This window comes from Notothenia rossii (assembly GCF_949606895.1).
Source record: "Notothenia rossii genome assembly, chromosome: 8".
Lineage (NCBI taxonomy): Eukaryota > Metazoa > Chordata > Actinopteri > Perciformes > Nototheniidae > Notothenia > Notothenia rossii.
Window position 1 is genome coordinate 48425518 of NC_136906.1, and position 72089 is coordinate 48497606.

General features: G+C 40.6%; 1 protein-coding gene and 1 long non-coding RNA gene across 2 annotated transcripts; one reads left to right on the forward strand and one right to left on the reverse strand.

The window, feature by feature from the left end:
* Positions 1-23926: 23926 nt before the first annotated feature.
* On the forward strand, positions 23927-31006 carry LOC307015793. The gene is made up of 8 exons (XR_013801647.1): positions 23927-25975; positions 26663-26732; positions 26813-26913; positions 27094-27189; positions 27696-27807; positions 27970-28137; positions 28275-28423; positions 29794-31006. It is a non-coding gene; the product is annotated as an uncharacterized lncRNA (long non-coding RNA).
* On the reverse strand, positions 30714-35276 carry LOC307015792 (uncharacterized protein). The gene is made up of 7 exons (XM_079644628.1): positions 34888-35276; positions 34024-34142; positions 33751-33898; positions 32244-32387; positions 31818-31922; positions 31217-31481; positions 30714-31079 (listed from the first exon to the last, which is right to left on the reverse strand). The coding sequence occupies exons 1-7, from the start codon at positions 35259-35261 to the stop codon at positions 30873-30875; spliced, it is 1362 nt and encodes a 453-aa protein (XP_079500754.1). The 5' UTR covers positions 35262-35276; the 3' UTR covers positions 30714-30872.
* Positions 35277-72089: the final 36813 nt, after the last annotated feature.

The following is a 72089-nucleotide window of genomic DNA, read 5'->3' on the forward strand; positions in this document are numbered from 1 at the left end:
AAAAACGGGTCAACAGTGGCGCGGATGAGCTACGGGATTACTGCCAGCAGACACCCCATATCCCCACAATGGATAATCCTCTGAAGTGGTGGGCACAAAACGAAAACCGCTTTCCCTGGTTTAGCCAAGCTTTCCAGGAGCTACCTGGCTAGCCACCAGCATCCCAAGTAGTGTTAATTTTGTCAGCTATTTTTTTATTTAGTTTTAGATACCAGTCCTGTGTTAAATATCCTTTTTATTTTTATTCATATTTAGTCACCTTCATCCTATTTTTATTTAGTCAAGTTTTAGTCGACTAAAAGTCTGAGCATTTTCGTCTTATTTTAGTCGACTAAAACAGTAAACATTTTAGTCAAGATTTAGTCGACTAAAAGTCTCAGCATCTTAGTCTTATTTTAGTCAACGAAAACTAATTATTTTAGTCTACTTTTTGTCAATGAAAACTGTTGACTATTTTTTAGTCATCAGAGTATATAGAACATTTCAGTCTAACTAGTCTAGCCAAAACCAATAATTTGTCATTTTAGTCAAACTTATTTCACGATAAGATTAAATCTTGTCCTTATTTGATGAAAAACACAGGTTGAATGATTAAGAAGCTTTGCAGAGAGTATCTGGTCAGTTTGTGTTGTTTTTACCAGCTGTGTTATGGCCATATTGCTTCCCTTCTGATAAAACAATGCATTCGCTTTTTTTCTCCGCCTCATTGTAGTGAAAATGGGCCCAAATATCACATTTTTTCTTTCAAGGGTTCCTGCAGGCTTCTCCAACTTAAATGTAAGACCTTTTTAAGACCACTTTGAATAGAATTTAAGACCTATTTCACGGCAAGAAAGTCGTAAGGAAAATTGCTATGAGAGAAGAAATACGTCCCATAATTACTTACAAAGTAAATGCATTCATGTTCAACATAAGAACAATGACTGAACATAACAGCATAACAGTACAGAAATGTGTTAGCGTGTTAGACAAAAAGTGAGTATGTGTGTGTTCGGGCTGTGCAATTAATCGTATTTTAATCGCAATTACGATTTTGGCCTGCCACAATTACGAAAACAACCTAATCGAAAAAAAAAGATAATTTTGCTTTGCTACTGTAGGTTGTGACAGTGCACTACAACATATTTGATCTAATTAATTTGAGTCAAATTTATATTTATTTATCATATTTATATATGTTTAGTAGCTTGTCGAAGTGCGCTCCAAAATATTTGTTGATCTTGTTTATTGCTATTTATTATTTTGATATTATTTATTTGAATATATAATTTATTTTATTGGATTGGTTTTTCAGTTGAATTATACGTTCAGGGTAACAGTTCAAAAGATACTGTTCAAATTATTATTTGTTTTAAAGTTCAATAAACTGATGTTTTCAAAGTCAATGATTAGTATTTAATAGGGCCGGGACTCGATTAAAACAATTAATCTAATTAATTACAGGCTTTGTAATTAATTAATCGCAATTAATCGCATTTTTAATCACATATAAATATTTGACCTGAGAACAGTGAGAAGCAATTTTTTTCACATGGATTTTAGTATACCATTGAATAATGACTGAATACATAAGCTTAAGCAACATTTTTATTTTTTCAAGGTGGTACTTAACAAAGACCAACAGAAAAGTGCAATTTTTGCCATAAAGTGTAGCAATAGTATATTTAGGAATATAGTACATTTCAGAGATTCAGGTAGACTATAGGTAGGTAGACCTTCTGTAAACTATAACACTTTGTTTTTTAAGTAAAACACAATACTTTCAAGTACATTCAGAACATTGGAAACCCTGACTATTAGAAAACATCTCTCTGTTGCTTCAGAGGCCATAACAGACTTTGTTGATTTACCAACAGTTGATTTTAAAAATCTAATCAATTTCAGTCCAACTCTCTCAATAACCTTGGCCAAAACAATAAACAGTTCAACATAAAGTGCCAGTTGCACCAACAATGTAATAAATAGTTCAACATAAAGTGTACCATTTAAAATAAAATAAAAAAGTGCCAGTGATTGACCTCAATCCCTCCTATTCTTCCAATATCCTGATGAAAAATAAAATCTCTCTGTTGCATAGGCCACTGTTTGATCAACGCGAATTGGGTGTGGGTCCTTGTACTCCGAGTCGGGCTAACGTCCACGCTAGCTTCCACGCTAGCTGCTATATGTTTTGCATTGAGGTGATACTTGAGGCTTGATGTGCTGCGGTGATATGCAAATTCCTTTTTGCATAATTTGCAAACAACCGTGCTCTTATCGATGCTTCCATCCGTTCGTTTTTTTAAACAAAATGTCCCATCCACGGGGCCAACCAAAGCGGTCTCATCAGCTTCTTCGTTCACGTTTGACTATTGTTCACTTTGGTTTGTTGTTGTTTGAAGTCATGAACGTTAGTTGGTGCTCCAGTATAATCGGTACCCCTGAAACTCATCCAGTGAGAAACGTTCCGCGGTGCAAAAACAAGTGCGATTAAAATGCGTAAAAAATGTTAACGCGTTAATTTTTGTGTAATTAATTAATCTTAATTAACGCGTTAAAGTCCCGGCCCTAGTATTTAATAATCAATTTTTGACCAAAAATAATCGTGATTATGATTTTTGCCATAATCGAGCAGCCCTAGTGTGTGTGTGTGTGTGTGTGTGTGTGTGTGTGTGTGTGTGTGTGTGTGTCAATAGCTAATATTCAGAGCTCTGCTGCCTTGGCTACAATCTTTCATCGTTGCTGTTGTATGATTGGTGTTTAACTACGGTATTTAGCGCCTACAGCACCTCCGCTTTTAAGGTTGACTTAGACCCAAACGTCACCCGGAGGTCCCCCGGTGTTGTTGTGGGAGCTGCTGCACTAGCTAACGCTACATTAGCAAAACAAACGCTAATTTATTTTTGCAAAAGGTGTAGCAGCTTCAAACCTCCACTGGTTTCAACCAAGCACTACATTTGATGTTTTCCAACCAAATACACTTTCCCATAGTTATTTGTAAGTAGATTCGAAGAGACATGAGTTTCTGGCCGTTTCTCAATCGCGAGGAAACTGGCTTCCAAGCCAATATTTCAAGGATACTATCATCGAGCGCCGCCGAAGGACTGTTCCAATCTCCAGCATACTTGGAATTCCACCGAGGCTGCGTCCTTGGTTTGGGGGTAATTTCGAGATTGCACATGGGTAGACTTCGCGTCCTTAAAATCCCCACAATGCTTTGCGCACGGACCAATTTCCCCAAATCTGTGGCGGAAAATGTAAGCAGGGACTCTAATATGACACACACCTGCACACTTGCTCGCCTGTTCCACTCTTCATTTTCCGAATGCCAGGAAGGATTCTTGCCTAGCTTCTGAAGGAAGTGACTTGGAAGACATGTGCTACCAAGCAAGCATCCTCACGATTGAGAAAAGGCCCCTGACTGCCGCTAGCTGAAGCTTGGTTGCTAGGTTACTTGCTCGGTGTTCTCCGATAAGGGGCCGGGGGAAACAAAGTTAGTGATTACTGGTTCCATGTTGATTTATTTCAATACAAATTGTTGGGGGGAACTGAAAGGCTCTTACCGTACTGGTTACTTTGCAGCCCGGACATTTTCCCCAAAACACATTTTAGAAGTGATCGCAACACAGAAGTACCTTTCAAATCCCATCATTTTTAAGACCTTCTAATCATATTTAAGACCTTTTTTATTTTTTTGGTCATATTTAAAGACTTTTTAAGACGCCGCGGGAACCCTGTCTTTCTCCCAAGCAGTGGTAGCTTTAGACTTTTTCGTTGTCATTTTGACCGAAAGGATCGTAACATTTCTGTCTGTATCCATTATTATCCGTCGAGCGCACAATTTATCTATCAGTCGCGCTGACAGGGGGGTATTCGGTTAACGCGAGTGCGACCACTGCTCACAAGCCCTGTTGTTGCCATTTTATTTTCTGTTAAATAAGGTTAGTTAGACCATGAGTTAGACCCAAGTCTTCCTGACAGTTCATATTGTAACGCTGCCCGGTGTAATTCAAATGTACCGCCGCGCGCAGCACAGAAACACAGCTGCTGCCCAGCCGCAGCACCGGAAAAAGAACTGCTGGGAGAAAAACTGACTATCAGAGATGTGACGTTATCTTTGATAATATTTTGTCTCCTCATTTTTCGTCAATGAAAGTAAAGAGGGATTTTGGCATAGTTTTTATTTAGTAAACTACATTTTCGTCTCTTCACTTTTCGTCAACGATATTTCATGATGATTTTGTTAACAGTTATTGTTTACTGCCGCCGGTGCCGTCTCGTTTTCGTCATGGAAAAATATATTATTTTGTCATAGTTTTCAGTGTTTCCCCTACAGATGTAGCGATTCATTTCAGACAGTTTGAAACGCGAGGGCCGTGATTGGTACGTGATCTGCCCTCGCTCAAGGGAAAACCTCCAGCTTGACTTGAGACCGCCCCCGTGATAGATAAATGTAATTATAATGAAGCCAGCTGCAATGGATCATTGATCCACCAGGGGGTGCAGTGGGGTTCCACACTGGAGCTCATGTGAAATGAAGTGAGATACAGTATGCTGGATGTACAGTGGAACTTTGTTAAGATCCATATGTCACGGATATCATACTACTGTGCTAAATAACAGATACGTAATCATTTACAAAACATCACCATGTTGTTATTCAACAAAATCATTTTGTTATTCGAAAAAAACGAACGGGAGGAAATGCAGCCCGGCTCTCGATTTTCAATCCTAATTTAATCATCCTCTTCACCACGATCATTTACGTTTATGTTCGCCGAATTGACATGAAATCACTGACACATGAATATTGAAAGCAATTCTAGAACCCTGAAGGCAAGAGAGACTGAAAAGAGTCAAGGGAAGCTTATAAAAGTTAACAGCATTTAATTACACAAAATATGCGATAGTGTACAACATGAAATGTGCGAGTGGAGGCGCTCTCCACATCCGACCGGTCAGTTCAGGTCAGGGGGTCGAAGAGATTAATTCTTGGCTTGCTCTTCCTGTTGTCATCTGAGGTCTTCTCCTATTGGCCGGCGTTGTCGGGGGGCGGGTCCAATGCAATTCCTGCCTTTTTCTGTAGCTAAATTGCATCATTCTGGCGTCTGTGGTTATTTAAACATTCCCTGCTACACATTATTCAGCGTCAATAAATGAATGCTAATCCCAGTGTGCTCAGTGTACAACATCACATGTCATTTCACCTTGGTTCAAGGTTTGAAATCGTATGATTCCGCCAGATGCTAGATGCTAACCGGAAGTGACGAATCTTCAGAATAAAAGTGTTAAGCTAATAGTGAGAACTTCCGGTTTTTCAGAATAAAACTGATTTAAATCAAATAGTGTATTTAATTCAAATTACGCCATATCAACATTGATTTTAATTTCTAACAATATACTGTATTCAACTTCATTAAAACGTTATTAACGTGCCTAAACTCAGTAAGCAACCAAAAATATGTATATTTTAAATGGAGCTTCGTCGGTCGATCAGGATCCCAAAGTGTAGCGGAGGGATCCTCATCTGGATGAAGGGTGTTATTTTCCCCATAAGAAACAAGTCGCTGCAAATTATCCCGTTTATTACATGGCCACATTCTCAACAAAGTAACGACATGACTCCCAATATTAATTCAAATGCTTTTATGGATTTAGACAATGTTTTTATTGATTTAAAAAATAGTTGTATGTATTGATTTAAATTGACATGCATCCGCTAAGAAAAATAGTCCGTTGTTACAGTTTTTTTAAACAGTGTGAATGAAACGGCAGCTCTCAGCTGTGTATTTACACAACTAATGGCCCATCAACCACAGCTCTCTCCCCCCCTCCCCCCCTGATCTTTCTTCTCCAGCAGCTAAATTAACAGTAGGTTACTCTGAGTGACCATAGACTGTATGTGACAAGTTTACAGTTAGTGACATAACAACACCATAAAAGCTGGTGGGTTGAAAGCAATACGGGAGGTAAAAATAACTAGAATAATTTTGATTTATTTATTGTGGCTTTTATGTTTTTAGGTATAAAATGTTATGTAATTCAGGCTTATAGTTCACCCTTCTCTAAAAGCCTTCAACAATGACAATATTCATTGTAATTTAATAAATCCTTCCAACACACATTGTAAAAAATAGCCTACTGTAAGTTAAGAAATCATTTCAATATGTACATCTTCTGATGTACATATTGAAATAACATTATAAATAGTAACATAGCTGAACATGGTATTGCACATTTAGCTTTGAGTGTCACTGATCTGAGGTGTTTTTATTACATGAATTAAGGTGACTGAGGCTTTTTAACATACAGGGATGCAAACTCATCAGGTATGAAAAAGGTGACAAGGATCCGAGCCCCCGGCTCCCCCACCCCACGGAATGACAGAGGATTTTAGCAGTCAGAACAACTAAAGCAGCAGTGTTAATAATAACAGAAACGCCAAAGAGTCACATCTAATAGAAATATATAAAAGCATTTATTTTAAATCGTGTAGCAGTCAGTTTATAATTTTGGCAGCACTGTTGAGCATTTTGAAAATGTATTTTCGTGCCTCTGTGCAAGGCTTAAGTATTTTTATCTTTATAGCCACATGGTGTAAAGTAACTAAGTTCATAAACTCAACAAGTACTATACTTGGGCACAATTTTGAGATACTTGTACTTTATTTAAGTATTTCAATGTTTTGCTACTTTGTTCTTCTACTCCACTACAGTTCAGAGGTAAATGCTGTACTTTGACTCCACTACATGTATTTAATACCTTTAGTTACTTCACAGATCTGGATTAATTAAGTGAAATATAATCAAGTGTTAAATCAGACTTTAGTTCCACCTGGAGTAAATCCACAAGCTACCCTGCAGTATACAAAGTAATTCAAACTAGCTGCACCTTTACCAGCTTTGAGAACACTTTCATGATCAATCATTATAAAACTTATATATTATTCTGAAATGGACCAATCTACACAATGACTACTTTTACTGTCGCTACTTTCACTATATTTTGATGATAATACTTTTCTACTTTTACTTGAGGAACATTTTGAATGCAGGACTTTTACTGTAACAAGAGTATTCCTACACTCTGGGACTATTACTTTTACTCAATTACAAGATCTGAGTACTTCTACTTTTACTCAAGTACAAGATTTGAGTACTTCTACTTTTACTCTAGTACAAGATTTGAGTACTTCTACTTTTACTCTAGTACAAGATTTGAGTACTTCTACTTTTACTCTAGTACAAGATCTGTGTGCTTCTACTTTTACTCTAGTACAAGATCTGAGTACTTCTACTCAAGTACAATATATATATATATATATATATATATATATATATATATATATACCACCTCTGTTTATAGCCTATGAAAAAAACTATTAGAAATAGAAGGCTAAAGCTAACGTTAGCAAATAGTGACAATGTATGCTAGCTAGCTAGCTCGCTCAACGATTCCTTAAATAATATTGCCACAGAAAAACTTTTCAGTTCACATCACGCTCTGCCGCTCCGACAGGGAGCTCTGCTCTGTACACCTGAACGGCCCGTTCTAACAGCTGTTCACCAGCGGTCCAGTCTGTGCCACAGTGACTCCGGACGCACAGTTAATATTAACGAACGCACCCGTAGGTAATATAGCTGCTGAAGCTAGACCATCATCTCGGAGCAGCAGAGCCTTATTATACATCCATGAGCAGAGCCGACAGGCAGGAAGACTCGAGCACACAGCTCGTACTTCATTATAATATATAAAAAAAGAACACCATGCGTGTCATGACGGCAAATAACAGCTCACGGCCGCAGATTACTCCGGGTGCCAGCCCCCCCCATACCCCAAAAATATTTGTATTGCAGATCTACATGAATCACACAAACTACTTATTTTGGTACCTGGCTGGCTCTCCCTAGCAGCGGCGCTCATATTTCAGTATCGGCGCTGCGCCGCCACTATTTGTATATAGGGGAAACACTTTTAGTCAACGAAATTAACACTAATCCCAAGTGAACAGATGTTTTCCCTGGCAGGCACCACTGTCACCCGACAGCGGTCAAGCCTCCTTCCCTCACATGTTGATGCTTTTGTCTTCCTTAACGCAAACCAAAAAACCTGGAAGAGTGGACATCGATGTAGCAGATATAAACTGAAAATTCCTTTATTTCAAGGCTATGATAGATGGTGGTGGGCATAGATTAATTTTTTTAATCTAGATTAATCTCACTGTATTCTTGGAATTAATCTAGATTAATCTAGATTAAAATGGCTCATTTGAATTCTGCCGAAGGCATTCAGAATATGTGTGCTACCCAAATAATGACTAAAAGTAAGTCTTTGAGAACGGGTTTCTCAAGCCAGGTGGTGCATTAGACCAGGGGCTCATCTCCAGTTTCCAAAATGCATCACAAACTGACAAAGACAGATAAAGTAAATTAGAATAATTTCACTACTAGTAGTAAACAACTAGCAATTATCAAGAAGCAAACATAACGTGGTGGTAATTAAAAGGCTACAAAATTAAATTATGTAATTTAAAATGACATAACGTAGCATACCTAAAGCGAAGGAGTGAAGTTCCCAGCTAGCATCGATGAGGTGTACTGTAACGCCGAGGTAGTTGTCGTTGTTAACGGACGTCCAATGGTCCCCAGTCAGTGCTACAGACCTCGCCTCTACCATCTTCTCAACTTTCGTAGCTTTCTCTTCTGCGTGCTGGTCATGTATTCTCCTCATGATAGTTCGCCTCGCAGGCAGTTTGTAAGATGGGTCACCTGTGGCCGCCTGGAGAACAAGCTCGAGCCCGTCATCTTCAACCACGCTAATGGGCCTGCAGCTGGTGGCAATCCACTGAGCGAGGAGACTAGTTAGCTTGGCTGATAGAGCTGTGCTGACGGGCTTGCCTCGGTTGCACTCAAACATAGTTGTTTGACGACGAGTCTTCCCCCGCGCTACATCAGTGCTCGGCCCGGCATCTTCCGCATTAGCTAAGGGATGCTTTGCGTTTAGGTGGTACTTGAGACTGGATGAACTCCTACAGTAAACTAATTCCGCATTGCACAAGGTGCAAACAACCTTATTTTTGTCGAGGTTTCCATCGGGAAGCTTCTTAAAAATAAATGTCCCCTGAAGCAAACCCCGCGGCTTCATTCCTGCTGTATCCATGTTAGCATGTCACGTTTAATGTGGCTGATTTGACCGGGGTCAGATCCATAGACAGTAGAAGAAACACAGGTCAAAGACTCGATCTCGCCCCCTACAGTGCAATTCGGCTAGGTATACATCCGCGCTAAATTATCAAGGTGAAAGTCATCATCGCTTGCGTAGTATAGACCCAGCTCCCAACCCAACTTTGAGAATAGATTAACGGCGATATTTTTTTTTATCGCCGACAAGAGTCTCACGTTAACGCAGCACGTTAACGCCGATAACGGCCCACCACTAATATATATATATATATATATATATAAACAATGACAAAACAGAACACTCACCGCAGAACTAGTCAGGGAACAAGACGAACCGACCAAGACAGACAGACAACCCAGAACTTAAATACACACAAGACTCAATCACACAACAAGACACAGGTGAGGAGGGAGGAGAAAACACAGGGGCCCAGGTGAACATAATCAGACAATTAGACACACCAGGGAAACTAATGACAAGAGGAAAAACACAGGGAAAAGGACCAGACAATAACCCAAAGGAAAACATGACATGGAAAACAGCAAAAACACCCAAACCTACAAAACTATAAACGTGACATAACATGAGAATCGTGACATTTTATATGTAAAGAATAAATGAAAAATCTCTACAAAAGACAAATACACTCCAAAAACAGAAACTTATTGACATAGGTAATAGACGTCAAAATGGCTTCAAATGTATTCAGTATTGTATGAACATGTTTGAATTGGGGGGTGGACGTCACATCCTCTAGGGGGGTCCGGGGCAATGTCTCAAGATTTAGCAAATATACACCTTTTTTGAACATACAGTAACACAAATACTACAAATCCACATAACAAACAATGAAAAATGAAAAAGGGTCGCCACTTATTATTATTTTAAGAAAAAAAAATAAAGTTACAAATATTTCAGTTGCGGCGCTGCGCCGCCACTATTTGTATATAGGGGAAACACTTTTAGTCAACGAAATTAACACTAATCCCAAGTGAACAGATGTTTTCCCTGGCAGGCACCACTGTCACCCGACAGCGGTCAAGCCTCCTTCCCTCACATGTTGATGCTTTTGTCTTCCTTAACGCAAACCAAAAAACCTGGAAGGGTGGACATCGTTGTCGAGGAGGACAGTAATAGCAAGTTAAGTGTTGCGCAATGCGCAGTGGATTTACATTGCATTTATGTTCTTAACAGAGTTTTTGCATTATATGTGGTGGGTCCATATACATACAGTATATGCAGGAACGTAGGAATACATAAAGTATACTTTATGTATTCCTACAAATACAGTTGAATGGTTGCTTCAGGGTAATTCCAACTAAATTAAATTGGGTTTTTACTTTTGGTCATAATTTCTGTCAGTCATTGTACTCGTTAATTAGGCCCCACGGACCCGGTTCCAAAAGCGCGTCATTTGCAGGAAACAACGTCTAAGGAACCTTAATATTTAATAAACTATGAATATTTTATATCCATATAACGGGAAAAAACTAATTTAACTGATTTTTTTTATTTCTTTTTTCAAAGAAAACACACAATGCTAACAGTGAGCCTCTGAATTAGCCCAGAGCAGGAAAGACACAATGCTCACAAGGCTGCGACAGAGATTGGTCTCTGGTGAGGCACCAGTACCTGCAAAAAGAAAGCCATGGGCAGGAAATACAAGTGCTAAAAAGCAAGAGAGACGGGTTGAACTTGGATGGATGGATTTCGATGGAAAGCAGAAACGGTACAAACAAGTGAAGGCAATCAATGGTGGAGGAACCAGACACCTGATCATCAGCAAGGACAAAACATTAGTGGAAATCAAAGAAATGGCTGAAAACTTGTTTTTCCCCGATGGTTTTTCAAAGGGAAAGAGAAAGCTCTCATATTATTCAACTGAAATTGAATCTTCTCAGGTACAGGTCAGCAGTTCTAGCACTGTGGATAACTTGTATGAAGAAAGCAGAGTAAAAATCCTTAGATTGTACCTTCGTACCAAAATAAGGAAAGTGGAGCTGTCCTCAGATGAAGAGGAGGCAGAGATGCAGTTAACCTCAACCCCAGTTGTAGATCTTACTGGAAGTGAGCCACATTATTCAACTGATGTACAGGGGATCGATGACATGTTTCATCAAGAGATTGATCCTGAGATTATTATTGGGGCTATGGCAAATGATGGTGTGCAGTTAGATGACACACTACCGTGGAATGACCAGCCACCACATGGATTGGGCGACCCGCAACCTGCTCAGTGGAATGACCAGCCACCACATGGATTGGGCGACCCGCAACCTGCTCCGTGGAATGACCAGCCACTACATGGATTTGGCGAACCGCAACCTGCTCTTGTTACAGAGCCATGGAATGACCAGACAATGGATGAACCTGCTCCTGTTACACTGATTATCAGGAGGGGGCATTGTCTCACTGACCTTATCAAAGCCTTCACAAACCCAGACATTTTAAACACTGAGGTGTTTATAAAGATGCGTCTACCCAATGGTAAACTTGAAGAAGGAGAGGGAAGTGGTGTGACCCGGGACTGCTTAACTGAATTTTGGACAGACTTTTATGAAAGATGCACCTTGGGAGGGAATGTAAAAGTTCCCTTTATTAGGCATGATTATCAGTCTGAAGAGTGGCAGGCAATTGCCAGAATCTTAGTAGTAGGGTGGAGGATTGCTCGCTATTTCCCAGTGAAACTGGCAGTACCATTCCTTGAAGAGGCACTGTACGCCACATCCACCAGTAGCTTAAAGGACACCTTTTTGCAGTACGTGTCTGAACAGGAGAGAGAGGTCCTTGTTAAGGCTTTGGAAGACTTCAACTCTGTTGACACTGATGCACTGTTTGATGCCCTTGAAGCACATGAGTGCCAGCAGGTTCCTACCAAGGACAATCTGATCCCACTGCTTTCACAGATGGGACACAAGGCTCTCATACAGGCACCAATGTATGTAATCAAGTGTTGGCGTCCCATTGTGGTGCACTTAGCAAGTGTGTTGCCACAAGATGCCCTGAATGATGTTATACAGCAGAAAACACCAACTGGAAAAGCAGTGAAGGAGCTCCTTCAGTTCCCAGATGAGATGACTCCACCCCAGACTGCAGTTGCCCGCTACCTGAAGAGATATGTAGGTGAAGTTGATCTGAGCACCCTTCAGCTTTTCCTCCGCTTCTGCACTGGTTCCAATTTAATGGAACAAACTATTAAGATACAATTCATCGAAACCTCGAACTTCGAGCGAAGACCACAATCTCACACATGTGGCTGCCTTTTAAAACTACCTGTAGGGTACCACAATTATCCAGACCTCCGCAGTGATTTTAATAGTGTACTTACAAGCTCTGTGTGGGTGATGGATATCATCTAGACAAGAAGGAGATAGCGTCTATAGGTTGCACCCACAATTTCTACTGCAGTTATGGTTTTGAAAGGAACATTTAAAGACAGGAGATAATTTTCAAGGTGTAAAAGGCTTTCTTTCAGCATTTAACATTTTTTCTTAGCTAGGCGCTACGTTTATATATGCACTTTGAAACTTTAATTTCTAATAACTTCTTCCGGTTCCTTCGACAAAAATGCAATGCAATTTCTCCATAGGATTTTGGAAAATAGCTCGAAATAAGGTCTGTGGTTGACACACATTGAAGAGACGGATCACGTTTTGTTTAGTTGGATAATCTCCACATGTCTACCCATCTCTTATAATTTTCGAATCATAAATGTATCGATCATAAATGTATCGATTCGAAAATTATAAAAGTAGGGTAGACATGTGGAGATTATCCGGCTGAACAAAACGTGATCCGTCTCTTAAATGTGTTTCAACCACAGACCTTATTTTGAGCTATTTTCCAAAATCCTATGGAGAAATTGCATTGCATTTTTGTCGAAGGAACCCATGCGCAGCTTACTTCCGGATTTTATGATGCGTCACTGCGGTTCTCTATACATCTTTACTCATAGTCACAGTAGAAGTTATGTTATGATATCAAAGAAGATACATGTTCTGATACACAGGAGCCAATGATTGTGTTCAATAGGCACACAACAGCTACTAGATAGCTCTATGCAAAAGCATAAGCTGAGCTAAGTAAATATGCATTTATGGTTAATTGTTAGGGATTTGCATATTATGTTTTGCCTTCATTTGAAAATCCTTGCACTGCATGACATGATTGTTGTTAAAATCTGTACTATCAACATGTTGATTTGGAATAGAGTGATTCCAAAGGGCAGAATAACTATTGAAGGATGTTTTTGTTTTTATAGAATATTTTACTCCAATGTGTTAATTGTTGTTCCTGTTCCTGTTGTACACAGGTCCTATTTTAAGAGTCTATTCGTTTGACTAATCTGGTCTTTCTGTTTAGCATGAATGTATTTTGAGCAAGGTAAACATTTAGTTTATGGGGGAACGTTTAAAACCTCAACGTTTACTCAAGTTCTTATGTCAGTGCCTGTTTATTGGTGACATTCAAGTTTGCCTAAGTAGGGCTTAATGTTCAAATAAGATTAAAAAAAGCACTCCCTTTTGTATTTGTGTTGGTTTTCTTATTTTTATTTGTCAATCATGTAACATTGTTACATTGTTATCAAATACTACTTCACTGCAAGGTCAGTAATGATCCCTTTCTTTGTTTGTTTGTTCCACACAATAAAAGACGATTATTATGTGAAGCACATGGAATAAAGATTTATCATTAAAGTAAGATACATTTTCTGTTCACTGTATATGACTTTACATGAGATATCAAAGGTGAATTAATGTTTACAATACATGTCACACATTGCTAGATACATTTACCATATATACATACATATAAATGTGTATATCCTAAACTATCCAAAAGTATATAAAGGAGTTAAAATTAGCACAGCCTTAAACAGCAGTAAAATGCAACATTAATTCAGCAGTAATATTAATCCTGAAACATCATATATAATAATAAAACACTGACAGGGAACATTTTACTGCACGGTGACTACTTTTACTATTCATACTGTTATTTACATTTAGCTGATCATACTTAAATACTTTTAAATATGTAAGGTTTTAAATGTAGGATATAGTGGAGTATTTCCACAGTTAGGTAGGGTTTTTACTTCAGTAAAGGATCTGATACTTCTTCCACCAATAGCAGAAAGAAAACTGCAACATTCATGCAGTTGCCTCCTCAAATACTTGTGGGCGAATGATATCCCTCAATGATAGATATAAGTCAAGTGCTTGTGACCTATTCATTGGGAACCCCATGCCTGATTCTTCCATTATGATTGTGCACAAATCAAACACGTCCTCGTCACATGGAACTGAAGTTAGGAACTTGCAGCTCTCTTTGCAAGTGGGTAAGTCATCACTGAATGGAACAAGAAGGTCATCTGCACCCCACAAATGAGGTGCCGTATACATGATATTAGGTATTCCTGCGGGGACATTGGCGTTTGTAGAGGGCCTGATGCGATGTGTGTTCCAAACGTGTCTTATCTCATTGAAGTCCTCCTGCAAAAAGAAATGGAAAGGGGGATAAATTGTATGTACCGTATGGAATAATAGCAAAAAAACAAAGTTATCTGATCTACTCTCGTTGCCCACTGCACACACATCATTCAAGCATAGCTTCGACATAGCGCTGTTATTTCAGAACAATGGACAGGGTTGTTGCGCGTTGGCAAGAGATTATTAGATTTGAACCTCACGGCATGCTGTACGCGATCTGATAAATAAAAGATGTAGATATATCAAACACAAAGTGATCGCTATAATAGAGCCGTATTAACAGATAATTGGCGTTATGGGTTACATCACGGTACATTCTTCAAAATCACAGGTCTAATTGTGTGAGGCATTTTTAGCGCAGACACATATTCTTACGCATTCATTATGCATGCAGCTATCAAGTGTCCTATACACTGACAATTAAGCACAACTAAACTATACATAACATAACTTTGAGTCAATTCCTTCATCATAATAAATCCTACGTTAAATGAATAGGTACACATGCATGCAACTATAGTAGGCCTACGTCTTCATTAAAGTATACCCAAAGTGCGTAAAGACTCACACAACTCATTCAACAACAACGTTAGCTATACCCTAAATAAAAAAGGCCTATATGCCAGCTGTAAATATGCGTTATCAAAAATGTTTGCCAATGTCTATATAGCCTATTTATATATAAGTTAATCATGTCTATGCATTAACATTGGACATTGGTAGGCTATGATTGTCTGGCAAGTTGTCAGAAAACGTAGTGCGGCTTTTCGTAAAACTGTTGTGTGACTCGTTACGAATGTTGGGCAGACTGTGTGTTTATAGCCTGTGTGTTCAACGTAGGTTCATCTTGATGATGAATTTATGTCAGGTTGATTTTAAAGGTTGTTCTACAGTGGGTGTATTTGGCAGATCATTGCTGCCTATCAGTGCGTAAAAGTATGTGGATGGATGCATACAACATGATTGACTCTCATAATAAATCCTGTGGTTTTTAAGTCTGTGCCCTACTTTTACTATTTCCCGATATTTGTATAATTTACATGGTTATGGTCTCTGTTTAACTGCAGCTAACAATTGTCAGATCAACATCATATTGTTTTACCTGAATGATTGCCATGATGCACAACTGGACAAGTGCTTTGTCCAGAAAATCACCGGTGAAGAGCCCTTCATCCTTGAGTTCTCCCAGTTGCTGGATCCAGTATTGAACCCCTTCCTTTCTCATCACTCCCCACCAGCTCTCTATTCTCCGATTTGCTGTGCTAGCTCCTGTTATATAACTCCTTTCTCCTGCTCTGTCATCTTCATCGTTTCGCCGTAAAAACTGTTGGATGTCTCGTAGCAGCTGTTAAATATGTTCTTTATTCTCGCGTCCAGGAGAGAAGCTTTAAAATTAGACTAAATGGAGTCTCTGAAAAGATTCAAATGGGATACTTTAATTTAAAAAAAAAGGCGCGGTAGTGTTACAGACAGAATATTGTGCAGAAAACAGCTGTGATCTGGCTCTCCTGAGCAAGAAGAGAAGAGACTGGATCTCTCCTCCGGCGCTGTTCCTCTGCTGGCTCCTCCCCGCCAGCCGGCTCACCTCGTCTCCAATGTCCGTTATTGCATTTAAACAGAGGATAGGTTCTTTTCACATTCAATATATGCTTAACACGCCGTTTCTCCTCATATTCTCTTTCATCACTTTTCATTTAACACATTCTAAACGCTGTAATCAATACTCTAAACAATACTTCTCGGCTCGTTTGGTTTCCGGTCATTCCGGATGTTGTCACATGCTACTCTCGTCTGTAAACAATAATGTATTCAAATAAACTGTACTTTCATTTAATATTCAACATGGTAGTATCTCGACATCTATCGTTGTAGTGTTAAATCAGTAGGTTTCGGTTTTCACCACACCACGTCATTTCGCTACTCAATTCACCTCTTTAGGAATTCGTATATTAGCCACATGCTAAATGCTAACCGTAGATGAAGGATTTTCAGAATAAAAGCTTAACTGCTTGTGCACAAGAATTTCTGGTTTTTCAGTATAAAAGAGCGTTTAAACTGACGGTATGTTTAAGCTACATTATACCATCAAAACATTGATTTTAATTTCTAACACAGCACATTCTCTGTGCCCATGTCAGTGCGTAAAAGCCTTGGGTAACCTCCGACATTCTCTATTGCTTCGACAAAGTAGCTTCCAATTACTTTTGGGTCGCTGTTGGTGAAAGCTGCTTTTAGCCAGATAATCCTACGGGAATATCCGTCTATGCATCCATTAATGCATATTCCATAGGGCTTGAGTTTGTCGTAGCCATCTACGTGCCATATGAAATTAGGCCCTTGTGAAAAATACTTTCTCCGGCTGAGACGTCTTTTCAGGCGAGCTTGAGAGTTGACTGGGTCGAGCAGAGAAAGAAGGATCCTGACGTCTTCTTTCCGGATGCGGATACCTCGCTCCAAAAGCTTTGCATACATCCAGCGATATCCATGAAGTTGTCCAGGGCCTCCCAATTGACCAACTATATAGTCGATAGCAACTTCCAAATCAGCATATTTCCGACGATTTAATCCACACGCTCTAAATATTCTCCTTAATGTACTTTTACTAACAATTATCCCTTGCAAAGCAAGTGTTGTCAGGATGTCTTGATAACCCATCCCAAGTCCAAAGTAAAGCTTAATTAAAGCGTCTCTATCCATAGCTACAACCATTGACCTAACCCTAACCGCTTTGCCAGGTCAGCAAGCAGGTGAACTCCTCTTCATGCTTCGGGGAGAAAGGCTGGTCTGTTGTGCTGTAGGCTACATTATATACCTAACTATCTCGTGCGCACGAGTTATTAAAGCGTGCGCACGAGTTATTAAAGCGTGCGCACGAGTTATTAAAGCGTGCGCACGTTTTATTTATTTTTCTCTCTATGAACCCTCCAGGGCTCCGTACTTGAGCAATTTAAAAAAAAAAAAAAAAAAAGATTTAAAGTTCGGACGAACAGCAACAAAGGTGCTAGTCAGAAGATTAGTGCTTCATCTTTGATAAGTTAATAAATAATTAGAGAACATGTCACCAAAACAAACTAAGTTGAGACTAGACGCAGAGCCAGGCTCAACAGCAGATATCAAGGGAAGGATACAAATCAGATCAGATGCTATAACAGTTCCAAATCTTAGACAAAAGACATGGAACCACATGGAGAAACTGTTGGAACAGTGGCAAACGAGAGGAATGTTTCCAGCAGATGATCAGCCTGGACCAACGAAAGCCCATAGAAAAGCTGTAGTTGAACATGAGAATGCTGAATACCTACAACAGGAAAAAGCATGGATAAAAGCCGGACAACCCCCTTGGTATGGACCTGCTAAAAGCGCTATAAACAGAGCTGAAAAAAGAAAATCTAGAGTTACAAGTCTGGTACTCCATCTAAAATATGTCAGCCAAGAATCAACGAACAGCATGTATGTGGCTCAAGGAGCAGAGCTCACAGCAAAGGAAGATAAGAAAGAAAAGACAGAAGAAGCTCCAGTAATCCAACCTTCAAAGCTCCTTCCAAGCCTGACAGATGCGCCTCCTCCCTACATGACAGAAGAATACAGTTTCTTTCAACCCCCAATACAAGCTCCAACTCTAGGTGTTTTAGGAGGAGTATTGGAGTTGGACGGTCTCCCCACAGCTACACGTGTCAAAGACTTGGAGTATGAGGTAAGACTCCTATCTGGTGAGCTCAACAGGAAGCTGGAAGACTCAAGAACTGCTCAACACTCACGCTACCACTGATAGCGGCTGGAGAAGGAGGATTGAAATACCAATCATGGACTCACAGAGACATGGAAGCATTAGCGGCAAAACTACCTCCACTTACACAAGGAGGTCAGAAGTGGGTGAATGATCTGGAGAAATACACAGTCCAAGACCACCTGTGCTTGGGAGACATGAGGGCACTGCTTGGACGGATAGAAGGAAGACTAGAGGCAAGAGCAGTGGATTCCAAGGCCAAATGCACCAACTCTCCAGATTACATTTTCTTCAACAAAGTCAGGTCGAGGTATTGGGCTGCCATTCGTCAAATCTACCCAACAACACGGAGTTTACGTGCCCTCAACAGCCTGAGAAAAGACCCGGGGGAAGACATGTATGCCTTCCTGAAGAGATGTGAAGGAGTGTGGGAGGACTGCACTGGAGAACGACATGACGTTTCACCGTCTGTCGTAATGCTGTGGAAGAACGCGGTCATTAACGCCCTTCCCCCATCAGTGCAGGCAAGCCTGGGAGATGTGGTGGCATTAGACGCTATACCCATTGAAGAATGGAGACAACATCTCATTTACCACGATATGAAATACCAAGCAACCCAGAGGGAAAAGACGAAGAAATTAAAACATTACAACTAAGACTCTTGAAGATACAAATAGCTGAGAAAGATACCGAAGCTAATAAAAACAAGAAAGCGGCAAGGCAAATGGCAGCTACACCAGAAAAGGCAGGGCAGTTTCCTCCAACAATTCAAGCTCAGGAAGAACCAGAGAATGCAGGGCAGACATCTCAAACAGTTGAATCTCAGATAGTGCCAGAGAATCAGATGGAGAACCAACAACCAGGAGGTTTCCGAGGAGGCAGAGGCAGAGGAAAAGTTCTCCGGTTCGAGGGATGCTACATATGCAATCAGCTGGGCCATTGGGCTAGAGATTGTCCACAACAACAAATGAAATACCCAGCACATGCACCAAACAACGGCCCACCATGCAGTTTCGATGATGACGACGGAGGCAGGGGGTCCCAGAGATGTCAAAGACGTACAGGATTTCCAAACATGAACCAAATGCCACTGACAGCCTGGTATCAACCACAACAATGAGGAAGCTTAGAGGACCAGACCATCAGGTGATGCATCTTCAGCACTAGAGTATTTTGAAATCCAGCTACATAGAGCCACATATGTCACCACAGGAGGGAGAGGTTGAATGTTATTTAAAAGATAGTGAGTAGAATATTGCATTTACACATAGAGCATCCACAGATTAGAAGTAGCAGAGTAGAACATTTAGCAGACTATTTTTGTAATTATGAGAAGGAAAATACATTACGAGTGATGTTGTTCCTCCACACAGAAAACGATTGTGTCCACACAACTAGTGAGGTCAAGAAGACGGGCTTCCACCCAAAATATGCAAGGGGCGGCGATACACCTGACGTGAAGCTGTCCAGACCTGAAAACAGAAACTCAATTCTGCTGTGGTGAAGTCTGGCTACAAAGGGAGGTGTTCCAATAGGGTCGCTTGTCTCAAACCAGTGAAGAAGTCAACAAGAACCCAGCAGAACTAGAGAGTGACTGTTAGCGGGAGAACTGTGACGGAGCGACAGAGACTGGCCCAACATTTTCCAGCCAGTACATAGATAGACCCCGTCAGAAGACCGGGGCTGTGTTTAAAGGGGAACTTCATTTATTCTTAGCCAGAAATGCAGTTTTTAATCAAACAATTATGTGATTTATGGAGTCAGATTACATTTTTCTCATAAACAGAATTTTATAATCGGTCTGAAGTATCTGTTTTAAGGCATGAGCTGCAGATTAAATAACATAACACTGATTAAGAGCTTGGATGAAGAAGTTGAAGGGTTTTTACAACAGTTTCAAGAATCAGTCTTTATTTATTTATTCTTGAGTAACTTTACTGATTTATAGTGTAGTGCGTAAGGCAATATCTCATTTGAGTGAGGGGCACCAGCCCTTCATGCAGGTCACTCTCTGTGAGAATAGTTCATATTTTCCCTCCAGTTTGGAGAAAGATTATTTTATCATATGTTAGTTCAGCAGTGTCAACCAATCCTCTAATCCTAGAATTATTGAGACGCATTAGCGACATCAGGGGTATTGTTTTTCGCAGCAACGATGATGCATAATACCATGACAAAAGCCATTATTGAAACAAGTAAACTATTAGAAGTGCTAATGGGAAATGTTTTGTGAATATGCATTTATGCCATCAGAAATACATCATATGATATTTTTGTACCCCTTGTGGGTACACGGAGAATTTATATTTATTTAATGCAACGTTATGGGTTTTACATGTCCTGTTCATAATACGTTAATCATTGCAATATTAATTGAGCATTTTATGCTCAAAGGAGGGAGTGTCATGATTATACAGATATGTTGATTTCAGTGACGTTGTAGTTAATAAATAATAAAATGTAGTCAACAATAGGTCTCATAACAACAAGAGGTATGCCGAAGCTTGGGCCTTCTCCAAGGAGGGAGTGGTCCAGTTTTAGATATTAGACAAATAGAAGTGGATGAATATGTCAGAACTCTGAGTAATATTATGCAAGTTTTGTCTACACAGCAGGCTAGGAAAGCTACAGAGATACCAGACGAGACACCAGAAGAGACTCCTGTTCGGCCAGGTGATTGGGTGAGGGTGAAAGTTCACAAAAGACATTGGGCTCATCCCCGGTGGACAGAAGCGTGAAAAGTTGTAACAAACTTCACACGCGCTCCGGTTTAAAGGTAAAGAAAAAGGAGCAAATTGACACCACCTCACACATTGTCACCCTTCACTGGCAACTTCCAGAACATTATTGGGAGTTATGACTGATTTGGCAGAGCTGGAACAAAACAATAAATAGAAATAAGATAAAGATAGAAACAGCTCAAAAGACAAATTGTCTATAGATTTTTATAGATTGTACATTAATGTAAAAACCTATTTTTTTGTTTTACATCTGAAAAAGAGTCCAATTTTTTTATATGTTATTTTTGTAGTCATTATTTAAATTCTGTAACGGACACAACCAGGGATAAAATAGAGATGATGACAAGAACAAAGCCAAACCAATTTTGGGGTCCCCTAGGGATAAGAGTTAGAATAGCATTGTTGATTGTGCTCATTACACTTGGCACCTTTCTGGTTGGAAGGGGAGTACAATATCAAGTAAAACATGGAACCATTAGTTCACTCATAGAGAATGCCCACATCACTAACAAGACTCCAGCTGTGTTTCGCAGACTTTCACTTATCCTCAGAGCCAAAAGATCAGCTGAGCAACAAGAGGAGGAGTTAGAAATACTCGGTCCCAAACAAGAGGCGGTTATAATCAAGATGATTCACCCCCCCTATATGCAGTTCTTGTATCAAATGATGAGACGGGTTTAAGTGATCGGGATATGTAAGTGATGGGGATTTACAGACTAGGGGAATCTCTAAATACACTGGATCCATGTTTTAGTCTGTACCAGAAACACCCCCTGTTAAGCTATGAACAACCGACCGGTGACCTGAGCACAATTATTGAAAATGATTGTTAGACACAGGCTACTAACCCACAAGTACAGCTTTGTATGTACAAACTCTATGAACAAGATTCCCCAGCAGATAGTGGCGACATTGCAGATATGTCCAGTCACAAAAGTTACTAAGGTTCTAAATAACAGTGAGATTTAAAGTGATGGAGAAAATATGGAGACGTTCTTTTATAGTGTGAAATATGTGGTGCTTGAAACATGTAGGTATTTAAATGTATCGAAGAAAATGGTTTCCTGAAAGCAAACCATTAATGAAATGACTTCTGTTTTTAAAATCCTTGTTAAAGGAGGAAGTAATTATCACATGCTCGGGCACCCAAGGTTCAACACACTGTTAAAGGGGTTAGCATAGCTATTTAAGTAGACCAGAATTGAAAATAAATTAGTATAATGAGTTATTGATATTCCACCGGTTCTCACACCATTTCAGGGACTTTATCACTGCATTAGAACAGACCACCCAAAGTTAATGAGTAGGAACTTTTAAGTCATGAAATTCTACAACTGTTGTAACTGACCAAAATCTTCTCCCAGAAATGACTGTCTAGAATGCCGTACCCCAGAGTAGAACGTACAACGGCCCCTTCTAGAGAACATATTACTTTCATACCTTAAATGGTATGAAAGGAGGGAGGGTAAATTTCTCATGAGGAGACAGTTACAAATGCTAGCAGAACAAGACGACCAACCCCCGTATACAGATGTTGATGACAATGATGAGTTAGTTTAAATGATATGGAGGTTCGGAGATGAGATTGATCAATGAATGTCCAGCCGATGTGATTCTTTAAATGATGAAATCATGTGAAGAAGTGAGCAAAATTAAAATGGAGTGAATCCATTTCAATTTACTTCATACTATTCCAAAATAGTATATTTTTATTATTCCAATTAATTTTACACTATTCTAAGATAGTCCATTTTATTTGACTTTATTATTTTATACTATTCTAATATGGTAGATTTCATGTTGTATAAATCATTGCTATTCTAAAATGGTTTGTTTCTTTTCACTTTGTAAAATCAAGTGCCTTAACACTGAGCGTGGTATGAGAACGGTTTCTGTGAAAGGAGGGAGGAAGAAATGTTCTGATACCAAGCCATTGCTGCTATTTTGAAGAATGATATTGAATGCAAACACTAGAAGTTATACACAAGGGAAAACTTTTATGTTTGAGCACAGGCAAATAATCTATTTTGTATTTTTGTAAAGTTAAGCCTATTGAACCATTCCATTTTGATTGCATGTTTGTAATATGAGATATGTACTATGCGAAGTTCAGATGAAGAACTAATTGATTTCAGTATTATACACACCTTTTAGGTGTGTAAGGAGGGACTGTTAGAAATTAAAATCCATGTTTTGATGGTATAATGTAGCTTAAACATACCGTCAGTATAAACGCTCTTTTATCCTGAAAAACCAGAAATTCTTGTGCACAAGCAGTTAAGCTTTTATTCTGAAAATCCTTCATCTACGGTTAGCATTTAGCATGTGGCTAATATACGATTTCCTAAAGAGGTGAATTGAGTAGCGAAATGACATTGAGTGGTGCAAACCGAAACCTACTGATTTAACACTACAACTATAGATGTCGAGATACTACCATGCTGAATATTAAATGAAAGTACAGTTTATTTGAATACATTATTGTTTACAGACGAGAGTAGCATGTGACAACATCCGGAAACCAAACCAGCCGTGAAGTATTTTCTGTATATTTTGGAGTATTGATTACAGCGTTTAGAATGTGTTACATGAAAAGTGATGAAAGAGAATATGAGGAGAAAAGGCGGGTTAAGCATATATTGAATGTGAAAAGTACCAATCCTCTGTTTAAATGCAACAACGGACATTAGAGACGAGGCGAGCCGGCTGGCGGGGAGGAGCCAGCAGAGGATATATATAGCAGCACCGGACGAGGGATTCGCCCTCTCTTCTTGCTCAAGAGAGCCAGATCACAGCTGTTTTCTGCCGGAACAATATTCTGTATGTAACACTACCGCGCCTTTTTTAATTAAAGTATCCCATTTGAATCTTTTCAGAGACTCCATTTAGTCTCATTGTAAAGCTTCTCTCCTGGACGCGAGAACAAAGAACATATTTAAATACACCCATATGAAACAGAACTGTAAACAGATTTTCTTTTTCTTTATGGATATTTTACAAACCACTCACCTTTTAAAATGTATTCTGTTAGAAATTAAAATCAATGTTTTATGGCATAATTTATTTTAAACATGCCATCAGTTAAAATGCTGTTTTATACTGAAAAAAACAGAAATTCTCGTGCACAACCAGTTAAGCTTTTATTCTGAAAATCCTTCATCTCCGGTTAGCATTTAGCATGTGGCTAATATACGATTTCCTAAAGAGGTGAATTTAGTAGCGAAATGACATTGAGTGGTGCAAACCGAAACCTACTGATTTAACACTACAACTATAGATGTCGAGATACTACCATGCTGAATATTAAATGAAGGTACAGTTTATTTGAATACAATATTGTTTACAGACGAGAGTAGCATGTGACAACATCCGGAATGACCGGAGACCAAACCAGCCGTGAAGTATTTTCTGTATATTTTAGAGTATTGATTACAGCGTTTAGAATGTGTTACATGAAAAGTGATGAAAGAGAATATGAGGAGAAAAGGCGTGTTAAGCATATATTGAATGTGAAAATCACCAATCCTCTGTTTAAATGCAACAACGGACATTAGAGACGAGGCGAGCCGGCTGGCGGAGAGGAGCCAGCAGAGGATATATATAACAGCACCGGACGAGGGATTCCCCCTCTTCTCTTGCTCATGAGAGCCAGGTCACAGCGCCTGTTTTAATTAAAGTATCCCATTTGAATCTTCTCAGAGACTCCATTTAGTCTCATTTTAAAGCTTCTCTCCTGGACGCGAGAATAAAGAACATATTGAAACTTTATTCTTGTTTTACTGTCATATAGTTTTTCATTTATTCTCATAAATGGTGACCAAACCGTTTGAGACCCACTGAGATAACTAGACTAAAGTTAACTATCTAACCAGAGTCCCTTACCTCACTGAGCTGTAGTTATCTCTCAGTCTGACAGGACTGAGCTCTCCCTCTCCTTGTTTTAGAAACAGCTTCTAATATCCGTTAGCGCAGCTAGCTAACCAGATGCTAACAAAAACAATGCAAATAGTGAGTTTGGTAGAAATATACTGTATGATAGTGATTTAATATGTAACCCACATTAAAACATAGTAAGCATAAAGTCATTCAAAAGTGATTTCATTAAAGGATATACATTTAAAATTGGTCAATGATAAGATTGACCAATCCCTTTAAAAATATAATAAATAAAAGTAGTATGACAAATTACAAGGTACTGTTCCTTTAAGGCAGGGTTGTCAAACTCAATTTCATCACGGGCCACATTAGCATTATGGTTGCACTCAAATATGGAATGCCATTTAAGCCAAAATTAAATAAATAAATAAATACATCAATAATTAAATAAATACATATATATATAAATATGCCTATGAAATAAATTATGAAATAAATAAATGAGGCAATAAATATGTATACATGTACATTTAAATACACATTTATTTATTTCATGGGACTTTTATTTCATAATGAGACATTTATTTCAAGAGACTTTTATTTCATAATGACACATTTATTTATTTCAAGAGACTTGTATATCATAATGACACATTTATTTATTTCAAGAGAATCGTATTTCATAATGACATATTTATTTATTTCAGATGACTTGTATTTCATAATGACGCATTTATTTATTTCAGGTGACTTGTATTTCATGATGAGACATTTCATGATGAGACATTTCCATTCCTTATATGCAAATGAACGGGGCGTGGTTAGCTCACAGATCCAGAGACCCAGACCAAAGCAACAGCACCACAACATTGACACTAACTGGTTCTTATCTGGTCCGCCCAATGCTGCTCTTCTGAGAGCAACCGCTCTGACAGCTCTCTCTAGTCTCTACTGGGAAACAGCTAAAAGTCCTTCTGGAGGTAAGCAATGCAACACAATTACACCCAGTCTGAGAGTAAAATATTTCTCGAAGGTTCGTTTTGCTTTCTTACAACGTTAATTTAATGTTAACGTAACCTTAAGTTTGCTAGGAGGCTATTGTTACGAGCTAGCTGTCTTAGCTAACAACAGTTAGCAGCTAACGTTTTCTGCAGTTTGTGTTGTTCTGAAAAACGTGATATTTAAGGGTATGTTAAATTAACGTTATTTTACAAGTTGAAAGAGTTAAGTTGTGTTTCAAATCGTCAATGTAATGCACGTTAGAGGTTTTTAGTTTGACATGAAGTTAGCTAACGTTAGCTAACTCTACCAGGTTAGCATATTAAGCTGTACTTTCTGTGGCAGCTAGCTTAATACAAAGAGGGGTTTTGTGCCTCATTGCAAACTTTTCTTTGTTAATCTACCTGAAACTCTAGGGACAGTTTGTTTCTACTCAACTATACAGACCATTGTTGAGGAGAAGTAAAACATACTGTACATGAGTTGGGTCCAACATATACCTTGAGTCATGTTACTTTGCTGCTAAAAATGAAACATCATTATCAGATGAGGACATCAGCAAAGTGTGTGAGTCTGTCAGGGATTTAATCTGCTCTCTGCATGTCGTACACACTGCTCTGGTATTACTTATCTTGTAAAATGTAAGTCTCGCTCTTGTCATCGTTCAGGCTTTGCATTTGAACTCCTATGACTGGTTACGGACTTGAAGGGAACGCCTTCCTGACATCCAGGAAAAAGGTGAGATTCTAATACATTTGAAAGCCAAAAGCAAGTTATTGTTTTAACTTTTTAAATATGATTGTTTTGGGGCATTTCAGTTTTATTGGACAGAGGCAGTAGAGATCTACTGGAAACAGTGGAGAGGGAGGAGATGATATGCAGCAAAAGGCCCAGCCGGATGGTTGCTGCTCCGTGTCAGGTAAAGCACTTTGGTACCCAGTTATTTATGGTATTATTGAGTTTGAATTTAGCATTTGGAATGTAATTTCCAACAGTGCATTATAAAGACTGAAAGATGTAAAGCTTGACATGATTTCGTCTTTTACTTAAGATGATGTTTGTCCTCCTGTGTTGTCTTATTTCCTTATCTTTCTTTCAGGTGTAACATCTACCAATGGTACATGACAGAGACCTCCTCCACCTCTTTGCTGTCTTACTAGTCAATCCTTCTGATCAGGTCCTTTCCTAAATAGTGGTAAGTTTTACAGTTCAGTGTACGTTCATTTAGCAACTTAATGCTTTACCGATGTTGAATAAACCCTATATTGCTAGTCATTTTATTAAAACTACGATTTTAAACTTTTTGATTCCAATTACAATAAGTTATAATTGTAGAACATATCTTAACATCCATCAGCAATCAATACAACAAATCATCCAACACTAAATAGAAGAAATCTGGACCTATTTCTTTTGATACAGCAGCATGTTTTGGGACTGCTCATTGATGTCATCAAGAGCCATTGAGTCTACCTTTTGTAGTCGGCATCTCAGAATGTTTTTCATTTCTTTGTCTCTTAACATTCCTCTAATTTTTTTTATTTTTATTGTTGACATTGTTTTGTTCTTTATTTTTGTTGTGAGAATCACTTTGCAATTATTGTGTAAGTGCTATATAAATAGTTATACTAATATTATTGTTGTTACCATCATTACTATTATTAATAAGGTCTTCTTTGTTTTCTTTATTTATCGCTGCAGAAAGGATCATGCCAGCCCACATCAAACACCTGATCAAGAACTTGTGAACCTCACTGCTGGGGACACCTGTGTGATATTCCACTCTGACTGGAACCCCCAAAATGACCTGCAGGTACGATATATATATCTGCTCTGTCTGTCCTAAAGATAGTTCAATAGGGCTACAACAACAACAGTCTTTCCGTTTATTCCCTCGGTTCTGTAAGTGTATATTTTCCCATTTAATGCTTAAAAACTTTGCTCTTTTGACCCCTCTTTTAATTTTTTATTTCAGGCTCAAGCTCGGTATCATTGTTTTGGCCAGTCTAAGGCGGTGAAGGTGTACCGTCTGATCACTAGAAACTATGAGAGGGAAAAGCTGGATAAAGCTAGTCTGAAGCTCGGGCTGGACCGTGCTGTCCTGCAGAGCACGAGTGGGAACAAAGAAGGCAACAACAACGGGGTGAGAAAAAAAAAATCTGTCATATTTCTAGATGCCAAGTCATTTTTGGGTCAGTCGCTGTTGCAGTACGCTTAGTTTAATTTCAAAAAGAGTTTTCTAAATCCACTTGTGTAAATGTCTCTCTGCGTCGCCTTTAGCCGGTCCAGCAGTTCTCCAAGAAGGAGATCGAGGACCTCCTGAGGAAAGGAGCCGCCATCATGGACGAGAACGACGAAGGCAATCGCTTCTGTTAGGAGGACATCGACCAGATCCTGCAGCGAAGAGCCACCATCATCACCATCACCAGGTATGTTCTTAGCAGCACTAGCCACTTGCGCTTTGTGAGATACCAAGTACTTGGTTATTTGAAATGTAATATTGATGATGTAATAATTAAAACTAGGGATGGGTACCGAGCCCCAGTATTAACGGGGCCCGGGGCTGAATTATTAAAGACCGTGGTACCGTTAACGTCCAACGTTATCGATCTTTTTATCGGTACTGGAGACATTTAAAAAATAGATGTCATATGTATTATATCTACATAAACATTATATCGCAGTCTTACTGTCGCCAACTTCGTTTCTAATATGCAATAAGACTACAAAGTGCGTCTATGATTTATTTTCGATCTTTCCAATCCAGACAAGAGATCTCTCTCCCCTGTCGGTGTGCGAGGGGGTGGGGCAATTTACACACAGAACCTGCTACATGCATGCAACACACACACACACACACACACACACACACCACATACATACATACATACACATACATACATACATACATACATACATACATACATACATACATACATACATACATACATACATACATACATACATACACACACACACACAGAGACACAGAGACACATACACACACACACGTGTGCGCACTCAAACACACGGCGGAGAGAACTAACCGCCCCGAGGGTAGTTATGTTACCCGTCTTGAGCATGGATGTATAATAAGAACTGAATACAGCGTGGGAGGCGGGGTCTCGTTCTTTCCTATGAGAGCTGCTCATTGGCGCATGAAGTCAAAATGGCCCAACTTTTGAGAGAGCGAAACGTCACAGATTACCCAGCATGCCTGGCTGTCAGAGCAGAAGAACCCGTTTGTGCGCTCACAGAGCATGCGCCCCTTAAGCCCCGCCCCCCCGAGCACACACTCTCGGCTCACTAGAATGAATGGAGAGAGAGAATAAATCTAGATTCGGCTTTTAGTGCATTTTACAACTTTAAGGACTTAATGATTCTAAGGCTATACAATAGTTCATACTGGGTAGTTTATTTAGTTTCAAAAAGATTATCCACCGATTTACAGACGTCTCTTTCCCAATGTTAGTCAAGGGGGAAAAGTATTTCTGGGCCGGTGGACGTCACAGACTGATAAGGAAATTGTAGTACCGCCGTTTGGACACAACAAATATTTTCCTCAGAGTCCGGCGCACTTCCTGGGGGCTTGGTCTTGAGGTGGAAAATGCTCGTTGCCAAAAGTGCAATAAGAGTTTAGCATGTATGTATGTATGTTAACTCAATGATACAAACATGGGTTAATGATTAGAGGTAACTGAGTTATTTATTTAGTTAAAGTTACAGCTATTCTGTTTGCAGTTCTATCATCACATAATTTAATACGATTTGTTAAAACATTGTTGTTTCTTATTTTCAGTTTGCTTCAAGCAGTGGCTGTACGAGAAAGACGTGGAGGACCAAGAAATGCTGTCCAGATTGGCAAAGACCGGAAGATACATAACAGAGAAGATAATGGATATTAACAAGAAAAAGAATGTTTATAATTTCTTTGTTGCTGTTTACATTTTGAATTATATTTGTTATTTTTAAATCAAACGCATCTATTTTAGATGATATATTTATTTAGATGTAGTTTTTTTTGTAATATTATTGTATTAAGTATAATTTATTAAATAAAAATACTGTTATGAACACTATACAATGTCTTTATTTTGATAGTTACCAGAGTACATTGTATATTTAATACTAACATAAGCTGGTGATAGATAAATGCTGGTCTGCTGGTCTGCCAGCAGACACATATTTATAAAGAAAGAAACAGAAGGGAGGAAATGATGATAGCTAGACTCAGAATAAATCACACAGCATTGAATGGTACGCTGCATGTCATGGGGAAAAGTAACAGTGACAAGTGTAGGAACTGTGGAGTTAAAGAAAATGTGGAACATCTGTAAAGCTGAAAGAGAAAAACTAAAGGATAACGTTTTAGAGGCAGAGAGGGAATGGAGTGTGGTTGGTATTTTGGGAACAAAAGGTTTGCTGCTAAAGATCTGTACAACAAAAGATCTGTAGGACTGAAGGATTAATGGTCATCCACCTTTATGATTTCCCTTCAACGTCACCACACAACCATCTCTCTGTTCCCTGCTCTCGGCTTCCTTCCATCGTGTCGCTCTTCAATCCTTCATTTTCATATCCTTCAGTATGTGCATGCAAGTGTGCTTTTGCATGTAAAAGAAGGAGTAGAGAGGAATACACAGCTAAAGGAATGAGAGCAGCTCCAACAGTAACATGCTGCATCAGAATGTATTATTATTTACATTTTATTGCACAACATGTACTTTTACTGCTGATACTTAAAGTACATTTTTGTTGATAGTATGTCTGTACTTTGACTTGTAATTTACATTGTTGTATTGGTACTTTTGCGTAAGTAATGGTTTTAAGTACTTCTTCCACCACTGCTGAAATCGTGCGAAGAAAATGTTGCCTGACCTAAGGTTCTGGGTTCAACATAACTCTGAGGGTTTGAACAGTTTCAAGATAAACTGCCAATGCCTGACTGAAAGGAACATGGGGGTTTGGTAGGGCCACAAGATCTTGTTCACTCAATGGGCGCAGGAGCTGGATCTCAGGAACAAAGACATTAGATGCACAGGGGGTATGTGGTCCTTCCCAGTCCACACCATAATCCTCACCAACCTGACATACGAAAGGAATAAAGCCGTTCAGAATGTGTAATCAATTACAATGTGGGTCATTTTGCATGTATTTTAAATAAATAATTGAGCCAGGGAATAAGATGGCATACATTACATCATCTAAAAAACGTTGTTTACCTGTGAGAAATCTTGTCCCTCTCTGTTGTTTAGTAACCACAACTGTAAAGGTGAACGGTGGCTTGCAGTCCTCAGCCCATGGTGATTCCATGCCTCCTTGAAACACTGAAGATGATGCTGAATATGTGGCATGAAGCACCTGTGTAGTGCATACAGGTCAATCTCTTGGTCAGGATTGAGTAATCCTTGGGCCTCCAGCTGGATGAATATTGTGTAGAACAGATCAAGAACATTTTCATACACATCTCTCCAAAGGCGCTCAATTCTGTAAAAGAAAGAATGAAATACAGCCTTTATATTGTATTTTTGGCAGGTCACATTATTCAACAGTTAGCAGGATGGAAAAGTTGTACAAGGTTCTACTAGTAATGGCTGATTGACACTTATGTTCAGACTGGAGTGTGAACACAATGATGAGCGAAGTGAGAGCTGGATTTTAGGTAGTGACCAATGAACTTGTTATGAACTGCCAGTAAAACGCCCCGCTATCACCCCCTGCCCCGCCTGAATGTAAGTATTGTTTTGTGAGGGTGGACAGACATGCTTCTTCTCTAGGTTTCATTTGTACTTTAATAATTTATATTTTTTAAATCCTCCATACCTTTGGTTATGAACACTCCGTCCAGTAATATGAGAGCTCCTGTTCTCCCCTTGTGTTTGGACCATGAAATTAGCAACCCTAACATTCTCACCCCCCTTGTCAGATCTGTAAGGGGAAAAAAGTACATTTATCTGAAGATGACTATCCAACATAATTGTACCTTCAAAAGAAAGGTCTTCTCTCGGAAAGCCTTCTTCAGGGTCTAAGCATACCCTGAAGAAGGCTGTTTGTGCCGTTCTGCGTGGGTTGTAACCCAGCTCTGTTTTAAGATTACCGAAGAGCACCTTCATTACACTTGTTTGAAATTTCGAACACTCATTTTCTTTTTGATAATTGTACCTGTGTTACAAATGCTATTAAAATACATTTTAGTCAAATAAGTCTCATTGTACTTCATTTATTAGACATTTGTAGGACATTACATACCGAATTCGAGATGGCACGCCATATTGGCCAACAGCAGACAAGAAGCCTTCAAGAACAGTTGTAGCTCTGTTGTTGGTGGCACTACTTAAGTACACAATTAGCCTGGAGAATCCATCAATGCCACCATGAACAACAATCCTCCATCTGTGTGAAATATAACAGGATTAATTGGTTATTGAATTGGGGCCTCATGTCCAAATCACAGTTGATAAAGGCACATCTTGTTCATTAAGCTATGTTAGGAATAGGGTTGGAGGGGTATGGTTGTGGCAGGTTGGGTGATAACGTTGGATATTGCAATAGCAACATGTCCTGCAATATCACAAAACATTATTGCCATTGCAATATCCAACATTATCTTACATTGCATGTTAACCTTCTTTAAGTTAAAAAAAGTTGAACATAAATAAGCAAATTCAATGGCTTAATTTACTTTACCAAGGCAAGCAGATTTGTCAGCTGGGTGAACAACATTTATATTTTAAAGTACCTTTTTCCAACATCTAACCTCTCATCTCTACTAAAGATGGAATCACACAAGGTGCTAAAATGTTGGTTTCCGGTAGGCTAATCTCCGTAAAAGGACTTTGCCAATGGGTCCTGAGATTGCTAGTAGGCTAAAACTGATTTGACCACCTCAGGTGCTAATACAGTGCCCTAACAGAGTAAATATGAAGAGGAAACATGTGATTTCATGTGAACATGTGAACATATGATTTCATGGTACTGTTTGGAATTGAGACATATTCTGGATCATGTTCATACCTTTGAAAATGCTTATAAATAATTTTGTATGTCAAAGCTTACACACATTTGTTAAAATACATCATGGATGTCCCAACTAAGGGTCAGTGTGGGTGCATTTCAACCAAGCAGAGAAACACCCGATTCCAGTGCACCAACTAGTTGTGAGTTCATGTGTCACTGCTTTGTTGGAACACATTCACACCAACCCTTTGCGGATAAAATTGGACACCACTGACATTATGGTACTATCAGAAGAGCTCATATTTAGCTAGGATGTATGTGGTAGAGGGCTTGCCCCCATGCAAGGACTGTACCTTTAGTAGCATCTAATTGTGTTTTTGTTTGAAATTCAAACTCAATTATTATCTAATGAGTAGACAAGGAGTTCAATTCATATCCTCAACTAACTAACATACAGAACCCTCATTGTTATATGTTGTATTAAAAAAGGATAAAGGCATCTTTAAGTATTAATGACCTGGCCGTATATCTTTTAATGTTACTTTTTCCTCAGCCTTCAAATTGGTCTCACACTCAATACTTCCAAGGGTGCAATGTCTGTAGATAGGCCTACTTATTTCAGCAATCACACCTTCACCTCTGTTTTCTCACATTATGTTACTATTTAGTGATTTCAGGTGGTGTGGTACAGGCTTGGAACAAAGAACTGCAGGACTGCAGCACTTGAGTACAGGAGTTCGAGAGCAGTGGCCTACTAGATTATGATGGACACAGCTCAAAAGCAGCAGGAAAAACTGACCTGATCAGCTTGTGATTACCGTCTATATGCCATAGACTATTTGGTGCAGGAACATTGTACTGACGACGCCTTGTAGTCTGGAGGGTTAACCTTCGCATCAAGATTGCTCCTGGATCCACTCTCTGCATTGACGCCCTTACTCGATGCCCTGATTGAAAAAGGAGATTTATTTGTTTATTCAAATTGGCGACTGGCTAAACCCACCTCATTTGGAATTGGGTTGAACATTGAGGTTAAACAAAAACTGTTAATTTTTAATTTGAATGTGTATGCCTCTGGACCGTAGATGTCCCAGCATCATTTTATATCCAGCATTCGGATTAGTGCGCTGAATCTCCATCACCAAGGCATCTACATCGTCATCGTTAATTGAAGAGTATAGGTCTGATTTTCTACAGTAGAAAAACATAAAACATATATATGTGTAATGTCACTTCAATTATATATTTATTACATAAGCGACAGCAACGTTAGTTAGGTGTAACAGTTAGCATGAACACAACTCCAGTTATCTTAACATTAATTTATACAGTGGCTGCAACTTCACGTGTATCAGGAAACATCTCTGACTTTAGTCATTTTTGATGAATAAACAAAAACCGCAATTTCACGATACAAACAGATTTCGGTGTAACAATAGTCATATCTGACAGAGCAGCTGTTAATAATAACTGACCTAACTTGTGTGCAACGTCAACATAAACGTTTTGGCTAACGTTGACGAACATCCACCAGTCTAACATATATACTCCATTTCAACCATCTCTTCGTATCATATTGCTACACAATACTAAATAATTGTTTGTCAATCATGTTTTAATTTTGTTAACTGTATTATACACGTTTTTGCCCACCAGTGTCGTCCATAGAAATAAAATAGGAGTAGAACGGACAGTCCTATTCAAATCAACGTAGCAGGATAATGGATGTATTATATTTTAAGATAATGCAGGATGGTCAGAGCGGCGGCCATTTGTATGTGTACCGTTGCCATAGTGACAGTTGTAGCGGGCTGACCATATAAATAGAATATGAGTATAGTAGTATACTCGTATTCTATTACTATGGGCTCGTTATTTGTATGACGTTAGCTAGATAGAGCAATAATTTGATTTTACGTTAGCTCAAGTAATTCACCTTAGGCCTTCTTCGACCGATCTCCTCTGAATTGTGCGGGATGACACACCAAACAGATCCGCGATTTCTCGGGTTGATAGACCGGACAGCACATAGGTAGCGAGCATATCGCATGGAATATCCAGAGGCGGGCGTCCTGCACCTGTGCTTGAACCAACTTCTTGGACATCTTCCACACGAACACGGTGCTCAATCAGTGTCAAAGTATTTACATCTTCGTCATCCGTGTCGATATCTCGAAGAGCGCTTATCCGCCCGGGTACTTCGATAAAGTCTTCAATATGGGCCAACACAGTATCTGTTGGTAAACCGTGTTGATCGATTTGATCTGCTAAGGATAGCATAGCATCTTGGAGCCCACCGACGTCTTCCATGTTGTCTGCCCCGCCTTATTTTCATTTAGTAGTTATTATATAGTTTATAAAAAATGTTTTAAGTCCTTTTCCTCCATTTTCTTCCTCTTCTCGAGTAGTCAGTGTTGTGGTGCTGTTGCTTTGGTCTGGGTCTCTGGATCTGTGAGCTAACCACGCCCCGTTCATTTGCATATAAGGAATGGAAATGTCTCATCATGAAATGTCTCATCATGAAATACAAGTCACCTGAAATAAATAAATGCGTCATTATGAAATACAAGTCATCTGAAATAAATAAATATGTCATTATGAAATACGATTCTCTTGAAATAAATAAATGTGTCATTATGAAATACAAGTCTCTTGAAATAAATAAATGTGTCATTATGAAATAAAAGTCTCTTGAAATAAATGTCTCATTATGAAATAAAAGTCCCATGAAATAAATAAATGTGTATTTAAATGTACATTTATACATATTTATTGCCTCATTTATTTATTTCATAATTTATTTCATAGGCATATTTATATATATATGTATTTATTTAATTATTGATGTATTTATTTATTTATTTAATTTTGGCTTAAATGGCATTCCATACTCAAAGGGCCGGTTGTAACTTTAAGACTATATAAAGATACATATATGTATAAAATAATGTATTATATTACATTATTGCCTCTTAATTGGATTATTATCGGATAGGGTAATAACTAACTACGTTTGAAAGCAGAAGTCCAGGGCAAATAATTGCAAGTCTCTTCAGTACGCATGTCACAAAATGAGATGCATTGTGGGACATGCAACATGCCTCTGTAAAGCGGCATGTAACCGTATAATAAACTTATTATATTCTTTGCAAGCTTTTGCGGGCCACATTAAATGAAGTCGCGGGCCAGATTTGGCCCCCGGGCCTTGAGTTTGACACCCCTGCTTTAAGGGATCTCTGCTCACCACCAGGCACGCGCAGCGTAGCAGGAGAAAAGAGAAAACGGAGCAAGACGCAGATGAGACGAGCGGAGTAAATTATATTAAAAGTGATTCAAAGTTGATTTAAAAAAGATAAGAATACCATCCACACGGTCAGGAAACCCAGTAGATGGTATAGAACATTAACCAACGGTGTTTTGGTCAGGTTTTTTGGACTGGATAAGAAAGTTGATCGCGAGTGAGAGGACAACACACACACGCGCTCTGATACAAGATGGCGAGCCAGACCCACGGGCTGCTTTGATCTTCGCGCCAGTGAGAGGACTTACTGGTTTATCAAGAGACAATTGCTGAACTCACTGCCAGAGTGGTAGGAGTATTGAAGACATTATAAGGTTGGAACTGGATTTAAGTTGTACCTGCTGGATTTAAAGAGACACTATATATTGTACTCTAGGTTTTCATTTGTCATTTGATTTCATTGATGGTACAATTGTGTTTTTTTCATTGAATTAGATATATTTTACCTGTGAAAAGGGAAAAGAAAAAGAGTTAACCCAGGATATTGAAGAGATAAAAATAGGAAAAATCTATAAATAATACTTAGTAGACCGGTCTAAAATAAAATAGGCTATTTTATTTTGTTCATCCTATATGGATACCATTTACTAAGTCACAGAAATCAGAAAACAAGGGAAAGATGAAATACTTACCTCCAAAATATTCATTGTCTATGTTTAATGTTTTGTCTATTTGTCTATTTCGTCAGTAAATTGCCGGTTGTTCTATTCAAACCACCTGCTTTCTGGTCTAATTACTTACCTGTCTATCCACTCTAGTAGAACCCAGAATCCTTCTAGTCAGATAGCATAGCCCAAAATAAGAAGTGTTACAAATTGGCGAGCCAGCCAGGATTGGATACAAATAAAACAGATTTAAGATTAGCGATCAGAGACCAGATAGAAGCCTTTTCATCAATATGGATGAAATTCAGGCATTAGGCGTCAAAATACCTAACTCGCTCTTAGTTAGTGGCCTAACAGACAGAAAGACAGACGAAGAGCTTTATGACTTCTTAAACCAATATGGCTCGATTGAGAGAAGAATCCCAGTAGACCTGCCCCAGGCTGGATCCAGCCTGCAAATGATTGTAGAGTTTACATATGGCACAGCTGTAAAGTCACTGTTGGACATTTTGCCATACAAACTTGTAAGCAAGACTCAGACAGATGTTGCTTTTGATATCAAAGCCTTAGCAGGTGTGTACATTTCTACAGTTGGCCAATCCACTACACAAACGTACCTTGAGGAATTGAAGAAAATTGCAAAGCACAGTGGCAAAGACCTTGCAGAGGTGCTGAGAAAGGAGCTCCATCAAATCAGTCAAACTGTTGAACAAGAGGATCGTGAGAGTCAACATGATGATGCTGAAACAAACCGGGAGGAAAGTCTCAACATTGTAACCAGTGGTGTAGTGGTCCCTGGAGAAGTGGGTATACTCTTAGTTTTGCAATTTTTTTTAAGCAGCCCATAGTGCAAAGGATTATCGCCCTGTTTTATAGTGACATACTCTATTTAGTTCACCCCAAAAATATTAACCCAGTATAGTTTCTCAGTATTACTTACACACAGTGGTGGACAGTAACGAAGTAAATGTAATTCGTTACTGTACTTAAGTACTTTTTTGAAGTATCTGTACTTTACTTAAGTATTTCCATTTTGGGGGACTTTTTACTTTTACTCCACTACATTTCAAAGTAAAATATCTTACTTTTACTCCACTACATTACGGGACATCTGTCGTTCCTTCTCATGAGTGAATTATTTGTTATATAAATAAGCAGAGCGTTCCACAAGGTTTAGGAGTGTGTTTATGGGAATTTTTGACCATTCTTCCAGAAGCGCTTTTGTGAGGTAATTTAACCAAGAGATTTTGGACAATTCCATACTCCCAACTTTGAAAACAGTTTGGGAATGGCCCCTTCATGTTCCAACATGACCGTGCACCAGTGCACAAAGCAAGGTCCATAAAGACATGGATGACAGAGTTTGGTGTAGATGAACTTGACTGGCCTGCACAGAGTCCTGACCTCAAACCAATAGAACACCCTTGGGATGAATTAGGAGCACAGCCTGAGAGCCAGTCTCTTCATCCAACTTCAGTTGCCGCTTCTGGAAGAATGGTCAAATATTTCCATAAACACACTCCTAAACCTGGTGGAAAGCCTTCCCATAAGAGTTGAAGCTGTTATAGATGCAAAGGGTGGACCGACGTCATATGAAACCCTATGGATTAAGAATGTGATGTCACTTAAGTTCATATGCACATCAAGGCAGGTGACCCAATACTTTTGGCAATATAGTGTGTATATATATATATATATATATATATATATATATATATATATATATAAATAAATATCACCACAAATATTGAATATCATCATTCAAATAATTCAACAATAAATTCAAAACGATATGTTACAAAACAACAATATATAGTTAACAATGAACAAAAATATATACATTTTACAACATATCCATGAAAACCAAAGTGACTCTCTCAACCCAGTGCTGGGTTTCTAAGTAAGTGCTCATATTACAGTATTTTCCAGACAGACTTGCTTTCTGCAGGAGTTTTCACACCACATTGCCTTGAACGCATAGAAGTGGCAGCACGGTGTCTCTTCAACCAGGTCCTCATATACTTTTGAGGATCAAACATAGAAGTAGGGGGGCCGTTGATATTAATCATCATCAAGTTTGATATGTTTGAGATCAGTAGTACAGCCCTTTTGTCTGAGCTTATATTGTTCATAAGGCTAAAGTTCCTCTCACACTCTGCTGTGCTGACAGGGAGTGTCTTCATACAGTTCATGAGTGGTTTAAGGTCCTTGGGCTCACTATTGGGCTCTTCCAGTAGGTCTCGCATCCCATTCAGTGCTTGGTCTGTGCACAAGTGAAATCGCTTGCACAGTCGCTTAACCTGGTCTTCACCATGGCGAATGCTGGGGTTTGATGGCCATTTACTCTGATCAAGGATGCTGAAGTCCTTGATGACCGCATCTTCGAAAGACAAGCGTTGCTCAAGATTGTTCACAAGGCTTTGTAAGAACTGGCCTGGATTGATTGACTTCAGCTTTGCATTTCCTACTAGAGCTATAGAGCGATACTCCCCAGCCTCTCTTGCCTCTAAAGCCTCACAGTATTTTTCACCTGGACTCTCTTTGAAAGACTGTATCACTCTGATTGAGCGTTTCAGCAGATGCTCTGCTCTGAGGAGAGTTATAGAATGAGCTTGAAGCTCCAGTGACAGGACACTTAGTTCATGGAGAGTGTCATACATGAGCCCAAGGTCACAGATACATTCAGGACTTTGAAGACGGTATAATAAACCTCTGTACATTTGTTTCTCTTTGGTGGACCTCATCTCATCGGAAGACGCATTCTTAAAGTGCTGCACAAGACCTCCCAGGGATGTCCACACAGCACGAACAGTACGAAAGCTACTGTCCACCCAGCGTACATCTAAAACTCTGCCAATGCGAAGAAGTTGTGAGTCTACTTCAGCTGCTGCATCTTTGAGTTCACGCTCATTTTTGTTCGACATACTATAAAGTGAATATAGCTTCTGCATAAATATTTTAAAGTGGTTGACACCCGTCACCTCATCAACAGCATTTGACACAGCTAGTTCCAGCCTATGGTTCATACAGTGCAACACAAAGAGCCTTGGGAATCTCGAGGTCAACCTGGTTGCTACTCCTGACTTCTTTCCTAGCATGACACTGGCTCCATCAGACACAAATGTTACCCAGTTTTCAAGAAGCCACTCTTCTGTAAAGCCAGCCTTCATTAAACAGGTGAGTAAAGCCTGTTCTATGCCATCTGCTCTCTGATTGTCTAATTCAACTAGATCAAGGAAAATGAACTCAGGGCTTGCTCCTTCAATTGACGCTTTTACAGAAACTGTCATGACAGGTTTGTGACTTAAAGAAGAGGCCTCGTCAATAAGGACAGCTAACTTCGTGGATGATGCTATTATGTTACTCACAATTTTGCTCTGCATCTCACTGGCAACATGTTGTATGATTTGTGTTGCACTGTAACGTGAATGAAGTATTGAGCCCATCTTAACACCATTCAGTTCCTGCAGCTCAATGAGGCTCTCATGGTCAGAAAAGGGTCTGTTCTTTTTGGCCAAATGGTAGGCTGTTCGGAACACAGCATCAGTTTCCTTCTTGTAGGACTCAGTCATAACCTCCACTGCATTCTCAATGGCCGATTCTTTTTGTTGTTCTGCCACCTTCACAGCCTGAGAGTGTGCCTTGGACAAAGCATGTTTCCTGATCTTATTTCTCAAGACTGACAGACTTGTTTCTCTACTTCCCTGAGAAGACACTTGAATTTCAAAGTTCATCCATTCTGTTGAGAGTGATACACCTTGCTCCTTGTTGATCCCAATGGAGTTCACACTGCTACAAACCAGACATCCTGTGAAGCATAAACATACAATGTAACTACTGTATCCACAGCTGTATGTGTGCATGGTCTATTTTTCCCATATACATAAAAGGACACACACACAAACACGCACACAATATTAATGTGTGTCCACTGTTTCAGAAGCTACCTAAACTAACAAGATACCTAAACTTACCAAGTTTTTTGTTTTTGGATCCCAACCAGGGGTTCTTGGATTTAAAATCCTCTTTTTGATTGACAGTCCACAGGTCAGGCCAGTCATTATTGATGTCTAAGGGAAGAACAACAAAAGTGATTGAATTATAGGCTATAAAAGGGGAACAATGACCATAACCTATTCAAAAGTGTAAAGTTGTCACCTTCATAATCTGCATTATTAGATTTTTTCATTTTAGCCCCCAAATAGTCAAATAGTCAATTACACAGGGCCTAGCTGTAGCTTTATCCATGGCTGTGTCAATACGAAGTGTGAAAACTCTTCTAAGAAAAGGCGTTATGACGTGACTCAATGTTGCACACAAATTAGACCTAAACACAGACAAACCTTGTGCCCTTTTCAACCAGGTCCTTGGTAAACAACAGCACGTTTCCTTTCGTGAGGAAGACGCACTTTTAAACTTTTACCGTCATATACGTCTTTTACTTCCTACCGCATCCTGCCTTCAAAATAAAAGTACCCGTTTTCATAATGTATCCAAATTCGTGGATTCCACGTAGCGTCGCTATGCCCGAATCTGGCTGTGCGTCGCACAAGGTCAAAATGCCCTTGCTATTTTTAAGCTGTTGGCTGAAACAACAGTCGCCAAAGTAACACAGATATAAGACTTTATTCAATCCTAAAAGAGGTAGATCGGCGGGCTAAATGGCTGTCTTTAATTAGAAGAGACCACTGGCAGCCAACATCTACCCTCAGATTGTGCAGTCTCCTATAAATTAGCACTAGCTACATTTGACCTCAAATTATGTAGCTGCTAGTGCTAGCTAGCTAATTTTTTTATCTCCATTTGACAGGAAAACGCTGACAATCCAAAACACTAATCTTTAGTTGCCACAGCTAATGTTACAATTAAGCAGATAGCTGTGTCACGTCACCAAACACACGATGATCTTAGCATTATGTTAGCTAACGTTAGCTAAGCGCTAACGTTCTTCAGATTGCGTGGTACCTAGCTATGCTCTTGAAAAGCCTTCAGGCTATCTCTGGTGTATGGGGATGGATTTTGTGTACAAGATAAATGTAAATGTCGGGAAAATAAAGTTGGGGCAGACACTTAGCATAAGGGACACAATAAAGTTCAGAGTAATAAATATGGATTGCAGCAAATAATGGATGTATTTTCCAAATGTCTTTCTGTCTCACTAAGGTGTGCTGTGCTCATTGCCATGAAGCTATAATAGCTAACTAGCGCCACTAGAATCAGAAATACTAAATTTAAAAGTTGAAACCAACTATTAACGAAAATAATGCTATTACTACTTTTATGTTAGTAGTATATATGACTACCTAGCTACGATTTGTTACAAAAATCTTAAAATATAGAAGTGAGACCCACCGTTATTGTCGTCTTCATCTCCTTCCCTGTCAGCATCCTCTTCAACGGATGAGGGGGACGGAGGGAGCGCAGGTGTTGGGCTGATGTCAGGGCTGATGATAACAGGGCTATCAGCTAACAGCTCCGGTGTTCTAGCCTCACTATCTGTAGCTGAGCTGCTGGCCGATGTAGTTCCACAAGGACGTTTATTGTAAAAGGAAATTTTAGTCTGAATGGCTCGCTTCATTTTAACAGTTCATACAATTTTTGTAATGGCAAATAGTTGAAAGTAAATTAACATTTGTCTATATGCAGTTTTTTCCCCTTATTAAGACCCGCCCTACTCTGCCTCTGATTGGTTTTTCATCAGTTCTCGCGCTGAAAACCTGACCAATCTAACCAGCGAAGGCATAGAGTTAGCCAATATGAGGCAGAGTAGGTTTGTGTCATGAGTCTTCACAGTACTATGAAATGACATTGAGCCACTACTAAATAATGCGCACCAGCGGTGATTGAGAAGTGGGTATACGCCATGCTGTCTGAAAAATAAGTGGGTATACGCCGTATACCTGCGTATACCCTGGACTACACCACTGATTGTAACACAGGTGAGTCCACAGCCTAGTGTTCTTCCTCCACAAAGTGTTCATATCCCTGAGCCCAAGTTAGCATCATCTCAACAACACACCAAAGAAAAGACTCAGCCTACTCTGAGCTTCACTGATCTCTACCCATCTGATCTGCAGAAGGTTGTTATTGAACATATTGTCAAGCGTGAAGACTCTACAGCACAAATGCATGCTTCATTAAGTCTCCGACCCTTCCCTGTACGCTGCCCCCGTCCAAACAACGAAGTTGACTATGAGACTTGGCGCTTTAAAGCAGATTTCTCATTGAGAGATGCTCAACAGTCAGATCTTCACAAATCACGAAGAATACTAGAAAGCCTCTTGTCACCTACAGTTGACATAGTGAAACATCTAACTCCTAACTCATCCCCATCACTCTATTTGAACATTCTAGACTCAGCCTATTGCACAGTTGAAGATGGAGACGACCTCTATGCCATGTTTCTAAACACACTACAAAACAACGGCGAGAAATCTTCCGCCTACCTTCAACGACTACAAGTAATGCTGAACACCACCCTCAGGAGAGGTGGAGTAAAAGCAACTGATCTGGACAGCCAGCTCCTGAAACAATTTTGCAGAGGCTGCTGGGATAATGCTCTAATTTCAGAGCTGAAGTTAGAACAAAAGAAGCAAACTCCACCTACCTTTGCAGAGCTCCTCTTGCTGCTTCGCACTGGGGAAGACAAACGCAACTCTAAAGAATGCCGAATTAAACAATACTTCGGTGTATCAAGACAGAAGGTGTCCAACACTTCCAAGCTGCTTCTTCTGAGTGCACAGGAGAATGCAACTCATCACCACAAAGATACAATGAGTCAAGATCTGAAATGGAAGACCTGAAAAAACAAATAGCTAATTTTCTCAGCTGACACAGATTATACTCAAAGATGACAAAACCAGCTCAAAGAAAGCAGATGCCACTACCAAATCTTCAACTGACAGGACTAAACAGAAGAAAACACTGCCCAGCATCCATAATAACAATAATAACAGACATAGTAAACAGCCAAAACCCTGGTACTGTTTCAGGTGTGGCGAAGACGGACACATAAAGCCCCAATGTGAGGCTGAAGCAAACCCCTCTGTCGTAGCCTTCAAAAGGAAACAGTTGAAAGAGAAACAGATGGAATGGGAGATGAAAAATGGTCATTCACCATCAGATTATTTAAACTAACAACAGCTACTGTTGAGGGACAAATGGAGGTTGAGAAACAGATTAAGAGTCCCAAAGGGAAGCAACGTAAATGGTTAGCATGTTCTAACTGGAAACAGAGAGCAATAACCATACCAAAAGGGCTCATTGGAGCTAAAACTACTGCACATGTGACAATTGCTGAGAAAGACTGTAACTGTTTGTTAGACACAGGTTCGCAAGTAACCACAATTCCCAAATCATTCTACGAACAGAATCTATCCAACTTACCTATTGAGTCTTTAAACAACCTGAAGTAGAAGCCGCTAATGGCCAAGATGTCCCCTATTTGGGATATGTTGAAGTTAATATCACATTCCCTAGGAGTTCCCTTGGCCTTGACTTTGAAGTTCCCACTTTAGCCTTGATCGTCCCTGACATGCAGTCAACCCTGTCAACAGTTTTGATAGGTACTAACACCCTTGACACTCTTTATGAGTTGTACACAAGTGCTGCACTTCAGAACTCCCATTCATTGCCCTATGGGTACAGAGTGCTTCTCCAAACCCTCAAACTGAGACAAAGACAGGAAGTGGACTCCAGCCTAGGAGTTGTGAGACTGTCTGGAAAAGACCCCGAGACTCTTGGCCCTGGTCAGACCAAGGTGGTGGAAGGATCAGTCAGCTGCAAAATACCGAATGCAGGAAAGTGGGTGGTGATCGAATCATCAAAAACATCCTCTTTGCCAGGTGGCATAATGGTCACAAATGGGTTAGCAAATCTCCCACCCAAACTACCTCGTTGTGTACCAGTGATCCATAAAAATGAATCGGACCACGATTTCACTATCTCCCCTAAGAGCGTGATAGCTGAAGTCAATGCTATTCAAAGTGTCCAGCCTGTCACTCACAACAACTCAGATACTCAAACAAAACCTAACCAAAAACCAAAGAAAATATTTGACTTTGGAGAGTCCTCAGTTCCCAATGAATGGAAAGAACGCATAACCGAAAAAATGAACTCAATGTCAGATGTTTTTGCACAGCATGATCTCGACTTTGGGCGCACTGACAAATTAAAACACCACATAAAGCTCAGTGACGAAACCACATTCAAACACAAAGCGAGACCCATACATCGAAGCTGTGCGTAAGCATCTCCAGGAACTTCTCAGTGCTGAAATCATTCGTGAATCAGAATCCCCCTTCTCTTCGCCGATTGTGGTTGTCAGAAAGAAGAACGGTGATGTCCGACTCTGTATCGACTACAGAAAACTCAACCTCCAAACAGTGAAGGATTCATATGCCTTGCCAAACCTGGAAGAGTCCTTTTCAGTGCTGAACGGGTCCAAGTGGTTCTCAGTATTGGATCTAAAGTCTGGCTTTTACCAAATTCGAGGTGGAAGAGTCAGACAAGCAAAAAACTGCATTTGTCTGCCCACTTGGATTCTTTGAATTCAACAGAATGCCTCAAGGGATAACAAATGCCCCTAGCACGTTTCAGAGGCTCATGGAGCGTTGCATGGGAGATTTTAATCTCAAACAAGCCCTTGTTTTCATTGAAGACGTCATTGTCTTCTCGTCAACACTTGAAGAACATGGAGAAAGGTTATTAAATGTACTCACAAGGCTGAGAGAGTATGGCCTGAAGTTGTCTCCTGAGAAGTGTAAATTCTTCCAGACGACTGTCAAATATCTGGGCCACATTGTGTCAGAAAAAGGCATGGAAACAGACCCTGAAAAGATTGCCTCACTCAAAACCTGGCCAAAACCAAACAACTTGAATGAGCTAAGAACCTTTTTGGGATTGTGCGGTTATTATCGCCGGTTCATAAAAGACTACTCAAAGATTGTGAAACCTCTCAATTCACTCACTGCCGGGTATCCACCTACAGATGTAGCGATTCATTTCAGACAGTTTGAAACGCGAGGGCTGTGATTGGTACGTGATCTGCCCTCGCTCAAGGGAAAACCTCCAGTTTGACTTGAGACCGCCCCCGTGATAGATAAATGTAATTATAATGAAGCCAGCTGCAATGGATCATTGATCCACCAGGGGTGCAGTGGGGTTCCACACTGGAGCTCATGTGAAATAAAGTCAGATACAGTACGCTGGATGTACAGCGGAACTTTGTTAAGATCAATATGTCACGGATATCATACTCTGTGCTAAATAAGAGACATGTAATCATTTACAAAACCTCACCATGTTGTTATTTAACAAAATAATGTTGTTTAGTCGAAAAAAACGAACAGGAGGAAATGCAGCCCGGCTCTCGATTTTTAATCCTAATTTAATCATCCTTCACCACAATCATTTATGTTTATGTTCGCCGAATTGACATGAAATCACTGACACATATGAATATACTGTATTCAACTTAATTAAAACGTTATTAACGTGCCTAAACTCAGTAATTCACAAAAAATATTTATATTTTAATGGAGCCTCGTCGGCAGATCAGGATCCCAAAGCGTGGCGGAGGGATCCTGATCTGCATGACGGGTGTTATTTTCCCCATAAGGAACAAGTCACTGCAAATTATCCCGCTTATTACACGGCCACATTCTCAACAAAGTAACGACATGACTCCCAGTATTAATTGAAATGCTTTTATGGATTTATAAAATGTTTTTATTGATTTAAAAAATAGTTGTATGTATTGATTTAAATTGACATGCATCCGCTAAGAAAAATAGTCCGTTGTTACCGTTTTTTAAACAGTCTGAATGAAACGGCAGCTCTCAGCTGTGTATTTACACAACTAATGGCCCATCAACCACAGCTCTCTCCCCCCACCTCCCCCCCTGATCTTTCTTCTCCAGCAGCTAAATTAACTGGAGGTTACTCTGAGTGACCATAGACTGTATGTGACAAGCTTACAGTTAGTGACGTAACAACACCATAAAAGCTGGTGGGTTGAAAGCAATACGGGAGGTAAAAATAACTAGAATAATTGTGATTCATTTATTGTGGCTTTTATTTTTTAGGTGTAAAATATGTAATTCAGGCTTATAGTTCATCCTTCTCTAAAAGCCTTCAACAATGACAATATTCATAGTAATTTAATAAATCCTTCCAACACACATTGTAAAAAATAGCCTACTGTAAGTTAAGAAATCATTCCAATATGTACATCTTCTGATGTAACAACAATAACATTATAAATAGTAACATAGCTGAACATGGTATTGCACATTTAGCTTTGAGTGTTACTGACCTGAGATGTTTTTATTACATGAATTAAGGTGACTGAGGCTTTTAACATACAGGGATGCAAACTCATCAGTTATGAAAAAGGTGACAAGGATCCGAGCCCCCGGCTCCCCCACCCCACGGAATGACAGAGGATTTTAGCAGTCAGAACAACTAAAGCAGCAGTGTTAATAATAACAGAAACGCCAAAGAGTTACATCTAATAGAAATATATAAAAGCATTTATTTTAAATTGTGTAGCAGTCAGTTTATAATTTTGGCAGCACTGTTGAGCATTTTGAAAATGTATTTCCATGCCTCTGTGCAAGGCTTAAGTCCTTTTATCTTTATAGCCACATGGTGTAAAGTAACTAAGTTCATAAACTCAACAAGTACTATACTTGGGCACAATTTTGAGATCCTTGTACTTTATTTAAGTATTTCAATGTTTTGCTACTTTGTTATTCTACTCCACTACAGTTCAGAGGTACATGGTGTACTTTGACTCCACTACATGTATTTAATACCTTTAGTTACTTCACAGATCTGGATTAATTAAGTGAAATATAATCAAGTGTTAAATCAGACTTTAGTTCCACCTGGAGTAAATCAACAAGCTACCCTGCAGTATACAAAGTCATTCAAACTAGCTGCACCTTTACCAGCTTTGAGAACACTTTCATGATCAATCATTATAAAACATATCATATCTATTATTCTGAAATGGACCAATCTGCACAATGACTACTTTTACTGTCGCTACTTTCACTATATTTTGATGATAATACTTTTCTACTTTTACTTGAGGAACATTTTGAATGCAGGACTTTTACTGTAACAGAGTATTCCTACACTCTGGGACTATTACTTTTACTCAAGTACAAGACCTGAGTGCTTCTACTTTTACTCTAGTACAAGATCTGTGTGCTTCTACTTTTACTCAAGTACAAGATCTGAGTACTTCTACTTTTAATCTACAAGATCTGAGTGCTTCTACTTTTACTCAAGTACAAGATCTGAGTACTTCTACTTTTACTCAAGTACAAGACCTGAGTACTTCTACTTTTACTCAAGTACAAGATCTGAGTACTTCTACTTTTACTCAAGTACAATATATATATACTTATACCACCTCTGTTTATAGCCTATGAAAAAAACTATTAGAAATAGAAGGCTAAAGCTAACGTTAGCAGATAGTGACAATGTATGCTAGCTAGCTAGCTCAACGATTCCTTAAATAATATTGCCACAGAAAAACTTTTCAGTTCACATCACGCTCTGCCGCTCCGACAGGGAGCTTTGCTCTGAACACCTGAACGGCCCGTTCTAACAGCTGTTCACCAGCGGTCCAGTCTGTGCCACAGTGACTCCGGACGCACAGTTAATATTAACGAACGCACCCGTAGGTAATGTAGCTGCTGAAGCTAGACCATCATCTCGGAGCAGCAGAGCCTTATTATACATCCATGAGCAGAGCCGACAGGCAGGAAGACTCGAGCACACAGCTCGTACTTCATTATAATATATAAAAAAAGAACACCATGCGTGTCATGATGGCACATAACAGCTCACGGCCGCAGATTACTCCGGGTCCCAGACCCCCCCATACCCCAAAAATATTTTTATTGCAGATCTACATGAATCACACAAACGACTTATTTTGGATTGAAAACGGCGAATTTCGCCGAAAGGTGACAAGTTTGCATCACTGAACATAGACAGAGCTCAACTGAAACATAACATCTGAAACGATGTAACAACATAATACACTTTTTGGGGATGTGAGGAGTGAGGGACACGGCTTAGAACGGGCGTGTCGCCTGGCAGGAAAGGAGAGTGTGTGCACCAGTCTGCCTTGATCTATGAATTCATGTCCGTGACACTCACTGCTGCCCACAGCTGTTTTATAGAAGGAAATTCCTTCACTTCATGAAAGTGTTTAAACCACACACACCTCTACACACACATGACGGTTGTTATTTTCCCCATAAGGAACAAGTCGCTGCAAATTATCCCGCTTATTACACGGCCACATTCTCAACAAAGTAACGACATGACTCCCAATATTAATTTAAATGCTTTTATGGATTTAGAAAATGTTTTTATTGATTTAAAAAATAGTTGTATGTATTGATTTAAAAAATAGTTGTATTGATTTAAATTGACATGCATCCGCTAAGAAAAATAGTCCGTTGTTACCGTTTTTTAAACAATCTGAATGAAACGGCAGCTCTCAGCTGTGTATTTACACAACTAATGGCCCATCAACCACAGCTCTCTCCCCCCCTCCCCCCTTGATCTTTCTTCTCCAGCAGCTAAATTAATTGTAGGTTACTCTGAGTGACAAGCTTACAGTTAGACACAACACTGTCATTGCAAGTTACCCTCAGTTAGTTGACTTTTATGTTCAACTGCTAAATTCGTTACTGATAAAAAAGGGCTTCTACTGTACCTAATTACCTTAACACTAGAACCGCCAGAGGTTTTTGTATAGGCCTACCTAAACCCGTCAAATCCCGCTATTAGAATGCATTTCTTAACAACATAGGGTGCTACATAACACACTTTCAGGAAAAATCACGGACTGGGAGACTTTAATATTTTATTGAAAAAAAGTTACATTGCACACACACAACACACATCACACAATTGACCCGATTGGCGGCTCTAGTGTTAAATAAACTCACTAATTAATTAAACCAGTTCAATAAGCATTATTCTTATTCTTATCATTCTTTATGAGCGCAGAAATAGTCTTAAAATCAGATCTGTTTTTTAAATGAAATCTGACGGCAGGCAGTTAGCTCTGATCACCTATGATAAATGCGCCGCACCTAATCGCTGGCCATTCAGCCACAGACACTGTTCGAAATGGGGGGGAGTTAGGGGGAGCTTGGCTCCCCCGAAGAGGGAGGGAGCTCCCCTGAAGGCTGACTTTGAGATAAATAGGGGGAGCCCAAAACAATCGTGCATATTTGTGTCACACAGATTAGAAATGTTGAGTTTCTGTAAATAACAGTTCTTGAAATAAATGATAGTTATTGTTCATTACAGTTTCTGAATATTTGTTTTATATTTCTGAATATGTCTGGGTGTTGCCATCTGTACGTGGCGGCGCTGCATTCTTACTTACGTTGCTATGGTTATGGCGGTGATGCCGGCGCGGTATTTAAAATGTTCATATTGATATTTTTTTAACTCTGGCTTTGTAATAAAAAATATGGCAAAACGATAACAGCCAAGCGTCACAGCTTTTGGATTCACAAGCAAAGAAGCGAAGGAGTCTAAAAATGACAACGTGAACGGAAAACAACTTTTAGTTGGCCGGCTGTAAGCGGCGTTAGGGTCGAGCTTGACAGCTCCACACCGAGGGAGAGGCCTGCCGATGCGGAGCCTGAAGAGGCTTCAACAACGCCCACATCCGCCGGCATAGTGACACCGTCTGTATTAGTAGAAGAGTGTTTTTATAGCAATTGATCCCATCCGCGCTGCTGCGCCAGTCAACATAGCGTGCGTGTGACATATTTAGTAGCAGGATGTGCTCTGAAAAATAGGGCTCCCCGAAAGCAAATGGGTAATTCGAAAACTGACAGAGCTCCCTCTATACAAATGAAACTGTAGACGGTGTGAAAGCACCTATTGTTTTAAATAATGGTCGGAATGTGACCTGTTTATTTATATAGCCCAATATCACAAATGTTACATTTGTCTCAGTGGACTTCACAGTTTGTACAGAATATCAGTATGACAATACGACACCCTCTGTCCTTAGACCCTCACATCGTACAAAGGAAAAACTTCCAGAGAAAACCCACAGTTTAAAGGGAAAAATGGGAGAAACCTCAGGGAGAGCAACAGAGGAGGGATCCCTCTCCCAGGACGGACAGACGTGCAATAGATGCTGTGTATAAATTGAAAAGATAATACATTTGCAACATAGGTAGTCCAAATGTTTGGAAATGCATGTGTGTATAATAGGAAGATGAATCCACGAGTATATCCATCCAGGACTTATCATCCAGGACCACAGCCACGACTCAAGATCCAGGACTCGCAATCCATGACACAGGACCGCAGGATCATCCATGACTCCGGATCCCGGCGTATATAGACACCAAAAAGAAAGAAATTTGTGGAAGCTGGGTTAATCGGAACATGAGAGTACACAGGTATAGACAGAGAGAAGGAAGAAGTAAGATGTCCCCCGACAAACTAAGCCTATATCAGCAAAACTAGGGGCTGAATCTAATCAGCCCTAACTATAAGCTTTATCAAAAGGGAAGGTCTTAAGCGCACCCTTAAAAACGGATAGGGTGTCTGCCGTCCGAACACAAACTGGAAGCTGATTCCACAAAAGAGGAGCTTGATAAGAAAAGGCTCTGGCTCCCATTGTACTTTTAGAGACTCTAGGAACAACCAACAACCCTGCATTCTTGGAACGCAATGCCCTAGTAGGACAATAGGGTATAATGAGTTCTTTAAGGTAAGATGGCGCCTGCCCATTAAGGGCTTTGTAGGCGAGAAGAAGAATTTTAAATTATATCCTGTGTTCTATAGGGAGCCAGTGTAAGGCAGCCAGAACAGGAGTAATGTGGTCCCTTTTCCTAACTCTGGTTAGTACACGAGCTGCAGCATTTTGAATCAGCTGAAGCGACTTGACTGACTTCTTGGTACACCCTGATAATAAGAAGTCACAATAATCCAGCCTTGAAGTAACAAATGCATGGACTAGTTTCTCTGCATCGTTTTGAGGTAAGATATGCCTGATTTTTGCAATGTTACGTAGATGGAAGTAGGCGGTCCTTGAAATTGATTTTATGTGGGTGTTAAAGGATAAATCCTGATCAAATATAACACCAAGATTCCTTACAGTCTCACTGGAGGCCAAATTAATGCCATCCATAGTTAGTATATCTTTAGATAATTTGTTTCGTAGATTCTTCGGGCCAAGTACAATAACTTCAGTTTTGGTCGTGTTTAACATCAAAACATTTAAGGTCATCCACGTTTTTAAGTCCTTGAGGCAGTCTTGAATTTTATTTAGATGATTAATTTCATCAGGCTTGATTGATAAATATAGTTGAGTATCATCCGCATAACAATGAAAGTTTACAGAATGATTCCTTATAATATTGCCTAACGGAAGCATATATAGGGTGAACAAAATAGGTCCAAGCACTGAGCCCTGTGGCACTCCATGGCTAACTTTGGTTTGCATGGAAGATTCATCGTTGACACGTACAAACTGAGAGCGTTCAGATAGATAGGACCTAAACCAGCCTAAAGCAGTTCCCTGTATGCCAACTAAGTGCTCTAGTCTTTGCAATAGGATATCATGGTCGATAGTATCAAATGCAGCACTAAGATCGAGCAAGACAAGAATAGAGACAAGTCCCTTGTCAGAGGCTATTAAAATGTCATCTGTGACTTTAACCAGAGCTGTCTCTGTGCTATGTTGTGTTCTAAAGCCAGACTGAAAATCTTCAAATAAATCATAGTTTTTTAAGTAATCACACAGCTGTTTTGCGACTGCTTTCTCAATAATTTTTGAGAGGAACGGAAGATTAGAAATAGGTCTATAGTTGGCTAAAACCTCTGGATCGAGGTTGTGCTTTTTAAGAAGCGGTTTTATCACTGCTACTTTGAATGATTGCCTAGCCTGATAATAAAGACATATTCATAATATTTAATAAAGAAGTGCTAATTAATGGAAAAACTTATTTGAACAGCTTAGTTGGAATCGGGTCTAAGATACTGTCAAGGGGAGAACACTGAGGCATGAACTCAATTGCACGACTCAAAACTCAGACTCAGATAGCGTTTCAAAATAAAGACTTTACTGGAATTTGCACAGTAATAAAACAAGGAAAACAAAACCACTCTTTCGAGGAAAACTATAATGCGATCTATAGCATAGGTCCGTGAAAGGTCCGTGAAAAGGTCCGTGAGGTAAGCCGATACGTGGTCTTCGTGAGACAACGAACTGACAATTAACAGGAGGGAGCTAACACAATATATACACAGGTAAAGGGGACACAGTTGGAAACAATCAGGGCGGGGAAAATAATCAAGGACGCAGGAGACAGAAAAGGGGCGGGGAGCGTGGAGGCCTGAAATGAGAGGAAGAAATAATTAAGGGTATAGACATAAAGCACAAGACAAAGGGACATGACAACTCTAACATAAAGAATAAACTTTCACAATAAGTTTCTTGGACATGACAGTACCCCCCCTTCTAGGGACGGCTCCTGACGGCCCAGGCTCCTCTGAGTTGAGGCGGTCAAAATCCTCAATGAGGCTTTTGTCCACGATGAAGCGGGAAGGAATCCATTGCCGCTCCTCAGGACCATAACCCTTCCAGTCAACCAGTAACTGTCGCCCTCTACCCCTTTTCCGACTAGCCAATAGTGACTTGACCGTGTAAACCGGACCTCCATCGATCATCCGGGGGGGCGGGGGGGGTTTGACGGTGGGAACCATAGCGCTCTCCTTCAATGGTTTTAATTTCCCTACATGGAAGGTGGGATGTACCTTCATGGCCCTGGGAAGCCGTAGTCTCACTGAGACTGGGTTTATGACCTTGGTGATGGGAAAAGGACCCACAAACCGGGGAGCCAGTTTTCGGGAGAGTACGTGGAGGGGAAGGTCTCGTGTAGAGAGCCAGACTTTTTGGCCTGGCTGGTATACAGGGGCTGGTCGGCGTTTTCGGTCTGCTGCTCTCTTAACCAGTTGTGAATTCCTGCAGAGTATCTTCCTAGCCGCAGCCCACACGCGCCGACAACGCCTGACCAGAGCGTGGGCAGACGGGACCGTGACCTCCCTCTCCGTGGCTGGGAACAGTGGCGGCTGGTAGCCATAAACACAGTGAAACGGGGACAGGCCCGTGGCAGAAGTAGGGAGGATGTTGTGTGCATACTCAACCCAGGTGAGGTGCTCGCTCCAGGAGGATGGATTCTGGGACACCAGGCAGCGCAGGCAGGTCTCCAGTTCTTGATTTAGGCGCTCTGTCTGGCCGTTAGACTCCGGATGATATCCAGACGAGAGACTGACCGTGGCACCGATGAGGCTGCAGAACTCCTTCCAGAAGCGTGACACAAACTGGGGGCCCCGGTCGGAGACAATATCCTTAGGGAAACCATGAAGCCGAAACACATTCTGCATCATGACCTCCGCCGTTTCCTTAGCTGAGGGCATCTTTGGCAGAGCAATGAAATGTGTCATTTTGGAAAATCTGTCCACTACCGTGAGAACTGTGGTTTTACCTCTAGAGAGGGGCAAGCCAGTGACGAAGTCCATGGAGATCTCTGACCAGGGCCTGTTGGGAATAGGGAGTGGTTGTAATAACCCTATTCGCGACCTGGAAGAGGTCTTGTTTCGAGCGCAGATAGGGCACGCCTCCACATACTCCTTCACCTCCTTCTCCATGGATGTCCACCAGAAACGTTGTTTAACAATGAACATAGTTCTCTTGACTCCGGGGTGGCAGGTGAGCAGCGAAGTGTGAGCCCAGTGGATCACCTGTGGTCGCTCGGCCTCCTGAACAAAAATCCGGTTAGGCGGGCAACCCCTTGGTGCAGGAGCTCCAGCATTGGCACGTATTACCTCCTTTTCTACTGGCCAAGTCAGCGCTCCTACCACCCGGTTCAATGGGATGATGGGTTCCGGCTCCTTGGCTGCAGGCACAGGGTCAAACAGACGGGACAGAGCGTCAGGCTTGACATTCTGAGACCCCGGCCTGTAGGAAAGAACAAAGTCAAAACGGTTGAAAAACAAGGTCCACCTAGCCTGGCGGGAGTTCAGTCTTTTGGCCTTTCTGATGTACTCCAGGTTCTTGTGATCGGTCCAGACCACAAAAGGATGCTCGGCTCCCTCCAACCAATGCCTCCACTCTTCCAACGCTAACTTCATGGCCAGCAACTCACGGTTTCCCACGTCATAATTTCTCTCTGCCGGGGAGAGCTTCCTGGACAGGAAGGCGCAGGGGTGAAGTTTGTTGTCCTTCTGTTGTTGCTGGGAGAGGACCGCTCCCACCCCCTCGTTGGAGGCATCCACTTCCACCACGAACTGGCGAGTGGGATCCGGCATGGTAAGTATGGGGGCAGTGGTGAACATCTTTTTCAGCCGAGAAAAAGCCTCCTCAGCCTGAGGAGACCACACAAAAGGCACCTGAGGGGACGTGAGGACATGAAGAGGGGCTGCAATAGCGCTGAAGCTCCGCACAAAACGTCTGTAAAAATTAGCAAAGCCTAAAAACTGCTGCACTTTTTTGCGAGAGTCAGGGGTAGGCCAACAAGCTACTGCGCTAACCTTCTCTGGGTCCATCATAACCTGACCTGGGGAAATGATGAAGCCCAAAAAAGTGACTGTTTCCACATGAAATTCACACTTTTCAGCTTTGACAAACAACTTATTTTGGAGCAGTTTCTGTAGAACCAGGCGGACATGTTGTTTGTGGGTGTGAAGGTCAGGGGAGTAGATCAGAATGTCGTCCAGATAAACAAAAACGAAACGGTTCAGAAACTCCCTCAACACGTCGTTGATCATAGCCTGGAAGACTGCAGGAGCGTTTGACAATCCAAACGGCATGACCAGGTATTCATAATGTCCTGAAGGGGTGTTAAAACCCGTCTTCCATTCATCGCCCTCCCTGATCCTGACCAAATGATAGGCGTTCCGCAGGTCTAATTTGGTGAAAACCTTGGCTTCCTGAAGCTGCTCGAAAGCGGACGAGATGAGAGGGAGGGGGTACCGGTTTTTAACCGTAATGTCATTGAGAGGTGAGTAGTCGATACAGGGCCTAAGAGACCCATCCTTTTTGCCCACGAAAAAAAACCCTGCCCCTGCTGGGGATGAGGAATGACGAATAAGCCCTGTCTTGAGGGAGGCATCAATATAGTCCTTCATGGCCTCTTTCTCAGGTCCTGAAATTGCATAAAGTCGACCCTTAGGAATGGGAGACCCGGCAATCAAGTCAATAGCACAGTCATAGGAGCGGTGAGGAGGAAGAGCCAGAGCTTTGGACTTACTAAAAACTTCACTAAGGTCGTGGTAGCAGGAAGGAACTGAAAGTACATCCGGAAGATATATTTTTGGGACTGTATCCTGCCTAACACTCCCAGTGTTACATCCCCTGTCAATCTCTGCTACCTGCTTAAAACAGAGATCAATGCAATTCTTTCCCCACCCCTCCACCCTCCCAGATTGCCAATCTATGTGAGGGTTATGAAGTTTCAACCAGGGAAACCCCAAAATGAGTGGATGTTGGGCTGAGTTAAATAAGTGAAAAGACATTGTCTCATGGTGGTTATCATTACATCTTACTTCTAAAGGCTCCGTTTGGTGAGTCACTTTAAACAACAGCCGCCCATCGAGAGCACTCGCTTCAAGAGGCTGGGGTAGAGGTTTAGTTTTTATGTCCCATTTTTTAACTAAACCCCAATCCATAAGACTTTCGTCCGCCCCTGAGTCAATGAGAACACCATGAGTAACTACATTGTCTCTGATTTTTACCTGGATCCGGGTCAGGGTGCGAGGAGGAAAGTCAGAGGAAGAGATCCGGCTCACCAACGTACTCCTCTTCATTGGTGAGCCTCCTCTTTTACCGGACAAGCCGCTTGTGGGTGTCCGCGCTGCCCGCAGTAGAAACACAGACCTTCCTTGAATCGACGCTGACGTTCTGCCAGCGACAGCTTGGCGCGGCCCAACTGCATTGGCTCCTCCACGGAGCCAGGGGGCGCTGTTGTCCGGAACGCAGGTGGTGAGGGGTGACGGGGCCTCCAAGAAGAAGTAATATCCAGCGGCGAGCGTCTCCTCTGGAGAGGTGGATCAACCGCATCCTTGGATTTATTCCTTCTCCTCTCCGTCAAACGATTGTCTATACGTACAGCCATGGATATGACAGAGTCCAAATCAGCGGGCAGATCGAGAGGCGCCAGCTGGTCTTGTAAAGAATCCGAGAGACCGCTGACGAAAGCGTCAAACAATGCAGCGGAGTTCCAGCCGCTGTCGGCTGCCTTAGTCCGGAACTCGATGGCGTAGTCAGCCACACTCCGCTGATGTTGTCGCAGCTTGATCAGAGCCCGAGCTGCTTCCCTGCCCGGCGTGGTTTGATCGAAGGTCTTCCTCATAGTGTCTATGAAGTTTTCCAGAGACCCGCAGATAGGCGAGCCTCGGGACCATTCTGCCGTGGCCCACGCTGCTGCTCGGCCGGAGAGATGAGAGATCATAAAAGCCACTTTGGAAATGTCCGTGGGAAAAGCAGCCGGTTGGTGGTGATAGTGTAACTCACACTGCACGATGAACGGCCGGCAGCCTTCTGAGTCCCCGGAGTACCTTTCGGGTGGAGCCAGACGCATGGAAGCCCTGTGCGGCTCAGTAACCCGGTTGGGATCGAATCCGGTCACCGATGGAACCGGAGGAGTCGTAGGAGGAGAAACAGCCTGCAGGTGAGTGAGCACACGCTGAACCTCTGCTGCCAGTAGATTAACTTGGGTCGTCAACGATGTTTGTAGTTCCCCCTGGCTGCTGGTTAGATCCTGCACTCCCTGCTGCATGGTGGCCATACGCTCCTCTTGTTGCCCAAGACGTTGGCCCTGAGAACGGATAGCGTTCTTAATCTGATCTGAGTCGGCTGAGTTCATTTTGATGGTCAGTTCGTACTGTCAAGGGGAGAACACTGAGGCATGAACTCAATTGCACGACTCAAAACTCAGACTCAGATAGCGTTTCAAAATAAAGACTTTACTGGAATTTGCACAGTAATAAAACAAGGAAAACAAAACCACTCTTTCGAGGAAAACTATAATGCGATCTATAGCATAGGTCCGTGAAAGGTCCGTGAAAAGGTCCGTGAGGTAAGCCGATACGTGGTCTTCGTGAGACAACGAACTGACAATTAACAGGAGGGAGCTAACACAATATATACACAGGTAAAGGGGACACAGTTGGAAACAATCAGGGCGGGGAAAATAATCAAGGACGCAGGAGACAGAAAAGGGGCGGGGAGCGTGGAGGCCTGAAATGAGAGGAAGAAATAATTAAGGGTATAGACATAAAGCACAAGACAAAGGGACATGACAACTCTAACATAAAGAATAAACTTTCACAATAAGTTTCTTGGACATGACAGATACACGTTGATGGTTTAGAAGAGAGAATCATTGAATTTAATTGTTCAAGGTTTATGGCTGAAAAGCATTCTAGTTTACTATCTAGTGTAATATTAGAACTTACGTTTCCGGGAGCTGTTGATAACACTATACTGGTCAAAGGCAAGAGGTCATTGATTTTGTTTCTAAGAGTAACAATTTTATCGTTAAAAAAGCACATAAAATCATTACTACTGAGTGCTATGGGAATAGAAGGCTCAGTCGAGCTGTGGCTCTCTGTCAGCCTGGCTACAGTGCTGAAAAGAAATCTTGCATTATTCTTATTCTCATCTATTAATGAAGAGTAGTAGGCTGCTCTCGCTTTACGCAGTGCTTTCTTATATTCATTGAGAGTAATATGCCAAATTAAACGAGATTCTTCAAGTTTAGTGGAACGCTATATCCTTTCAAGTTGTCTCGACTTTTGCTTTATTTTGCGGGTTTCGGCATTATGCCATGGAGCTAATCTATGTTGTTTTATTTTCTTCTTTTTCAAAGGAGCAACAGAGTCTAATTTTATTCGCAGCGCATCTGTAGCACTATCAACAACATGATCAACTTGGGGTGGTGTACATTTTGTATAAGTTTCCTCCCCTACATGCAGACATGCTATCGAGTTAAGTATTGGTGGAATCTCTTCCTTAAATTTGGCTATAGCACTAACAGATAGGTTTCTGCTGCAGGAGCTTTTGGCTAATGCTTTGTAGTCTAGTAACAGTACTTCAAAAGTTACTAAGAAATGGTCGGATAAAGCAGGATTATGCGGTTCGACTAATAGTTGCTCAATTTCAATACCATAAGTCAGAACAAGGTCAAGAGTGTGATTATAGCAGTGGGTTGGTTTATTTACACTCTGACAGAAACCAACAGAATCTAATATAGAGTTAAATGCAACAGTAAGGCTATTTTTATCATCGTCAACATGAATATTAAAGTCACCTACGATAATTACTTTATCTGTTTTAAGAACCAAAGCTGATAAAAACTCAGAGAATTCTGATAAGAATTCTGAATAAGGACCTGGTGCACGGTACACTGTAACAAATAAGATTGGCTGCAAAGTTTTCCAGGTCGGATGCGTAAGACTGAAAATGAGGCTTTCAAAGGAGGTATAATTTATTTTTTGTTTAGTATTGATAAGTAAACTTGAGTCAAAGATTGCAGCAACTCCACCTCCTCGGCCCGTGCCTCGGGCAATATGAGTATTGATATGGCTGGGTGGAGTGGCCTCATTTATGCTGACATATTCTTCATGTCTCAACCAAGTTTCAGTGAGACAGCATATATCAATATTATAATCTGATATTAAATTGTTTACCAGTATTGCTTTAGATGCTAGAGATCTTATGTTTAAGAGACCACATTTAATCTTCCTGTTTTGTTGCACTGTAGTAGTTGTTACATTTACTTTTATTAGGTTATTATGTATGACACCTCTATTAGGTTTTACCTTAAATTGTCCTTGGGCAGACACACACACCGTTAATATTGGGTATTTTATTGGGTTCGGGATTCCTATGGATGACTGCCTAGGAGAGAGCGCAGAGAAGCGTGTAAGACTGCGACTCTGCCTCCTGGTCTCAACTCCAGTTTGTCATGGATTAAGTCCACAGAGCCCTGAAATGTTTGCCGAAATGAGATTTGCACCTTCCAAAGTAGGATGAATGCCGTCTCTCTTAATCAGACCAGGTTTTCCCCAGAAGGCTGTCCAATTATTCACGAAGCCCACATTGTTTGCTGGGCACCACCAAGACAACCAGCGCTGAAATGATGACATGCGGCTATACATGTCATCATTGATCAGATTGGGGAGGGGACCAGAGAAGATTACGGTGTCCGACATTGTTTTAGCATAACTACACACCGACGCCACATTAAGTTTGGTGCATTCTGATTGGCGTAAACGAACATCATTACCACCGACGTGAATAACAATCCTACTGTATTTACGTTTATTTTTAGCCAGCAGTCTAAGATGCGCCTCAACGTCGCCCGCTCTGGCCCCCGGAATGCATGTGACTGTGGACGCTTCGGTCTCTAAATTCACGTGTCTCATAATAGAGCTACCAATAACCAGAGTTGGCTTCTCAGCGGGTGTCTCGCTGAGTGGGGAATATCTGTTAGATACGTGAACGGGTTGGTGGGGACCTGCGGGTTTTGCGTTATGCCCCTTCTGAACAGTCACCCATTCTCCCTGCTGCTCGGGAGTTGCCGGGGGACGGCTAAGAGGAGCTACCTTTTGCCGGTCCGCACCGGCTAACATGGGCTTTACTGTAGCTGAGTTATTTTCTAAGATGCGGAGCCGGGCTTCTATGGCTATGATTCCCGCCTCCAACCTAACAACTATACTACATTTAACACATGTATCGGTACCAGTAAAGGAGGTAGGGGAGTAACCAAACATGAGACAGTTAGAGCAGGAAATAGCACCCGAGGGTGGGGAAAGAGCCATGGCTAGCTATCAAGCTAAAGTAGCTACCGTTAGCAAACCCGAAAAGAGTGTAGGCAACTGTGGAGTTACAGTCGCTAAGAGAAGGAGAGTTTGTGAGTGCTTAAGCTGTAGTAACGTGTGATTACAACGTCAGGCAGTTGCCGTGATCAAGAGTTTTAAAACGATCGATTAAGTTAAGATAACAAGCTATCAGCAACAGAACAGGCACACGGGATACCCGGAGATGACAACAACAACCGGAAGTTACAACATGCTTACCGCAATAGTGGTCCGTGTAGAAAAATGCAATGATGTAGCAATGGAGAGTCAGGACTCCGAGAGACACGAGTTGTATCGGCCGGAGAATTTCACATCAAGTCACACAGCCAGAGGTTCTGACTGCACATCAATTCTCTGAATTACCGTGGGACAGCACATTTTAAACTAAAATGTTCAATCAATAAAGTAACATCTTATCTTATCTTAATAATATCTTCATATTAATAATAATAATAAATCATACAGTATGTGTCCGAAAGGGAGCAGGAGGAAGCAAACACAAAAATATACAAAAAATATACTGCATATTAAAGCAAACGATTGTAAAGGTAAAAGTATGAGCATAACAAATAAAGAAGTGTAATGTAAACATTTACATTATAATTATGATTATTTAATAGATAAAGACTATATATTATTGAATTACAAGATTAGATATACTTTAGTTGATCTAAAATATTGATGTGTTCAAATGCTCTTCAAAACACAACTGAAAGTCCATGAAACTTGTCTTTCTGTATTTGTGAATGAAGCGCCATCTCCTGGTTAAAACCTGAAATTGAAAATCTGGCAACGCCCTCTTGGAAAATAGTGGGAGGGCTTAACATTCCTCTATACTGGTCTTTGGCAGGTCGTAGGCAGGAAGCTGTAAGCTGGAGTCTGAAATTCAGTGCTACATCTGTACACAGAAAAATCAGAAGTCCAATGTGAAAACAGAGAAATATCACAATCCTAAAGAGGTATTTGGTGATAGATGGACAACGGAATGCCAAGCTGCATTTGAAACTATTATTGACAAGTTAACAACAGCTCCAAACCTTGGTTTTGCTGATCCCAAGTCACCCTACGTCCTACACACAGATGCAAGCACGATAGGACTAGGTGCTGTCCTGTACCAGGAATAGCAAGGACAAAAACGTGTCATTGCATATGCGAGTCGTGGCTTATCACCTTGTGAAGCCAGATACCCAGCACACAAAATGGAGTTCCTTGCCCTTAAATGGGCAGTCACAGAAATACTCCAAGACTATTTGTATGGAAGCCCATTCCTAGCTGTTACTGACAGCAATCCATTGACCTACGTCCTCACTTCTGCCAAGCTTGACGCCACAAGCTACAGATGGCTAGCCGCTCTGTCAACTTTCGACTTCCAACTGCAATACAGAGCAGGAAAGCAGAATCAGGATGCAGATGGGTTGTCTAGAAGGCCACACAGTGGATTGGCAGATGATCATATCTCAGAAAAAGAGATGGAGAGGATACGGCAATTTGCTCAAAGTCACTTGTCTGAAAATGAAGAGTCATGCTTGATTGCTGAGAGCACAGTCAAGGCCATTTGTGATAAGCACCTTGTCCATAACACCATCAATGGTGAACATGCAGAGGAATTGTCTGGTACCACCTTAGTCCTATCTCTAGCACAAAATCCAAACGCCATACCAGCAAGCTATGAAGCTGAGGAACAGTTTGGTGGCTTACCTGTCATTCCTCATCTCACCGTTGCTGAGCTGGTTGAAAAGCAGAAAGCTGATACCTGCATCAGGGAAGTAATCCACCAAATAGAGTCTGGAGAAAAAACCCCAGCCTCTATCAGAAAAGAACTTCCTGAAATCTGCCTGATATTGAGAGAATGGAACCGACTCGAACTAATAAATGGTATATTGTACCACAGAAGACAAGAAGGTGCACGCATGTCTTATCAACTTGTACTGCCGGAGGAGCTGAGGCCCTCTGTACTAAAGAGCCTTCATGAAGACCTTGGCCACATGGGCATTGAACATACTCTGGACCTGGTCAGAGCGCGTTTCTATCGGCCTAAAATGTCAGCCGATGTTGAGCAAAAAATTAAAACTTGTAACCGTTGTGTACGACGGAAGTCTTTACCTGAAAGAGCAGCATCACTTGTGAGCATCACTGCTACAAGGCCACTCAAACTTGTGTGTATGGATTTCTTCTCTGTAGAACCAGACTCGAGTAACACCAAAGATATTCTGGTCATCACAGACCATTTACTAAGTACGCAGTGGCCATCCCAACCACGAATCAGAAATCGCAAACTGTAGCTAAGTGCTTATGGTTCACTTCTTTGTGCACTATGGCATCCCTGAAAGACTTCAAAGTGATCAAGGTGAGTCTCGAACAATAAAATAACTGTGTGAGCTCATTGGTACCCAGAAAATCAGGACTATTCCATATCATCCAAGGGGCAATTCTGTTGAACGTTTCAACAGAACCCTACTTAACATGCAGGGAACTCTTGAGAATCAAAAGAAGTGCCATTGGCGAGAACATGTCAGACCTTTTGTACACGCCTATAACTGTACTAAAAATGACGTAACTGGGTTTAGCCCTTACGAGCTAATGTTTGGGCGACAGCCTAGATTGCCAGTCGATCTGGCATTTGGCTTACCTGTTCATCACCAACCAGGTTCACACTCTCAGTATGTTCAAAACCTGAGATCCCATCTCGAAACAAACTACAGAGTTGCTTCTGAAAATGCAAAGAAAGTAGCAGATCGCAACAAAACAAGATTTGATAAACGTGTCGTTGAATCTACTCTAAAAGAAGGTGACAGAGTCTTGGTCAGAAACATTCGCCTTAGGGGTAAGCATAAGCTAGCAGACAAATGGGAGACAGACGTTTACATCGTCCTAAGACAATTTGGAGACGTTCCAGTATATGTTGTGAGGCCTGAAAATGAAAAAGGTCCCCAAAGAACCCTACACCGTGTCCTTTTGCTGCCATGTGGTTTCCTTCCTTTAACCCCAGTGGAAGATGGAACTTACACACAAGGGCCCCCAAGACGGCCAAGAACTCGACAGCAACCAAAACAAGAAAGCTCTGATGGAGCTAATGAGAACGAATCCCAATCTGACCCAGATGAATATTATCACGATGGTCACAGATACCTAAGTGTGGAGGCTGTAGATTTCAATAACATCTCCGAAACTACAGAACAGCCCCTTAGTGAAATTGAACAAGAACCTCTTGAAATGGTATCTACTATTGAGCAAAAATCTTCAGATGTAGCCGAAGCTTTCCCTGAAGACGGGCCTGTGGAAACCTCTGATTGTGACTTATCTGCTAGAGACCCTGCAGAAAGCGACCTACCTGATCCCTGTGGAAACAGTCCACCTGCTGGACAGAAACCAGCATACCTACCTGAACAGGTCCTGAGTGTCCATTCACCAACTCAAGCAACTCCGGAGAAGAATGAAAATGAAAGCAATATCAATCAATCTGAAACGGAAATGGAGAAAGAAACCCTCAGAAGATCCATCAGAGACAGAAAGACCCCTAAAAGACTGACTTACCCTGAGCTGGGAAATCCATTAGCTATGATAGTACAGTCTTTATTTCAGAGCCTTACTGAAGTCATAACAAATTCACTCATACAACCTAAATTAGAAACACAAAGAGTCCTGACAATATAGACTTCTAAAACAATTTACAGGGACCTGCAGTAGGTAAAGTGGGGAGGATGTAACCCACATTAAAACATAGTAAGCATCAAGTCATTCAAAAGTGATTTCATTAAAGGATACACGTTTAAAATTGGTCAATGATAACATTGACCAATCCCTTTAAAAATATAATAAATAAAAGCAGTATGACAAATTACAAGGTACTGTTCCTTTAAGGGATCTCTGCACACCACCAGGCACATGCAGCGTAGCAGGAGAAAAGAGAAAACAGAGCAAGACGCAGATGAGACGAGCGGAGAAAATTATATTAAAAGTGATTCAAAGTTGATTTAAAAAAGATTAAAATACCATCCACACGGTCGGGAAACCCAGTAGACGGTATAGAACATTAACCAACGGTGTTTTGGTCAGGTCTTTTGGACTGGATAAGAAAGTTGATCACGAGTGAGAGGACAACACACACACACGCTCTGATACAAGATGGCGAGCCAGACCCACGGACTGCTTTGATCTTCGCGCCAGTGAGAGGACTTACTGGTTTATCAAGAGACAATTGCTGAACTCACTGCCAGAGTGGTAGGAGTATTGAAAACATTATAAGGTTGGAACTGGATTTAAGTTGTACCTGCTGGATCTAAAGAGACACTATATATTGTACTCTAGGTTTTCATTTGTCATTTGATTTCATTGATGGTACAATTGTGTTTTTTTCATTGAATTAGATATATTTTACCTGTGAAAAGAAAAAGAGTTAACTCAGGATATTGAAGAGATTAAAATAGCAAAAATCTATAAATAATACTTAGTAGACCGGTCTAAAATAAAATAGGATATTTTATTTCATCCTATATGGATACCATTTACTAAGTCACAGAAATCAGAAAACAAGGGAAAGGTGAAATGCTTACCTCTGATTTACTTACCTCTGATATTCATTGTCTATGTTTAATGTTTTGTCTATTTCGTCAGTAAATTGCCGGCTGTTCTATTCAAACCACCTGGTCTCTGGTCTAATTACTTACCTGTCTATCCATTCTAGTAGAACCCAGAGTCCTTCTGGTCAGATAGAGACCAATGTAATGTGTCCAGTTCGGAGGACGGCGCGTATTGGCTTTTTTTGATCAAAATGTGATTTTAGTTCGTTATCAACCTTACCACGGTACTTAGGAGACGTCATTTGAGTCTGAATAACGTTTTGTTCATCAGTTATTGATCTGTGAAATCAGAATCTCCCAATATTGTTCCAACTTTATTGAACTAAGCCAGAAGACCGTCTCATTTCGTAGACTGCTCGGTTTGCTGTTCCTTCACTTTATTTTTATATACATTTATTTTGGACGAAAACTCAGCGCGAGGAAAGGCAAGTGTGGCGTGAGTGCGTGAGATATGGGTTAATTGCGTGACTCTCACGCTCAATGCGTGAGTGTTGGCAGCCCTGAAACTGCAATTCCGTTTAAAAAAAGTAGAGCAGGCCATTCCTAGGCTCTGTAGCTTCATTGAATGCGTGAAGACGCCATCTATTTTTTTTTAACATGACTGTGTGCGCGACGATTTCCCTTCAATAGGCTCTAACAATCAGAAAGAGATGTCACCTATAGAAAATCTACCCAAATGGTCCCAGAAGGTTATTTTTGCTAAATCTGTCTAAAAAGGTCAAATATCACTTGTTTTGCATCAATCTTGATACAGGGTACTTATTATATGTTGTACTTTGGATTCCTAAAGCTTTTAGTCTACTAACCCATCATCCAAGGTTAGTTTTCACTATAAGTACAACATATATTTTGGACGGACACTATAATTTACAGTTTTTTACCATGTTCAATCTGAATTTTCTTTAAAATAAAAAACATCTATATTGATTCTGACTCTTCTAAATCCAACTCACAGGTCTATCATTACTTTGAGAAAAAAGATTATTAATTTAACCCTTTTAGAAGGGAAGATATGGTCATTTGTTCTGGGAATGTCATTTTCGAGCCAGAAACCTGAAAAACAGGCTTGGGGTTTAAGAGGTTTTTAAAGTAATCTGGGTTCTGGGAATATATGAAATTGCTAAAGGGTATTCCAACAGAATGAAAGACAAGTTGTCAAAAGGTTAAAAACAAGAGAAACGTCATCTGATCAAATAGAAAACTACCTCTGATGATAGAGGCTTCAGAAAACCATTTTCTCTCTTGTCCTTCTTTGGTTCGTATCAGACTTTTCTTCACTGTGTATTATGTCAACAGATTTCGCACAACTGCATTAAGGTTAGTTATAACTATAAGGAATAATTTTACATTTAAATACAATTAGGTTCAACTTAATAGTAATGCTTTTAACTAACCTAATACAGTTACGTAACATTTGATGACATTATACATTTAATTCAAGTCAGCGTTTCAGTTTTTTCAGTGGCTAATGTATAAAAGCTTTACTTGACCGTAAAAACAAGAAGTTTGACAACATATTATCGACTCAAGGTCTACTTAATGAACACTTTGGTTAGTTTTGTTTATAGTAGTGTTGTAGCTGATAGACATCATAACAAATTTTTACTGGCACTCCGATGAGTAGGGCAGTTTGCTGCTGCAGCGACCTGATGCCGTCTGTGCTTCTCATTCTGATTGACTTCAGAGTAAGTAATGGTGGACAGTGTGCCTCCTGCTACAGTCCACATCCCGACAGTGTGTGGTCAGCAGGATGTCAATCAGCAGCTGCAGATGCAGGGCAGTCGCAAAGTTTTCCTGTGTTTGATGTTGGACGGCGGCCACTCTGTCATTGACAGGATTTTGACTGACGAGCATGCAGTTCTGAGCTAAGCATGCTGTTTGTGCTTTTATTCAGTGCTAGAAACAATTGAGCATAATGTATTTGGGGTTAAGGTTATAGTTAGCCAGCTCATAGAGTCCTATTGTGAACCAGGAAATGTTGAGTACCCCAAAGTTTTATGTCAGAAATGTATAATATGGGTCCCCAGTACGTAGAAACAGCAGGGTGCTAACTTGCATAGGGCAATTTGCACAATTTGCATAAGTTATGTGAATTAGCATATGGACAACAAATTGCTTGGCCAGTTTTGCAGTGGTTTGTAGTTTATTTATATACATTTTCAGAATCACAAAATGGCAGTTTTAGCCAGAAAGTGGCCATATTTGTACTCCCGGTGGCCTGATTTTGATCTAAAAACTGAATAAAAAAGAAAAAATGTTAAAAAATATATTCAACATCATCAATAACCTGAAAAAAACACAGAACCAAATGTCTCTAAATAGGCCAAGCCATTTTTGTATTTTGCAAAGGCTAAAATCCCTAGAGGCTTCTCAATTCTTAAATTTCCCCTCCTCGACTCCCCTCCTCGACTCCCCTCCTCGAGACTTAGTCCTGCCCACAGGAGATGCGAGCGGAGGACCGAGGAGGGGAACCGAGGAGAGAGGAGGGGAAGCAGCAGATGTTTAAAGAAATGAGAAGAAACTCCTCTCCTCTGAGCGGTCATATTAAAGCGACGTCCGTTCATTATTACGTGGCGACAGCTGATGCAGCTGTCGAGTCTTTTGTCATAGCGCTGTATTTTATAATCTCTGTTAGATCAGCTGAACATTGTTCCCCCACATATTTACTTTGAATTCTTTGAGAGTGCGGTATAATGAGACAATAACAGGCTACAGATGCGGACACACACACACAAATATATTTATGTAAATATATACAATTTAGAGAATGAGAGCACTCTCATAATAACGTAACATAATCAGAGACTGGATATATCACCCCCCCTCTCTCTGGTCGCTGAAATGGGGAATTGAAATGACGGGCCAAAAGTTGTATTTACAAGTATTAAAAGTAAGCAGAGTACACCAAACCAACTGATACCCGTCAGTCCGCCGCATCTACGCACTGTACAACACACACACCTACACCTCCTAAAGCATAATCAGCCTACAGCCGTTGTGTATTTTATCATGTGAAGCAATGGTCTTAGAAAAATATTGACTCTTTGTTTGTAGTTATCTACTAAACTAAACCAAATAAAGAGAGTAGGCCTGTTATACTGATTGATATATATTTTACACACTGCTCTGCTTTCTGCACGGACCTCACAGCTGTTCTCTGTGGAAACATTGCGGCGCAATGAAAGCAGTTTCTAAAATAATATCCAGGGGATGCATGCAGAGCTGAGATAAGTCCGGCCGTGCGTCAAGCCTCCACCGTTCCCGGAAATGCATCGGCGGAGCAGCCGTGGAGGAATCATCAGTGTATTCTCGGTTAAAGCTCCTCCAGAGAGCCTCCTCAACACTCGATCCTTGGTGTGCATTTAGAGAAATGAGATGTCCTTCAAAATGGCGCGCTGAAATTCATTTCCGGGTCACTACCGGAGGACCGAGGAGTCGAGGAGGGCAAATTTGAGTATTGAGAAGCCTCTAGGGAGTTCTCCCACACACTATCCCCCCCCCCCCCTGCCTGAAACGCTTCCATTGGATTCCTTTGTACAATCCCCCCCCCCCCCCCCCCCCCCCGTGCCTGAAACGCCTCCATTGGATTCCTTTGTTTACTTCTGTTACATAGTGATATCACTATGTACCCATGGAGCTTCTATTAGCTAGCGCTCTATCACACCTTACGTGATAGGCTAAGGGTCGGGACATCTCTAAGGAGTTGACCAATCACAACAGAGCCGTCCAGCTAACCAATCAGAGCAGACTGGGCTCTGCTTTCAGACAGAGGGTGAAAAGAGGTGCTGCAGCACAGGCAGTGTGAGAACAATAAAGAGCTTTTTAAACATTAACACTACCGCCAGAGGTCGCTGTATACCTAAAACCGCCAACGGGTAAAATGTACCCGCTATTGATTTGCAAGGTACAATATTCTTTTATTTATCATACAGAACAGTGAGTTTTGATCGCACAGGGATGAAACGTATACCAATAGAATCTGTGGACTCTCAGCTTTTCATACGCTATAGTTTGTGCAGATAGCATGAAGTATAAAATATCGCTAAGAGTGCTGATTTAAACGCTTGGTGTTAGACTTGTGTTTTGTTTAGGTACAAATCTCTTTATCACTCTATCTATAACTATCTATCGATCTATCTGTAATGTTCTGTTCTATGGACATATAATTGTCTTCATAAACAGACGACGCGGACTACTTCTCTCATTCCGAGTGTCCATCTTTATTCAACTGGCACGTAACCTGCGTATGCATTACGTCCTCAACGTGAGCTCAGTCATCCAAGATCTTGTATTCTCCAAGATGTTACACTATCTATAACTATCTGTCTATATCTCTCTCTATCCATCTATCAATATATCTATCTATCTATCTCTCCCTCCCTCTCTATCTATAAGGAACTACAGTAGACAAAAGGCGTTGCTATAGCAACACGTCATGTTTACGCTGCATTTTCTATGAGGTAAATATTACCCGCTGGCGGATATAGGTATAAATGGCTTTTTTTGGGGCGATTTTTTCAATCTGACTTCATATTGCCAATTGTTAACAACAGAGGGTACTACATAACACACTTTCAGGAAAAGTCACGGACTGGGAGACTTTAATATGTTATTGAAAAAAAGTTACATACAATCAAAAAACAGCTGCGGGTAAAATGTACCCGTTGGCGGTTCTAGTGTTAAAGCATGGAGACAATTACCAGGAGAGACACTACATACTAGGGCTTCACGATATTGAAAAAAAATGATATTGCGATATTTTTTTCCCCTGCGATATATATTGCGTTTTTTTTAACTATATTTAACCGGATGAAGGATTTTAGTCACGGACGTCTGGATCTTAACTGGTAGACTCATCATACCTTAAGTCATGATCTAACATGTCATGATAATGCATGTTGCTTACCCTCAAATAAGGGGGTTCATCTTTGAATGAAAAAGAGAAGAACCTTTTTGTATCCAAAATAGTTCCAGATGGCAGATGTTGCTTTTCTTTTTGGAAGTAAATCTTCACTCTCGGCGGTATTGTCCTCCTGTTCAACCTGATCTCACCAGAATGCGTGACTCCACCACGACTCCTTAACGCCACATTGCGTGGTGGAGTCACGAACTTTGTTACATTTACGTGTCGGCACCACGCAAACAACCCCAATGTAAAGTGAATGAGGCTCCTTTGTCGTGGTGCACACCCGCATTTCTACAACGTCCCGCAGTGAACTTTTATTCTATAAAACGTTTTTAAAATCTACTTTATAGCTTGTAGTAACTCACGGGAGGCTTCTTTTATTTTATTTGTATTCATAATCATTTTTATTTTTCGTCAGAATGTAAAAATTACATTAGTTACGAATTTTTGTTCTCAAAAAACAGTGCATTGTGTGTAATACAACTGTGATTTTTATTAAATTAGTTAGTTTTTAAGGAAGGCCAGAGCTTCACCTGTGTCAAATAGATTGTTCCCTTTAGTTAACGTTATTTAAAAGATAATAATCATGTCCCCTTTATTGTATTCGAGCGTCCATTCCCATTGGATAACGGAGAATTTTACACCCGGAAGTAAGTATGCTCCTTACTGTCGATTGATTTTACAGTGATATCTGCACTACTCATCAACTCAAAAACACCAGATTATCCTTGTTAATTACACAACATTGATTGGTTTGAATTGTGTACAATACTTTTGTATTTTCCCCCTTCGATTCAGAGAAACAAATATTTTTTCGGAGTTTTTGGATGGCAGAAGACACTACACTACCCAGAATCCTCAGCTATCGTTTGGGACTACACCGTGTGCTTAGCTTGACAAACCCTGTGATCAGTCCTCAAGCTCTGTGATTGGATTTTGGAGTGGCAGTGCGCAAAGTTTACACACATCCCTGAAACTGGCCCTCCCGCTGTACTTCTCGGAGACTTCAACCTCCAGACAGGGAAGATAGCTGAACTAACATCTCTTTTAACCACCTTTGCTTTCTCACTGTCTCCATCCCCACCAACTCATAACACTGGCAATGTCCTTGATCTCATATTCTCAAGGAACTGCACTACTTCTAACCTCACTGTAAACCCGCTTCACACATCCGATCACTTCTTCATTTCATTCTCTCTACCCCTTTCCAAACATAACAAACTAATCTCTTCTAATTCTGCACCTGTCCACCGCAACCTTCGTTCCCTCTCCCCCTCTACCTTTGCCTCATCGGTGCTCTCAGCCCTCCCTTCCTCTGACTCGTTCCAGCTCCTGCCTCCAAACTCTGTTGCAGAAACCCTCCTCTCTACTCTCTCATCCTCTCTGGACTCTCTCTGTCCTCTCACATCTCGGCAGGCTCGTCAGTCCCCTCCGGCTCCCTGGCTAAATGACGCACTGCGTGCTAAAAGAACCATCCTTCGGGCAGCAGAGCGGAAATGGTGGAAATCCAAACACCATGACGACCTCCTAACCTATCAGGCTCTCCTCTCCTCTTTCTCTGCTTCGATCTCTCAGGCAAAAAGCACTTTCTTTCAAGATAAGATCCAATCTTCCTATTCCAATCCCAAAAAACTATTTTCCATCTTCTCCACCCTCTTGGACCCCCCCAAAGCCCCTTCACCCTCCTCCCTTCTGTCAAGCGACTTTGTTAACCACTTTGAAAAAAAGGTTGATGATATTCGCTCTTCTTTTTCTGACTCACCTTCACTCACACACTGACCTCCTTCTCCCCTCTCTCTCCAAGTGAGGTTCTTACCC

What these genes read in the sequence shown, in the direction of transcription:
- LOC307015792 (XM_079644628.1), bottom strand. Translation starts at nt 35,261, where the DNA reads ATGGAAGACGTCGGTGGGCTCCAAGATGCTATGCTATCCTTAGCAGAT. An exon ending in TCGGTCGAAGAAGGCCTAAG is followed by an intron (nt 34,143 to 34,887) that starts GTGAATTACTTG and finishes TTTCTACTGTAG; the next exon opens with AAAATCAGACCTATACTCTT. An exon ending in GGTAATCACAAGCTGATCAG is followed by an intron (nt 32,388 to 33,750) that starts GTCAGTTTTTCC and finishes TATTTCACACAG; the next exon opens with ATGGAGGATTGTTGTTCATG.